The sequence below is a fragment of the Meleagris gallopavo genome, chromosome 3 (genome assembly GCF_000146605.3).
Source record: "Meleagris gallopavo isolate NT-WF06-2002-E0010 breed Aviagen turkey brand Nicholas breeding stock chromosome 3, Turkey_5.1, whole genome shotgun sequence".
Classification (NCBI taxonomy): domain Eukaryota; kingdom Metazoa; phylum Chordata; class Aves; order Galliformes; family Phasianidae; genus Meleagris; species Meleagris gallopavo.
Window position 1 is genome coordinate 21,157,484 of NC_015013.2, and position 72,089 is coordinate 21,229,572.

The window sequence follows — 72,089 nt, forward strand, 5'->3', positions numbered from 1 at the left end:
TACAAAAATCTTTTTAGTTCAAAACTCAAGTTTCCACTAAAAGTTGTGTTTGTTTGCTTTACTGTTTTATTCTTCATTACTTTTCATGTTATCATTTTCTTCTAAAACATATTCCTTCTTATTAAGTTCCAGTACTTGAGGACAGTGCACTGTCTTCATCTGCCTTTCCAATTCACGTGTAATTGTTTGCATGTGCTTTTTTTGCTGACTTTTTTCAATTTCCTCTTCAAAATTTTCTGTTTAAAGGGAAGAATATAGGAGAAAGGTGAATGGAGGGGAAGAAGTCTTAGAAAATCTTACTCCTTTTTTTTCCATATCAAATTAATTTGATATTGTCACCGTAATTATTTGAATATCTAGATTGGGTTTCTGATGATATAACATTGTTGTAATGTTGGCGGACAGTCAGACTTCTACAGAGGCTCTGAGAGACGTCTAGAAAATTGCTTTCATTAACCACAGACAGAATACATGTAACACTTCTTCCTTTCTCCGCTCTTCTACATAACAAGTAGCAATTAGTATATTCTTCTCAGTTTCCCCCAAGTGAACAAGAAACCTGCAGGATGCTTTCTGCAGTCTGCTTTCTTTCAAACATCATACATCAGTAAAATGTTCATAAATAACATGTCTTGCAAATTAATGAGACAGTGCTTCTTTCTCCATTTGCATCCCTGCAAGGAGACAGCTTGAGACCTATCCCACACTCATTGTTCCTTTCTTGCTCAAAAACGAACAAACAAACAAACAAATAACACAAATTACAGTTAATTTTTATCAGTAATGTGAATCAAAAATAACTGAGGTGATATCTTGGTGAACCTGAACATCATTTGGGTGTGTGTGTTATCGTGCATACAGAACATGCAGAGGACTGTAGTGTTAGTATTTTAATGTACTGTCATCAGTGTTGTGAAATACAGAGGTTATTTATCACAGATAATATAGTAAAAGCTGGTTTAATGACTTTTTTCATGTGTGTCTGTCTTTAAGGTCAAGCAAGAAAACTCTACTTTCAAAAGTTTATTAAAGAAAGAGCATTTGATAGCATTTCCATGGCAACAAAGAGAAACAGGGAAAGACATCATTTTAGCTGAGCATTGTCCTGAGGTGTTTTTATTTTGTTTACAGAACAAGGAAAAAAAATCAAAGCAGCACAAAAGCATTTTTTATTTTTTATTTTTTAATAAAGCCACTGCAATGAACCATCTATTTTTGATGTTAGATATTTAGTCTCAATCCTGTGGAATAATAAAGAGAAGAGCATGGAGATGTAGGTCACAAAAATTCCAGTCCATTTCCAATTTTCTTTTAAAACACATTTGTGGCATACTTCAATTTCAGTATCTGTTTTGACCTCTGTTTTTTGTTGTTGCTGATTTTTTTTCTATTTGAATCAGAAGATTTTACAGGAATGTATCATGATCAGCACAGAGACAGAGACCAGGATACACAAGATAACTGAAACAGAGAATTGCAGGGGTTGGAAGGGATCTCTAGAGATCATCAAGTCCAATTCCCCTGCTCAAAAATGTTCCCTACAGCAGGTCAGACAGGCATCTAGTTTGGTCTTTGAAATCTTCAGAGAATATTCCACAACATCTTTGATCCTGTTCCTGTGCTCTGTCACCCTCACAGTAAAGAAGTTCAGATGGAACTTCCTGTGTTCCAGGTTGTTTGTTTAAATAATATAGGAAATTCATCTTTTTTTGTTGTTGTTTTGTTTTGTTTTGTTTAAAAGAGTTGCACTTCATGCGTAGTTATTTTGCCTTATATATTCTGTTTTAGAAAATATTCTTTTTAACAAACTGTGTTGTCATATACCAAACAACAAGCACCTTATGTAAATCATTTTTTGCATTACTTTGATGAGTGTAATGGGATGATTTCAGAGGATTGGAGAGAAGATAAGAGTGTATTGACCAATTCACCCTGCTGCATAGCAATTACTGAATTTGCCCCGACTTTTTGAACTTAAAACAAGATTTCTCTGGTTCTTGAACCACAAACAGACATGTAGCAAAGCTCCTGATTATCAGGCCAGAATATTCACCAAGTGAATATTTATCTCATTAACTGTAGAAGGGCACACAGATACATAATGCGTTACTGCTCACAATGTGCATGTGCAGCTTATCTTTCAAGCATCCTAGATAAATGTTTTGAAATCAATCCAGCCATACTGTGAGGGTGACAGAGCTGTATTCAATAATACAGATGTTCTGCTGTCCCTGGTAATCCCTTGTTGCCTCCATGCAAAGTCCTGGGACTTACCCTTAGCTTCCCTAAGGGTAATCAAAAGACACACTGTTATATTCCTATTAGCTTGTATTTCAATCTTCTTGAAAATGGATCTACACACACAGTTTCTTTTTCACCAAATGGTGAAGATCTATCAGTCAGCATGATCATCAGACTTCTATGATCCTATATGTATGGAAGACAGAGTCAAATATCTTCTGTTTTAGAATGCAGTTGCCTAGCAAAGTATTGTTATGAATGCTGATGCTATAAAGAAGAGTTCTGCTTTTTGTGGGCACATAATCAATCAATCTAGAAGATAAAATGCAAATGCAAAATAATAAAACTTGACTAAAGCATTTTATTTGGAAGATATTCTACAGCAAACCCCTCTTTCATTTTATGAAATAAATAGGATTGTTAGCATACCTCTGAGTTTTACATTTGTACTAATTGTAAAAGTGTTTCTTATGATTCAAACAAAATCACAAGGAATGGTTGAGTATGGAAGGGAGATCTGGAGAACATTGAGTCCAATCTCCCTGCTCAAACAGGAACACCGAGAGCACTCTGCATAGAATTGTGTCCAGGTCAGTTTTGAATATCTCCAGAGAAGACTCTACAGCCTCTCTGAGCAGCCTGTTCCAGAGCTCTGTCACCTTCACAATAAACAAGTTCTTCATTTTCAGATGGAACTTCTTGTGCTCCAGCTTGTGCCATTGCCCTTTTTTCTGTCACTAGACACTGTTGAAAAGAGCCTGGTTCCATTACACTTGACTTTCACTCATACTGATAAGATCCCCTCTCAGTCTTCTCCAGGCTGAACAGTCCCAGCTCTCTCAGCTTTTCTTCATAAGGCCCCTCATCATCTTTGTCACCCTCCACCAGACCCTCTCTAGAAGTTCCCTGTCTTTCCTGAGCTAAGGAGCCCAGAATTGGACACAGTACTCAAGATGTGTCCTCACCAGTGCAAAATTAGGGGGGAGGATCACCTTGATCTGCTGGCCACGCTCTTTCTAATGCATCCTAGGATACCATTGGCCATCTTGGTCAAAAGGACACACTGATGGCCCATGGCTCATGTCCATCAGGACAGCCAGGTCCTTCTCTGCTGACCTTATATTTGTATTTCATATATATAATACATATTTAATTATATTTGTTTGTCAGTAGTTTCCACTTACCAACATAGGTAGAATCACAGAATCATTAAGGCTAGAAATGACCTCTAAGATGATCTAGTCCATCTAACTCTGTTTACTGATCTTTCTAGTTCTTCTTGATAAGAGATTATTTGAGATACCTACTTGTATGTTTAGTAGAAAAATATAATGAACTAAGTCAAGACCTTCTTCATATCTACTTTTATTTCACTTTCAGTCACCTACTTAATCAATACTTTTCTTCTTGCATTTGCCACATGAAAACTTTGTATTTCTTTATTCTTTGACCTACATCCAAATTAGATTATTCATGTTGGAAGTGAGTTCATATTTAAAACTAAAGGAAGATATTGTCATTTGAGAGTGATGATTAGAATAAACAAACAAAATAAATCCTTGTATCACTCATCCGGTTTCTTACTGCCCAGCTCTCCAAATGGATGTGTAGTTAATTTTTTTTAATTTTTTTTTTTATTTGAGGAGTGTGGTGTAAGCTGTTACGATTGCTTGGGAACTTCACCAGCAAAGCATACTGAATTCTTAAAGATTTTATGTACCATATAGGCTTATGTCTAATTTTCTAGCAGTTATTCCAGCAGACAAAATTAGCAAGCAAATAAATGCACAACGAGCCTGCCATTGAAGATAAATATTTATACTAATAGTGGAGATTACTTTTCACGCTGACATTTTTCATATTCCTTAAAGCGTGAAAACAACTATCTTCTATTTACATATCCGGTATGTTACACTATGTCTAAACAAGAAATTAATCCATCTTGTTTGTTTGTGGGTTGGGTTCTCTCTTTCTCTCTTTCTTTGTTTCTTTCTTTCTTTGTTTCTTTCTTTCTTTCTTTCTTTCTTTCTTTCTTTCTTTGTTTCTTTCTTTCTTTCTTTCTTTCTTTTAATTCAACTTACTGGTGAATTATTTTCCTATTTGTGTCAACATAAGTAATTGCTCTGGGCAAGGGGAAAAGAGTAACAGAATTACATGGCTTTATTAACATGACTAAAAACTGAATTATGAAAACAAACAGTAATATTTATAACACAAGCACCTTAAAATAATGATTTAAAAACACAGATATGAAACAATATTTGAATGGTAAATTAATTTTCCACATTTCTCTTCCTGGATATTTCCTGTTAAATTTTTTTCTGTGTTGTTGATGCCAAAAATGATGAAAATGTGAAAATGATTATTTTAATAACATGAAATCATTTTATTGGGCATCTTCTCTTCTGAAAGCTTTCTGTGTGTTATTTACTCACAGGAAGACAAAGTGTTGTGGTGTCTTCATCTCTATTAACTATATAGAATATGGCCAATCAGTCATTTGATTAGTAACTTTTAATAGAGGTTATGTGACTGAGGAAGGGAACTATTCTGAGAGTTTTCAGAGGGTGTTTATTATCAACCCATCTTCTAAAATGGATTGCAATCTTTCCCTTGTCCTAAGGGAGAACACTCTTAAACTAGTAGCTGCATATAGAAACTGCACTGTTTTCTGTCATGTAAACATCTTTTACACACTTGGTCAGTAACAAACAATAATACTTTGCTCTGCTGAAGGTAATACTTTTTCAATTTAAAAAAAATTTTAAGGATTTGCATTACTCATCTCTTACATTTTGTCCTCTGTAAAAACATTACACTATCATGACTCTATTGAAGATGAATATGGCACAAAGGCAGGCAGAGGCACCAGATATGCTTCAGAAGAGTGCCAGGAGGAATAGCATCTGGCCTTTTTCTTGCACTGGCTCTGTGTGAAGTGGCAAAAGTGTGCCTGTTAGACTACTGGAGCAATTCCCCTGCATAGAAATACACTGAGCACAGGATGCAGACTGTCTCAGCGTTCTTTGCCAGAGTTTGTCACCTGACTCCTTAGAGTGATACTTTTTGGTCTGCTCAATCGTACAAATATTTGAAAAGAGTGCACAAGTGATAACAAAAGATAAATCAGGGTGGTTGAGCAGATCATACCTTGAACAGTCCCCATACTAGTAACAGGAGGACAGTGCTAGAGGTCGGCAGAGGAAGGAAGGAAGGAAGGAAGGAAAGAAGGAAGGAAGGAAGGAAGGAAAAGGCACCATCTATCCTCACCCTGAAGCAATCTTGTTCAGTAGAACAACTGGCTAAGCTTTTACTGGAAACCTTTGCCAAGAAAATATATGCAAATAAGTCTTAATTATGGTATAAGGATCTAAAACTGGATATACACGTATGATTGCATTTAAAAGTGTTCAGTGAGTATTAAAATGACTCCAAATAATGTTGTGATGATTAAAAGAAATCACAAAAATGCTTTGAAAATGTAATTTAACAAAAAGTATGTCTTTACTGCATAGAGAAAGGAATGCAAAGATGTACTTTTGTGTGTTACTTTTAATTTTTTTCTAAAACAGGACATAATACTTTCTTGAATTACATTCACAATGTTTTTCATTAATTTCCTCAGTCCCTGAATTCCTACAGAGATAGATATTTAGTTATATAGATGTACATTAAATGTAGAACAAGCAACCTCTATTTAATCCCACGATATACTTACGAAGAAAGAATTATAAGGTGGTTGATTCTGATATCACTATTCACAATAATTGGTGTCTGAGACCAGAAATTTTCTTGCTTAACCTGATGGACTGCTTATAGATGAAACAAACAGGCAGGATTTTGGTAGTATCTGAAGACAGTTATTAATATAAGAATTCTTAAAGATTTGGCTATTTAGATATTGAGTCCACAGACATTGGTCTGAATATATTACATAGTCTTCTCTAATTTCAGTTTCTGTACATTGATGTTGTTCTATACTTCTGTTACTATGACCCAAAATATAGACCATCACTTTCGCATTGAATCACTTTCATACAGCACTGTGTTTCTGGCAGCGAGAGAGAGGCTGAGGGACAGAAATCCACAATATCCATCTTAGTTTTCCTGCTATGTATCTGCAGAGTCAAGGACACATTTGTTTAATCTCTTAACCCAAGGAAAATAAACTGCATCAGTTAAAGAAGAAGAGAAAGTGACTGCTGAAATGCTGAACAAATTACTTCCCTATTTGCATAATCACAAAAAGAAATGTGTCTTATGCCAGAGCATGTCTAGAGAAGCCACAACTGTTTCTTCTTGAAATATTTAATCATCCATTGCAATGTCATTTCTGGATTATAAATGTGCCTTGCTAACTAAGATGTTGCAAGAAATGTCCCTTCCATGAAAGAGAGAGGAGATAGTTACGAAGTGTAAACGTATGGACTGGTAATTAGTCAGTTGCAACAAAATGATTTTAAGAACAGGGAACAAAATAAATAATTTCAAATTTTTTTTCTTACCCCTCGTTGGAATATTTACGCGTAACAAATTAAGCTCTCTACTTTCAGTCGGGTGATTGAAAACTAATTTTCCAAGGAAGTTATAATAAATTGTCATATAAAATATAATGTATCTGCTACAAAATTTTGAAATTTTGAATTATAGCAGAACGAATAAATTTCAGGTAGGAAGATGTGTAATTGAAAGAAAGACTAGTAGGACTACTGGACAGAATTTTCTGATTAATTTGAATAATAACAAGAAGTGGTTATGTTTACTATGTTTTTTTTAGTGAAGTATTTGTGAACTTTAACAAGCACATCACTGAATATTAAGTATATAATGATGTTCCTATCTACAACATGTAACAATTTTTACTGTTAGTACCATATCAAGAATATACCAGCACATTTGAGAAATAATTCACATGCATATTTACTTATTTGACATTCACATAGTGCATTTGAACATCTTCTTTTCATAACAAAGATGCAAGCCTTAGCTTTTTGCATAATTTCATCTCAAATCACCACTCTTGAGCCTTACATTGTGACCATGAGCCAAGGGAGAGCAGGGAAAACAGCTGAGACACTGGATCGATATTCCTTAGCCTGTAGTGAGTGTACCTGTAGTAGCACTACAGTTAGGACTTGGAGAAGTAAATATCCCAGTTACCCCTAAGAATTATACTTTGTGTTAAATCATTTGAAGAACATGGCCTCCATTCTCTTAAGCTGAAAATGAAGAAGCAAGTGAGTTCCACGTATTTGCCTAATGCACTCTCATTGCTGTGGAGCATTTAGTCCACAAGTATAGACCGGTATGGAGTAGGTTTTCACCGTTTTAAGCATGCACAGCATCAGTGTCAAATCCTTAATGCCATTTGCTCAGGTCACAGAGATATGTTTATTTACTCCTTTACTGAGGGGGAAAAAAGCTGTCAGTTAAATGGTTATTATTTATTAGCAACAATGAATTCTTTTTTTACTCATATTTTGTTTAGATTAAGCAATGCCTGAAAATAATAGATCAGATTTTTCTCTTTTTTTTTTTTCTTTTTCCTTCGAAAAAAGCTCCTTCTAAAAACATTTCTCATTTCAGATGTAGTTCAAGTAATCTAATTTTTGCAGTAGCAGTGTATCTTATCCAAATTAGTCGGCTCTGCAATATAGAAGAAAACTGTCTTTGGTTAAAGCAAGTTATTTTCAACTTCAGATAATGGCCTGTGTTGCAGATGGTGCTTCATGATTAGGTAGTTAAAGTTCAGAATGTTTTTTTTTTAGGTTCAGCTGTCAGTCTAGGAAGAAAAATACTAAGTGATTTTTTGTTTGAGCTCCTTCTGACTTCCTGGTTCAACATAGGAGCTTTTCTGTCAAAAGCCCTGAAGACAAGAAAACAGTGGAGTGACTTTGGCTTATGAGAAGACAATGCTCTCCACAAATATATAACGAATAAAAAATGAACAACTCACTCTGCCAAATATTTTTAAATATTAGATCTTTCAGTTCAAGTAGAAGATGGCTTCAGCAGCTCTCACTACTCAGCCATTCAATCACTTCTAAAGAGCTGCTGCAGTGGATGAGGAAGGCTGTTGTCTTCGCATAATCCTGATGAGTCACACTGTGACACCCTCTGAACTTGATATGCAAAATTCTGTAGTCCTTTATCCTAAGAGTCCACGCAAATCCTTTGTCAATTTTGATATACATGAATTTGCAAACTGAGAGCCCTGCTCTGAATCTGGAATGCAATCATATGCTTACAGGCAAAACAAACCACTACACAGCAGCATTCCTTTTGTTTCGTGTGTAAGCCACGCAAAGCTCTGAATTGTGAATGTTTTTGATGTTAATGTATAAAGAGGATCACATTTGATTCTGGGTTATTTGAAAAGGTCAGTGAGTCATTAAAAATTATTCAATGAGCTGGAGTCATAATTGAGACTGTCAACACATTTGAGCCCTCATGAATGGGACTTAGGTTTTGTACTGAAGTTTTGTTAGAATGTGTTTGAGGATAAGAAAAAAGATCATTTTATTTTTATTGCTTTTAACAGAAATATTGAAAGTGGTGTTTCTTGAGTCAGAGAAAGAATTGTGAATCCCCTTAAGGCATCTTATGTGTCTCTGTTTCGAAATAAGATCCTGAACCAACAGATGGTACTGCTATCCTCAATAATGACACTAGGTTGGAAACTGTGATATGTTTAATGTATCACTGTAAAAGAGGAATAAACCTGGAAAAGAAGTCTCTTATGACTGGATGAGCTGCTTTTAATCCTTAGGAGTTAAAGTTTCTTATCTGTAAGTGTGTATAAAAGCAATATCATTAAATGACAGAAGACAAACCTGTTGGCTATCTTTATTTTGCGATACAGAGTTTCTCTGTAGTCTAATTGTACCATAAATCAACATTTAAATATCTGACATACAATTGTAATATGCATTACATTGTTGGTGTGCTTGTATTGAGAGACCAGCTCTTGTGTGAACCAGGATTTGAGGCCAGATTTGTAAAGTATATACAAATTAATATCTGCCTTCCGTTCTAGCACTGGCTATAGCACCTCAGGCTAAACCTCTTGTAGGATGAGATCTAAGACAACAGTCAGACTTGGAAGATGAAAGAGGTGCAGGCTGCTACTAGTTCTGAGTGGACTAGAATTGACCATATAAATACTTATGTTTCAGAGCTTAGTTGAACACACTAGCTTCAACAACTTGAGGACTCTTCACTAGGTCAACATGATGGATAAGAGCTCTTTCTGTTTTTGACTGAGAGGTGGCACCAAGAATCACTGTCTTACAGTTAAACCAAGTATACATCAATAGCAAGGAAAGAACATGCTTGACTTTGAACTTACTTTTGTAGATCTACAACAGCTCGCACGCTTATTAGCCAAGATAAAGTTTCAGGATAAGAACAGACGTTTAGTGAAATCGTACATACTTGGAAGCAGACATTTATGGAGCCATAAAAGGTCTTTTGGGAAAGATTACAAATGCCTGAAATAATTAGGCTTTAGATGGGAATACAGTTAAATCTAAAGGTATAACTGAAGTTCATATGGATATGTCTGATTTAACATTAACTGCATCAAGGAATTATAAAAGTAATTTATGTCACTGGGGGATCAATTTAAAATGTAAATTCTGTCCACTGTCCTGGATAAACCCTTAGAAAGCTACACTGTACTCTACTACTTGCTTGACTGAATTATTAACAGGACTCAAAAAACAAATTTTCATACCACATTTTCTTCAGTTTGGTCAAAGACTAACAGTAATGCACAATGTCATTACCTTGCCTACAGTGAAATATGCAATTATTCAGATCCTGGATAGAGTCTGAATAAATGAAAAATGAAAAAACAGGGAGCAGAATAATATAGATGACATGACATTACTGAAATGTCATTTTGAGTCAGAAGTCATGCTCAGAACAGAATTAGTTTTCGTTGTGATATTCAAAAAGAATATTTTTTCTTTATCATGAATTTTATGCTCTTAAATATATAGTGCTAATCAAATCAAATGTCATGCAAGGTCAAGAATTATTTAATCTGTGTAAATTATAAAGTGAATAATCAATATAGTCTGTATTTCTGAGTCCATATGCAGAGTAGAGACTAGAGCCTTATTTTTTTCCATGTAAAAGAGAGCATTTTAAAACCGGGATTATAAAAACAATTGACACCTTTTACTCATCTAGACTATGTAATACTCTATAGTATACATAGCCATCTTGTTGTTCCTGTGACCAGATGCAGTATTTCCTGGGAATACAACACTTTCAATCTGTATTAACTACCCTTGGTTTCCCTGTAACTGTGTCTTGTCCACTCTCCTTGAAAGTAAAGAAGTGGATATGCAAGGGAGGTAATATCACGAGTTGGATTTATGCTTCCTTACTCTTTCCTCTCACTTCTTTTTGCTATGAAACAAACAAACAAACAAGCAAAAAAAAAAAGGAGGGCCAATGGATAAAGGAGACAGTGATTACTTATCTGACATTCAGTTTCTCTGACGCAAGTTACTTTTTCAGTGTATCACATTCAGTCTACTAGAATGATTGTAATTAAAATGCTTCATGTTGCTTCAGTGGAAACTTGGCATCATGATGTCACTGGCATAGTACATGGCATATAGGAGATACATGATTCTCTGATTTAGAGGCAAACAGGCAGAATGATGATTTCTGCATGAATGCCTGGGAATACTTCCCTCCAGATTCGCAATAACTCAGAGCTGATAATTGTCAAGGTATGGAGCAGAGGACAGCTGTTGAACTACTGAAGACGTTGTAAAGGTTTGTTCTGAATTAGAAAACAGGTGAAGGAACTGTGAGAGCTGATGAAAATTTAGTTTCATTTATCTTGTGAAAGACAGCATGCAACTTTTCAAAATTTGTATATAAAATGCCAGAGAAAACATATTGCTGAAATGGGAAAGCTCTACCTTTTGTTATTAGTTTTTCAAATAAATCCCTGCATGAACATTTTATGGGACACCATTATAATGTTCAAGATTAGCGTTAACATTACTGATTACAATTTTCTGTATTTACAAATGCATCGAAAACATAAATATTTCTACCAATTAACTTTAGTTTCTGCAGACAAAAAAAACATAACACTTGATTTGCCAACTGGTGCATTGAGTTGGCTTTATTGTTGTATGGGAACTGCTGAATCACAGTCTGAATCTCTGATTGATCACCTGAGGCAAGCAATGAGTCAGCCACGGGATCACAGGAGAAGACAATTCACCTGTGCTGCTGGAAGGGGTGGAGCCTGGTTCCACCTCTCCTAGACTCATTTAAGAGCCAACAACCAGTAGGGAAGGACATTTTTCTGGAGATCCCTTCTTTGGAGTTTCACAGCAAGCTCAGAATGAGGGTAAGCACTCTATTTATTCTCTTAGTATAATAGCCTGCTTAGCAAGTTCTATTGTTTATTTCATAATTATAACATCTGTATATTCATTGATTATACAACTGTTCATTCAGTTTAGCAAGTTCAGTCTCTTATTGAAATGTTTTTTTTTAATTCGTTATCACTTAATCACTGCTATTAATTTAAGTATTAATTTTAATAACTGAGCAGACAAGTTGTAGTTTTTTATTACTTCTAATTTGTGACATCTTAGCAGACCAAGAACAGTGCTACTTCTTTATGAGGGTTCCCTATGACTGCAGAGAAGAAAAAAAATCCAGTGGAAAATTGCTTGCCTGTTTGCTGGAGAGTCTCATATGTTTTTTCATACTGACTAAAAACCCTAGCATCTCTTCCCATACCCTGGCCCCTTTCTTCCTCTCTTTCTCTCTTGTAGATACTAAGTTGCACAATTAAAAATCATGTGTATGAAGAATAAAATGCATGCTGCCTAGCATCATTATACTGGTCTACATTTATGTGCTGGTGTGGGCTGGGATAGAGTTTTTTTCTTCTATATTTAGATGTGCGAGAAAAACCGTGGTAATAACACATCAGTGCTTTAGCTGTTATTGAGCAGTGTCTACACAGAGTCAGTTCAGCTTCAACCTCAATGATTGTTTCTGTGAAAAGTTTGAAAAAACTAGATGCCTGAAATAACATTACAAGGAAATAAATAAGCAAGAAAAAAGAACATATTCAGTCCAGACCAGGCTCTGAGTAATCTAATCTAGCTGTAGATGTCTCTGTGCATTGCAAAGCAGCTGGACTAGATGTTCTTTAAGGATCTCTTCCAACTCAAACAATTTTCTGATTCTATGATATTAGAAACAGATAACCTAATGTTATGAAGAGATTATTCTTCCTATGAAAGGATAGTAACATTAAGACACATGGATTTCTGGATTTGGCAGTGTAACAGGTAGACACTGGCTGACACTGAATGCCCACTCTTACACATCCACTCTTCAACAGGACAGAGATAGAAAATAAGAGAGAAAAGATTGTGGATCCAGATAAAGACATTATTAACTTACCAGTTACCATCATTCCCTCTCAGACACTTCTTAGATTCTGAAAATGCCCTATTCCTGGACCCTACAAGACCTCATTATTTTATAAACTTAAGATTTTTTTTAAAACTGTCACCAAGGTGTCCACATCAGTCCTGCTTTGGGAAGTTTGTGAACACCCTTGCGCTGTTCTGTGTAACATTACTTACTGCAGAATCAATTATAATAACACTTAGGCCTATGGAAATACATGCACAGCATGTGCCAGTTAAATTAAAACATCAATAGGTGTTTTTGTGTTTTGCTTTTCTGATTACTCATTCCTTTCCTCTCCCGGTAGTAATGAGATTGTCCCCTCAAAGATAAATAATATTCTAAAAACTGTATTTTTGAGGTCCTGCTTCTCAGTTTTATGGATATGTAATGCTAGAGAAAAGATGTGTTAGAGCACTTGCTGGTTCACAGTAAAGAATTTGACTAAAATCCACCCCTTTTGAAGAGAAGCATAGCTTGTTATTGTATTTCTACCCTCTTTATGCTGTGAATAGCATTGTACCCTACTCAATAATAAGGCTATCAGCCCTCAGGATGACCATTTATAACTGTTTGTAGCTGAAGCTGTGTTTTCTGCACTGCTGGAATTATGTCTCTTTACCAACTTAAGTATGACTGAAAAGTGTGAAAAACTGTATAGTTGTCTAAGAGAACTTTAAGCCCTCAAAATTCTAAAATTGTCAGTTCTCAGCAGCTGGATTAAGACTTTTTATTTCCCTGAGGTAAAAGTGACAGTTTCTACATGGCATATGGCTTTTCTATTGTAAATGTACCTGGAATTATACAGTGAAAATAACATAAGGAAATTATTTTCACTCCCAGTAAAATAATGAAAATGCAAAAATCAATATTGACAAATTCAAAGGAAAAATGTATCCTAGCATCAATATTGAGTCTACTTTTACTAAAAATCTTATCACTTTTCCAGTATCAATTATAGACTTCTGAAATGCAACATTTCATAAGAATTCTCCAGAACTGTGCATTTTGTGAATGCTTTTATTGAATATAATTAGAAGTAGTTATAATAAAATCTATACCCAGGTCATCAGCTACTGAACTTTTCTGTAATACCAGTTAAAACAATGAAATTGTAAGAGATTAAATAAATTACAAGATGAGTGATGGTTCTTTTCCTGCTGAATTCTGACTTCAACAGAAGTAGGATTTGGTCTGAGATATTGATGTCACACTAAAAATGCCTTCGTAATTGGCAGTTCACATACATATATATCATATATCATTTTGGCGGTTCAGTATCTAAAACATAGAGATATATTAGGTCAGTTGAAACACTAAACTAATGTAACTTCCTGGTTTGTTTCTCAGAAATAGCCCCTGTTCTGTTGTTTTTTGCAAAAGATTATGAAAATATATTCAAGGGGAGCATTGTAGTTTTTGTACCAGAGTGATGAAAATGAGAATCAGAGACTGGAGCAAGTCTCCCAAGGAGTGAGAGATTACTTTTTCTACACATTCTTTTTTTTTTTTTTCCCTCTGGAAGTAAAATCAATGCTATTTTAAACAGAAACACAATATGAGCTGTTGCAATTAGACTGTGTTTTGGGAGGTTTGAAGAGACTGAACCATTTCTTGATTTCTGAGTCCTGGGTATTTGCCAATGTACTGACCATGTGTGTGACTGGCTGGAGCACTTCTCTGCTGAGTGTCCCTTTTAGGGCAGTATAGCACTTAGTTACTCTTAGATTTACATAATACTGAAACCCTTCTGTGTGACTAGGCTATCAGAACCCTAGACTAAAATTTCTCTGTAGCCCAACAAACTATTTTTAAATGTTCTCGTACTAATCATACTTGAATTACTAGGAATAGCTATGCAATCAGATGATGTTAAAACTGACAAAGGAATGCAGCATGACTGACACTGTGTAGCACAGCAGTTTTTTGCACTGCATGGCAGTACCACAGCCTTTATTCTTCCAGTTCTTACAGTACCCAGAAGGTACTGTAGAACATCTTTTTATGGGTAATTTGAATTATGTAGCATTAAGCAAGAATGACTGAAATATCATCATAGGTAGTGATTTTAGCTTTTTTTTCCCCACTGGAGGCTGGATTATGTTGAAGGGTGAGGGGAGGAAGAAAACATATTAATTGGACTAATTCCTAAATTCTAACATGTGTTATCCGAATCTCCTCCAGGAGTCTCTCTTTCCACTGACAACATTAAAAAAAAAAAGTCTGGTCATGACATTAATATTTCAGTTAAATTCTGTGGGTGACTGCATAGTCAATGCTTCCTTTCCAACCAAATAGATCACCTTAGCCTCTGTCTTCCCTCTAAAAACAAAGTGTTCATCATTTTCTTCCTCTCTTGTTCCTCTCTGTGATAAGTACATGAAAAAGAGCATTCCATTCAGAAAGCAAACTCTATCCATGAAAGTTTTAACCCACGATACTGGCTTTGCGTGGTGAAAATTAAGTGAAATTGATTGCATTTTTATACCACAAAAAATCACTATTGTATTTTAAAGATGATAGATTCCAAATTAATTAGCTGGTATATATTTGACTTGCAATAGCTCAGCAGTGAACAATTTGTTTTTTCTTTTCAAGGTTCAAAAACAGATGGATTTTCAGAGGTGCTGCATGCTTCTATCTCCTACAGAAACTGTAAGTCATTTTCATAACATCATGCTGGCATAGAAACATATGTTATAAAGATCACAGAGTGGATTTTCTGTTCAGAAATAATTTCTGTTGCCAAAGAACAAAGAGTTTGGAAGAGGGAACTGATGCTTTGTGGCTTGCTATATAGTATCTATTCCTAACACATTAACCATTCATAAAGAAAGAGGAGAATTTTAGAGGGATTCTTCTCCTGGCTTTCCTGGACATCATAATTTCTATACATGTATTTATATTTTCTAGGTTAAATCATAGAAATTGAGTGAAATATACACCTAATGTGAGGCATAACTAATAGAAAATGTTCAGCTTAACTATACGCCTTGTTGCCAGCATCTCTCTTCAAGGTCAGGTTCCTGCTGTTTCATCTCTCAACACATCCTCTCCACTCTATGTAGAAGGTACTTGGGCAAATGACTGGGAGGTCTCTTGAGATTAGTGATGAGGGCAGCCACTCTCAAAGGCACAGTTTCTCCAATATTTTGATGCTATGATCTGTATCTTTGTTGCACTTTCTTACCTGTAAGACAGTGAGATAGCCTTGTGTAGATGAATACATATGAAGCTGTAAACCATGCAGTTATTATAGAAACAGAATGTTGTCCAAGTGGCGTTGAAGAAAACAATACCAACCAGGGGAGGTTTTAGAGTAACACAAAGAGCAAAGATTACAATAGAGAGATGCTACTTCTTTGTCTCCCCAGAAGTTTTCCAGCTTCCACTCTTCCTAGAACAAATTACAAGATCCAAGTAGATTTGTTTCATAAAGGAGAATACCATAATGATACCTAAATATTGACTATTTCAGTCTTTTGCCCATTCTTTTTCTCTCCTTGCGTGGATTCCAGGCTTTTCAAATATGTTCTGTTTGATATTCTTGTTTCACTTCCTTTCTTTTATTATCCCAGCTTTTATTTTGGCATCAATTCTGTTTTAACTTCACTGGAAATAAGCACAGTGGGAAGCAAATTCTCTGAGACAATCACTGTCTGTTCCACTTGCGTAAAAAAGCCTAGCAGTTATTATTTTTTATGTAACTTAGTAAGTTTGATACACTGGAAGTAAAAGTGAAAGATTGTGTGAACTTTATTAAGGTTGCTGTGGTAGTCTTCTTTTCCCCACTGTTATTGCACAGGATGGCAAAAGTGAAACGTTACACTTACACAGCTCCTCCATCCCCCCTCCCCTTTTGGCACCCACCAAAAATGGAGCTGGATTTCAAAAAATGTTATTAATTTCTATTAGCCTCACCTCTGTGCTTGGGAAAATTGTGGAGCAGATCCTCCTAGAAGCTATGTTAAGGTACATACAAGACAAAGATGGTTTGAGACAGCCTGCATGGCTTCACCAAGGGCAGATCTTGCCTGACCAATCTGGTGGCCATACCAGCCTCGGTCGGCGGGTGAGGGGTGATGGATGTCATCTACCTGGACTTCTGCAAAGTCTTTGACTTGGTCCCTCATCACATCCTTCTCTCTAAATTGGGGAGGATTTGAAGGCTGGACTGTTCGATGGACTAGAAATTTGTTGACTGGACACAGCCAAAAGGTTGTGATTAAAGGTACTGTGTCAGAGTAGAGGCTGGTCACAAGCAGTGTCCCTCAGGGGTCACTTGGAGAAGAGAAGGGTCTGGGGACACCTCACTGTGGCCTTCCAATACTTGGAGGGAGCATATAAACAGAAAAGGGAATGGCTGTTTATGAAGGTGGATAGTGATAGGACAAGGGGGATTGGTTTTAAACTGAGACGGGAGGTTTAGGTTAGATGTTAGGAGGAAGTTTTTCACTCAGAGGGTGGTGAAGCACTGGAACAGGTTGCCCAAGGAGGTTGTGGATGCCCCATCCCTGTAGATATTCAAGGCCAGGCTGGATGTGGCTCTGGACAGCCTGGTGTGGTGGTTGGCGACCCTGCACATGGCAGGGGGTTTGAAACTAGATGATCATTGTGGTCCCTTTCAACCCAGGCCATTCTATGACTCTAATTTTTTTTTTTTTTTGTGCCACTAGGACTACACTGAAATATGAAATATCACATCCCACATCTTTTTAAAAATGCAATAGACTCGCATTCATGGAGTCATCAATGGTTTTTGTAAATAAGACTCCTTTCTCTGCTCCAGATACTTTCATGGAAGAGTAAAAACACAACATGTTTAGGAAATGATGCTTAGCTGAGGAAATGTAGATGAGCAGTATAAAAAGCTGCTTAAGCTACGCACTATCAATCATCAAGCTTATATCAAAATAGTAAAATAGAATCTGAATATTGGAAATATTAATTTGAAGTGTAATTAACAACACTGATGTATGCTTTGCTGTGAGATCAAAAAACATGCTGTTCTTCAAAGCTTATTCAATATTCTTTTCATCCGAGATGCACCAAGATTAGTGTTAATAAATGTAATTGAAAAGAGTTAAACACCTGGAATGCCAATTTTTGAAGCCCTCATGCAAATCCTTTCCAAGGATTGGAAGATGTATAACACATGGCCTGATTCTCTGCTCCTCAGGTGCTAGAAAAAGTGTGAGAATGTCATGGGCTTATAAGTGATGTAATACACTAAACAGTTGCTTTAGTACACTACATTTGTCATTATCTTAATCTGTTTTGTTTTCTTAATATTGAACATAATGTACATCCCCATTTAAATGTACTAAATAGCATCATATATTGTTAAGAATAAAATGGAAGTGTGTATTATTGCTGGAAGTAAACCAATTCAGTAATAACCCCCTGTTGCTTTAACACTCCACATGATCACACATTGTTTCTATTTCCAACTTATTTTTCATGGTCCTCCTACGAAATACTTTATAAAGACACACACATGATGTTTTTGAGGGGGTTGCTGTCACAATAAAAGATATGTTAGAATGAAAGTTCCTGTATTTTAATTAAGGAAGATTAAGGAAACTTATTCCAGTATAAGAATTCGGCTATAAGAGTTCACAATGTATTATATGGCCAATAATTTTAATAAACAGAAAATTGTAGCCCCTTTTGATACCAGCTGTCATCTTCCAGTCAATATAATTTTAGCAGTAAGTAGTAAGCCTCAGGATCAAGAACTGATGTGTATTTTGTACCCTTAATTTTGAAAGAGTAAATAATTAAAAAAATGTTTTAGTGTAACTTTTAGACTCTTCCAGAACATGAGACTTGGTAGAACCATGTACAGTGATGAACAGTGCTTAAACACCTTGATCTCCAAGAAGACTGGAAAGCAGATCCACCAAGATTAATAAACACTTCTTTTTAGTGCTGTTCTATAATGTTTGCTCAGACTTGAGGGACATTGCAGATGCAACAAATGTCTCTCCTCCTACTTTATGTATATTGCTCATGAGAAAAGGAGGTTATGCTTCTGTTTCTAGAAATTGTTGTTTCTAGAAATTGTATGTGAAATATTTCCTTTATTTAGATAGAACACTGTTAAGGATCTGAGCAGATAAAATATCACGATTTTGCTATCTGTCTGTATCATGATTGAGGATGATGGAGTAGAGGTGGTAATCATTAAATTTTCGTAAAAAATCTCAATGATGTATATGGTTCTACCAAGTCTCATGTTCTGGAAGAGTCTAAAAGTTACCCTAAGACATTTTTTTTTAAGTATTGTGTAATTTAGGTGGTCAACTTCAAAATTTTGGCTTCATTTTTCAGAAAACTGTTTTTTCATTGTTCTAATTTCAAATACATTTGTTTGCACTTCAGTACTGAGCAACCTTATGAAACGGTCTTTGAGTATTACATATGGGATACCTTTTTCCTATTTTAAAAGTTAGTCACAATGTTTCAATCATCTAGTCTGCTCATCTTTCTAACAGCTTATTTTGACCTAGATAATACTAAATTATCTGGTGTCATCTTCATATCCTGACAACTACTAAATATTCTGACATGAGGAAACTTCTACTAAATCCCATTTTTCTGGAATTCACACTACGAGTTGATTTGGAATAGAAACATTCCTTAGTTTTCTTAATTTCTTGTGGCTCTATCAGTATTTTACATAGGTTTCTAATTCTTACTAATAGTTTATGCTAAGACTATGATTTCTAAAATTTCTTTTGGCACTGACTTCTGTGGAATTATGCATTAAATTAGAAGGTAATTCCTCTTTCAAGACTAGATCTAGAATTAATTTCAGCAGCACTTTAAGGTCAGTGTTACATGTACACGTGCTTATTTCTTAATTTATAAAATTAAGAATATATATATTTGAGATATATTCCGAGGTAAAACAGGACTGTAATGCATTAATATATTTACTTTCAAGGTCCATTGATGTTTCTACAATCTGCATAATTAGAGGGAATACTGTCTGACTTAGACATCCCCACAATTATTTTGGAAACATCTAGCATACATGCTTTAACTAACAATCCAATATCTACATTAGAGCAGTCTCAAAGTTGCTTGTTTTGTTTTTGCAAAATCATTCACATTGCAAATTTTTTCATCAGTACATAATCTTTAGTTTTCGTGTGGGGCAATTACTACAATATTAATTCACGTTATATTTCATGTCTGAATCCTTGCGAACACCACAATCATCAAGAGTTATTGTGTGAATTTGTCAGCTTTTATGTTGAGATCTTTTCACTCTTGCTCCAGAATGTGTGCAAATCCCTATGTATTTTGTTCACCTAAGACAATATATTTTTTGCAAAGTTTTTGACATTCTATAAATCAAATTTCAATGATGATAGTTGTTTTGTCTTTTGGTAGTGTAGCTATTTCCAAAATCTTTATATTTACCTTATTGATTCCCTGAAGTATACACTGAATTTCATTTTAGTTGACTCAAATAACAGCGAACAAAAAATAACTTGGGATATGGATTAAGGCTTTTGTTTAATCTTCATGGAACAGCACTGCTAAATTAATTTTATTGATGCACAGGATACACTTTACAAATTTAGATCATGCTTATAGATGGCTTTCCTTTCTTGGTCTGGCATGGCTGCTGTCAGGAGGGTGTTCAGAGAATGCTGAGATTTCAAGAGAAAATTCTAATTGTCATAAAACCCTCTGCCAGTATGAAAAAAACTCCATACACTGTGTAGTTACCCTAAGAGTCTGGTGTGAATGGAATTTCTTGTTTGGATAACTAGGGATGTCTCTTTGTCAATGTGTGCTAGTATTAGTTGGGATAGTGCAGGGACTACTTGTGGGTGGGATTTTTGAAAGGACTCCACCTTATCATAATTTTCCCTGTACTATGACAGTTCTGCTGATATCACTGGCAGCACTGGGTTACAAATAAATCAGGGAGCATATTTTCCATTCCTTCTTTCTTTCCCACTTCCCTCCCTCCCTTCTTCTCTTCTTTTATTTCATTTTATTATATCAATGTATTTTTTTTTCCACTTTTGTAGTGAAACATTGTTCCTCAGCATCTGCCATCTAGCAACATCAGAGCAGTTAAACAAAATGAAACAAAACAAACAAACAAAAAAAACCAGAAGATCCTGTTACAGTTACAAAATAGCTAATATCAAAGGGTAATACAGGTTTAGATTTATGATATGCTTGAGCGAGGTTTTCAGCCTACAACCAGAAATTACTGTTCTTGTCAGTATACACGGCAAAGATAAGCTTGTGCTCCTTTAATTTAGAACAGCCAACTACTCTCAAACAGCAGTGCAGAATTTGAGTGCACAGATAAAACTGAAGATAAATACAAGCAGAGGATCCCAAATTGAGCAATGCTTTCATAAGTTATAAAAACAATTTTAAAATCAATTTGTCATTTGATCAAATTGCACTTCAGGCTTTGGAAGATAGAATTGAAATGCTGAGTCCACTCGAGTTAAAATCCTGCTAACAACAATTCTGCAGCTTGAATCCTATAGTATTTCTATTGAACGTTCAGGATGGTTCTGAAATACAAGCTCTGCACCACAGTACTTTGTAAATTATTTGTGATGATTGCCTTTCTGAACTTCTCTGAAGGGATTTTTTGGATACTTTTATGAGATGATTGATCATGGTTTCAGTTGTTAAGATGTGGGTGTGCAACTTGTCATGAAAATGGACAAGTACATATATTGCCATAGCAGCTCCCCTAGGGAAAAAAAAAAAAAAAACAAAACAGTATGACTTTAAACATAGTTGTGAGTGGTGTTTGGGTTTTTGATGGTTTCAGATTTCCACATCCTATCCTTGCTTCAGGGGTGTATCTGAGTTATATCAAAACTCCTTCCCTGAATTCCTTGCAAGTTCTATAAGAGTAGTTGCTGCCATTTGTTTCTAATTGCTACCCACGTTAAACTGCATCATGGGTGTATGTCATTTTGGCTTTCCTAATCTTCACTGAGTGAGGAGGAATTGTTTTGGGCTGCACGATTACTCCAAAAGTCATGCTTCCTATTTATTTCCATGGAAACTACCACAGATACAAAGAGCACTCTTAGCTACAAAACATTATTTTCAGCACTCCCACTACTATTAGTTATGCATTTTTTCCAGCAATTAAAAAGAGCCACTGTTGAAACTCATCACCCACCATTTCGCTGTGTTCATATACACTTTTGGTCTCTATAAATGTTCAACAGGTGTTGATGAATGTCAGTGGATGTCACTTCTTCTATGTGGAGGTATTCACTTCCATACCTATGCACCTCCACATTAGGCATCATTCTGTCAGACTGCCTCTCTGCTGCCATCTGTCACGAGTCAACAACATGCAAGGGAATATTGGTGGGAAAGTTCATCCTCTGCAGCCACACCACCACCATCTATCTCTGACACTGTGGGCCAATATAATGAAAGAGGAGATATTACTTTCAGAGCAGCCCTTGTAAAATATGCAGTGTTGTTAACATATAAGTAACAAAACATTTTATTTTTTAACATTTTTCTTAAAACAAACAAACATAAAACTAGTGGAATATTTGACCCTGTTTTTATGAAACAAATTCCTCAAGCTGGTCTGATATCAGTGGTTGCAATTCTCAGGAAAGTCTCAAAGCGCTCTTCTATTTTTTGATGAAATTTTATTCTTTGCTTTATCCTTGAAACAGTTGTTCAGATATGTGCGTACTGCCAAAAAGTAATGACAGGAATAAGGTGAGATTGTGAAGGGAAAGATACTTTTCTCTGCTAAGATAGGAATTGTAAAAGTTTGAAGAGACATGAGCAGTATTATTAGTTGAATATTTGGTTGCAAGTCTATACGTTTCATTTGAAAATTTGAAGGTAATGTATTTCTATCAGCTGAAAGTTATGTCACAAGCATAAGTTGATGATTTTTTCAGTAATCTTGAAACCTATTCTCAAATTCCTTCATCAAACCAAAAAGCATAGCCATGTATTCTTTGTTCAGAGCTGTGTTCAGCCAGTGTATCAAAATGCATATAGTTATTTGCTGTCACTTGAGTCAGTGCTGTATAGCACTGCTCTCCCCATGCCCTGATTTTAGTTGACACAGTGTTAATAGCACACTGATGGTTTAGTTGTTGCTGAGTGATGGGTGTGTGCCAGGAGCCCCTCTGGGGGGGAACAGGTGCTGGCTTTATAGAGTGAGGAGTGGGGCAGGCTGCACTGTGAGCTGTGCTGGGCAACATGTGGCCCACGGGTCCTGAGTTGGCCATTCCTGAACTGTATGTTTCCTTTTGCAGTTTCCCTATACACAGGGTAAAGGGCACCTTGGACCCAGCTGCACTTCTAGCAATCTGCACAACTGTCAGGCAGGGCTGAGGCTCTCTTCAGAAGGAAAGACACAGTAAGAACTATGACAGAAATACAGAATCAGAAGAGTGCAGGACAGTACTTCTTTCCATCTGGAGGCAGGACTCTTAAGAGTCACCTCCCAGCAGTTTAGTGTCCCTGTTTTGTGGAGTTCAGAGGCCAGAGCCCTTCCAAAATCTTATATTTGAATCTAGGATACCAGTTCAGATCTAGCTGTAACATCCCACACGTGAAAGGAGGGAAGTGTGACCAGAATCACACATCCTCCCCCACCTCGTTAGATTGAAGTGAAAGTAACATTCTAAGTTCAAACATAACCAACAGTTTTAATGAACATTTCCATACTAGAATTAACTAATCAAGTATTGGCAGTCTCACAATTATAACTGTCTAAGCTGGGTGGCTAAACTATGTGACTTTATAAGGAATTGAAACAAGACATACTTTACCTAACAACTCTGTGAAAGAGAAAGAAGAGGGACATGGAGCTGTGGAGGAGAAAGAAATCACCAATCTGGGTTCCAGCACTGAACCAGCTAGTGTGACTGAGTGAGGTTCTCAGTCTGTGAGAGTTCTCATCCAGAAGTTCCAAAGTCTCTGTCTCAAAGCCTCAAAGTGCTTCTCTTGGGTATCCTTTTATGCCGCCTAGACTTATGAGGTTAATCATAACCAAGTTGGCCATAAAAAAAAGTTTGCATTCAAAACTTTGCAGTAAACAAGAGATTTTAGGATAGAGCAAGGCCATGCTGCTGTCCTGTCTACACAGTGCTTCCTCCTCTGACCAGGCCTTCAGTCTTTAACCTGTTGTCATGGCAATGATCTCATCTTTCAAGTGTGAGAAAATTTGAGACATAATACAGATGAAATTTTTTTTTTTGCTACACCAGCCTCTTACTTAGAAGCTTTTATTCCATATTTTTCGTCCTATAGAGCTATACCTTAAATGGGAACCATAGGAGAATTTCAGTGAATCGTTGTATAATCCCTAGAGAAATATTCTCCTCTGCTTCTGTTTCCATATGGAAGGGTAGTTTTGTGTGCAGTGTAGAATGGGGGCTTTTCAGTGCAACTTGAATACTTGTGCAGGTGCGTGATTTTTCTTAACCTCAGAGATAATACATATTTATTTTCAATAAAACTACATTGAATTGCATCTTTGATTATATGGTCCCTACTGCATGTATGTATAAATATTTCAAAACTACGAAGCAGGAAGCTGGTGAGCAAAGATTTTGCTGAAAGTTATTGCAAAGTAGTATTTATCATTCTATTCAATTAATAACGTGTTTCCCTAACACTGTTGGGGAAAAAAAAAAAGAATATTTTTTTGCATCTATATGCTCTCTACTAACAAAATTCTCTTCTGGAATTATATTTTATTTTTTATGTATTTAGCATGGTGGAAAATGAGATTATTTGTATACACATTAAATGAATACATTATCAATTATAATACAATTACATTGTTTACAGCAAGTATCATTGCTAGAATCACGATAATATAGTAATCCTGCTTTTAAATCAAGGTATTCTAGAGCTAAAGTAATCTAAATACTTAAGTCTGCTATTTTTCATGTTTACTTTATGGTATGAGATTAACTTCTTATGCCATGCAAAATAACACGAGATTTTTCAGTATAAGATATTAAGTTGGAAGATAATAATTCATTACATTATTGTCCAATGGTTGTGTCATTTCTATTGTATAAGAATATATTAAATCAATAGGCATATTTCCTGCTAGTAAGCATATACAGTATCCCTACTCATCTGCCTTGTTCATTGCATACAGAAACTGAGGAATGCTTTTCTTTAAAAAAAAAAAAAATGTCTCAATGTACTTTCAATTATACATTAATCTTCTAGCAAATATCTTCAACTTCATAAGGCTATTTCTTAGATTATAAAGATAAGATGACAAGGAGTGTTCTACAATGAATGTTCTTTTTTTTACAGAGGGTACTTGCAGTTAAAATTTTCCTTTGGGAACATGCTGCTCACACATATGATGTCTGATTACATCTATTTTTTATTTACTATGTAGATGTGATCTGAGATATAATAAAGATGTAAAATATTAAATCTTCACTCCATAGAATTTCACTAACATATGATATAGGGAAAAAAACACTTTCCTGAATTCTAAATGGCAAAAAAGTTTTTGATTAGCCTGATGACCTAGAACTGAACTTGGAATAAAACTGAAAATGCTGGAGGAAGGATATGTTCAAACTAAGTGCATATGGTTTTCCATCAAAAATATATTGCTATTGTCCTGATGAACCCATTCTCATTCCAGCTAATGGACCCATGGAAGATGAAGGTGGGGTATGGACATCATTACGGAATGTGTGAATTGCATTCATTGTTCTCACTAGCAGAAGAGGAAAATGATTCTGCAGCTCTACTCAGTGACTAACGTTTGTATTTTCAGAATTCTATTTGTATTTTGAATTTCTTCTGTTGCCAAATTTACTTGAATCTGGCCTCTAAATTAAACAAAGAGTAGGAAGCAGGGAGGGGGCTGACAGATAAGATGAATGGTTAAAACATGCAAATGCATAAGCTTCATTTCCTCAGAAAAATAGAGTAAAAGAATGTCTGCATATACTTGTTTAAGGGCATACTTAGCAGTAGTTTCAGAACCAGCACTAGTTCCCATTAAGAGAGCAGATGCAGAACAAATCACATGATAAAGGCCATTAAATTTCTTTTCATGAGATGTTATTTTGAACTATTGCCACCCAGGGGACACAAGAAAGAAACAGGTAGGGAAAAATGAGAAAGTCCAGTTCTGGAATAAAAGACATGAGAAGAGCTCAAAGCTTGTGCAATAGGGCTCGTGTCAGAACTTTCACTGAATGTACTAATGCCAGGGGGTTTACTAATAACAAGGGACTCAAAGGACTAAAGCTTGAAGTTTCAAAGGGAGAAAACACTGGCAGCTCCTGCTAACTTCAGATGAAACTGCATCTGAGAGAAATTAGAATCCATGTAAATGTATGTTTTGTTCTCTTTATCGGTTAGAACAACAAGTTCTCATTGGCAAAAGAAACTCCATGCAAATGGATCCCAAGATCTTTTCCAGGTTTTCCAAACATGTTGCATATCTAACATAAGTACCTGATACTTTCCAAGTTGTGTGCAAATATTAAATAACAGCTTTCATCTGAAAACAATGTCATGTCTTGTTTTGTCATACTATTAATAGGATGAAATTCTTTAGACAGGTAGACTTAATTTCAGCATGGCCATTTATTTCTGAGTACTTAAATTTAACTTAATGAACATATGAGTAGCAAAAGAAGAGAGAGCTACCCTTCTGTTCAGAAAGATTGGACAGTTAAGACAATGAGGGATATGGATTAGTGACATGGTGATGACTGGACTAGATGATCTTGGTGGTCTCTTCCAACATTAATGATTGTATGATTCTCAGACAAAGAACCTTGTTTAAAAGTGTAGCTTCAACTAGGCCAAAAGCCATACATGATGCATCTTGCCCAGGGACACAGAAAAACTCTGAGTAGTAGAGCTGTGATTAGTAATCTCCCAATGCAGATTCACCAAATGATGGTGAAGACTGCTGAATGCCTTTCTCCCAGTGACACAAAATTACTGTTGATAAACTGGGATACTTTTGGAGAAAGCAGTTGAGATTTTCATACCAAATGATGTGGAAGGAAGACAGAAAGAAACTATGTAAATTAGCCTTCATCCAAGACATTAACTTTCACCTCTATACTGTCAGAGTAACAATGCCACTCTTTAGATAAGACAATAATACTGTCTCATCCTCAATAGACTTAAACACCTGGCATGGATATCACTTCATTAGCAGCTCAGCAGGAAGGCTGCTATCTGCTGAATTTCTACTTGAGTATTCTCTAGAGGGATTTCATCTGAGCACCGAGTCAGCCTGATGCTAAGTATCTTTTGAGATCTGAACTCGCAGCTTGAGGTGACACAGGTACAACTAAACAGTAGTCATGGTTAGGATGTTATTTCTATTTTAAGGGCTTCATTTCTGATGCTTATAACTTTCCAAACCAAACTTTTTCATACTTTTCATATTGAGCTGAAATACTTAAAAATTTTGATTAAATAACTATTTGGTTGCTACTAAGGTATCTGAACATAAGGTTAAAGGGGAATGAGGAAGAATTTTATATTACACAGGTTATGCATTACAAATAACTTTTGTTTCTAGAAATTATCAGTTTAATTAATATTAATGCTGACACAATTCAAGCTATCACAAAGCTTCTATCTCTATCAGATAATAATTACCCCAAATACACTTTGGCTTATCAGAAGAGGCACATTTTTTTTTGTTATCTTTTATTCTTTTTGCGTTAAAAGAACTCAGTGGAAAAAAAAAAAACAGAGAATATCTATTTTTGCTAGTGAAGGTGAAAATTGCTTTGCAAACAAACAAAAAATACCCTGGGAAGAGATTTTAGTCCTTCATTAAGATAAATAGTAAAACTGTTTCTATATTATTTTTTACATTTTCTTGTATTCTGCCAGCAGGAGAGCCTGAACACAAAACATTCTATAGTCTCAAACAATCCAAAAATTCCAAGAGTTTCTCTAAATTCTTTTGAAATCAAAGCAAATGTGTAAAAATCTTGTTTTTGTTTCAGGATTACTGAAGCTCAAGGTATTCACCCAAAAATGAGCAGAGAAGACCAAACAGAGGTCTAGAAAAAAAAAAAAAGAAAAATTTATTTTTTAGGCTGCTTGAAGAGAAGATAACTCTTATATGCTACCTCTCCATCTGAACCACCAGATATATAATTCATTACATACTCCACAGTCCTTCCTGCCTGTTTTCCTGCATCTCCTCAGTCTGCCATACGGCTCTTATGCTCCTTTCAGAGGTTATTTTCTATCCATCTCCCTGCACTGCAAATTGACAATTGTTTTGCCTGGAGGCATGGTGATGGTCTCATTAAAACACCCAGGAAGTCGTGGCTCCTTTGTTAATAGCAGCTGCACTTCCACAAGATATTTGAAAAGGCAGTTATCCAGTTAGCAATGATTCTATCAATATTAATAGAGTATGAAAATCATATTGAAAAAGGAAAAATTCATAGACTTAGCCTTTAATCATGTTTCCATGTAGCAGGCAACTAAAACTCGTTAGGCATGTAATATAAAATCATTATAATTGACAGCACTGCAGCTGCATTCCTGGATCTTAATATACAAAGCTATTTAAAAACTACTGCAGCTTAGACCCTTGTTCACTGCAAAACAAATGCACTCTTATCAGGTTTCTATCTATTTCTTACACTGACATCACAAGGCTACAGACTGTAAAATGTGATCGCTTATAAGATACAAATTAAGACGACCTCTTGAAAGACAATAGTTATATACAGAAAAATATATAGAGAGGAATCACAGCACCTTCCTTCTTTGATAGGTACTTTGAAAGGAATGGATGGCATTCAAAAAGTGCTCTGGGAGGGAGACGCTGACAATTTTGTTGTGGATAGATAGGACAGAGAAGCTCTTTGATTAACATGCTCCAGAGTAGCAGGCAGGAGGGAAGATGAGAAATATGAGGACAGTCAAAGATATAACTTCTACTTTTAGGTTGGACTTCTGTGAGGGAGAAGAGTACGCAAGCAAAGTGGAGATGCATAATAATATGAGTTCATTTCTTGAGTCATGTGTACATTCCATTTCTCTATGACTCCTTGATGACCAGTGGAAGGAAAAAACAAGTTCCAGAAAGTACTAAAGAATTGTTACAGATTCCAGCTTCTGGGAGAAAACAGTGTGGGAGGCATTAACCAAGGAAACAAATGGCTGCTAAAACTCCTGGGCATAGGGATAATCATCATGGGAGAAACACTTCTTAACTGTGCTCCCCATAAAGTACAATTGAAATATGGGATACCCTCACTTCATGCATGTAGGAAAATTGTCATCCAAAACACGTTAGGGTTTATGTATGACAGCTTTCTCCAATAATTAAAAACCAGAAAAAAATTCCATGTAACCACTAGTTGCAAAATCAGAAAATGTTTTCTTAGCCTAATCATTTATGATTTTTATAGGATTACTATGATTTAACTTCTTATACTGTTGGAGAGGGAAAAGGAGAAATATAGAGATTAAGATGAAGATAATGAAAATTTTAACAATTTTAATTAATTATAATAATTAATTAAATATCATATATAATTAATTAAAATAATTAATTTAATTTTTTCTGGACTATGCAACTTGTTAGCCCTTCTGATGTTAGAAACAGTCTTGAGATGCTCTCTCAACCACTGTCAATGTATAGGCTGAGAAATAATTTCTACAAATTTCTACACTTGTCTTTTTATCCAGTTGCAGTTTTGTGCAATATCAGGTGGTCAGATAAAGTGAAACAGATGCTACCTCCCCATATTCACTTGTAACTTAGCATGGGAATCATAATCCCTTCTTGGCTTTTGATTTTCTTTCTGTATAAAACTTTGTTGGAATATAAGTTAGTCCTGGACTGAAAACTATTAAATAATTCAAAACCAAACTCCACATATTGTGCACAATTGTCCCTGTAGATACTGTATATACAGGAATACATTTGCAGACCCTAATAAGCAACAAATTCCATATTTTGTTACTGAGACTGAGTGCTTAGTCAGCCTTGAGCAATCAAAATCCAAATAGATTTATTCTTCTGCTATTATGGTTTGATTTTCTTTTTCTTTTGTTGCTGACTGCTTCACTGACAAGTCAACATAAAAATCAGGTATTTTCACTCTCCTCACACTTTACAGTAAGTTATTTTGCCAGTGAACACATAGCCTGGTAGATTATGATAAAACAAGGGAAAATGGTTTCAAATTGAAGGAGGATAGATTTAGATTAGATGTCCAGATGAAGTTTTTCACTGAGGGAGTGATGACAGGCAGGCACAGGCTGCTTAGAAAAACTGTGGATGCCCCATACCTGGAGGTGCTCAAGGCCAGGTTGGAAGGGGCCCTGGGCAACTTGATCTAATCTTGATTCAGTGGTTGGCAACTGCCCACTGCATGAGGGTTGGAACTAGTTGACCTTTCCAACTCAAGCCATTATATAATTCTATAATATGTTATTTTAAGAACATGATTATAAGCTCCACAGTGATTTGAATGGGTCACTGTAGTTAAAACTTTCCTTTTAAACATGCATTCTTTTTTTATTTATATATATACATTATGTATAATTTTATATGATAGGACACCCTACTTGTGGCCTGAAGACAGGACACTTTATTGTAGAAGAATTTGACTAAGTGGTTATCACTGTTGTGATCACTGATGTTTCTTGTTTCACGATCCTCCAGATGAGACTGCAAGATGGACAGACTATTCTGGTAGACCACAATCCTTTCTTCTTGAAATTTTGTGATTTCCACCCAGCATGTAAAAGGAAATATTCCTATCATGTGAGTGAATTCTGCTGCCTACTACTGAATGGTGGGACTATGTATTTCATTGGAGATCCTTGCTTTGGCTTTTTCTTGGAGTAAGTAGTGGTTATGGTAGCACAAGAATTAAGTAGAAAATGAAGCTTACTTATAATTCCATTTTCTTACATGTAGATAATGCTGTTCTGGGGGGAAAGAATTGAAGAAATAAGCCCAGGATGGACATATTAGAAACTGGAAGATATTTGTATTGAATGATTACACAGAGTAAGCTTCTGTGGACTGAAATATGATTTTGAAATATTGTCATCTTCTAGATGCCTTGTTTCTGAAATATTGGGAAAAGAACTGAGATTTATATGGCTTAAAGCAACATTTAGGAAACAGTTAAGTTTCCCTCTCAATATTCTAGTGTTTGGGAATGGAATTATTCTATTCTGGAACTATATATATAATGGAACTATACTATTCTGATGAAAATATTTTTAGCTTTGAATCGTGATACACAACATATGATAGATTTACTGAGCTCTTTGAAGGTGACAGAACACAGTTGCACTTCAGAAAGGTGTTAAAATATAATGGTATTGAAAGGAGGGGAAAGGACAGAAAGCGTGGAAGACTTTTTTGAATATTGTCAAACTTCTTTAGAAACAATTTGTGCTTCATCATAATGTCTGTTTCTTCCTTGACACTTTCTGATGTATCATTTCTTGCTGTTAATTGCCAGTGAAAAGCATAGAGAAAGTGTGAAGCTTTGGAAAATGTGGAGCAACACTCTTTGCGTATTAATTGCTGTTTACAGATACTGTCATATATAATGCACATAGGCTTTTTTTGTGAGTGTTCACTAAAGGAATATCTCAATAAGGTATTAACAATTAGTTTTTCTGCTTGTATATTTGATAAAAATTAAAATGGTCTTTCTCAATTTTCTTACAGCGATATTTAGAATGAGTGTTAGACCAAAACTCTTACAAAACCAGAACTCTTGGATGTCTGTAGCTAACAATAGTCATGGAGGTGAAGTTTATACTTGCATCTAAAAGGTATTTACATATGCAGTTGAAATAGATGATGAAATCTCTGCATAATTTTCCTTGCTTTGTATAAAAGTAGTTTGAAAATACAGCTACCCCAAAGTTTTCAATGTTACTGAGAAATGACAGATAAACAGGATAATTTCATTTTCTCCCTTACTCTTCCAATGTTATTAATGAATGGTGACATAAAATGGAATTAAACTCTAAAGGAGAGTTTAAGGAATAAGTGTAAAAATAACTGGCTTATGTTAATTAAAAGTGAAATAATCCTCATATTATATTATATATTATATTATATAAAATTAAATAAATAATAAATATTAAATATAATAAATAAATAATAAATATTATTTTCTTTTTAAGGTCAGAAATTTCGATGTTAAGCTACCATTCTGGCTTCTCTTTTAAAATTATATGTATATTTTTGTTTATTTATTTATTTTCATGTTCTGTAGGATTCCTGAACCACTGGTGTGCGTGCTAGTATTTCTTGATTTTGCTGGTGGCAATTTTGTATTATTACGAGACTGATTATAGCCCTAGTGATCCAAAATTCCTTGCAATGTTGTGGCTGCTTACGTTGTGGGTTGTACATAACAGTTTGCTTCCCAGTAGTTTTAAAGAAATCTATTTACTAATCTTCCATATTCTTTTGTAAACTCTGTGATAGCCTGTGTTTTACAGAACAGATGGCATTTCTGCTGTCAAATTCTGGAAATTAATTTTCTAGAAATGCTGAACAACACTTTCTTTTACTATGTAGAATTATGATTATTTTGACCACTGAAAAACTGCCAAACTGGTTTGTAGCTATATTTTTTATCTTTTCAGTGGGGAAAAGGTCTTCTTCTCGGAAAATGTTATAGTGCCAATTCTTGGCAATGAAATGTAAGACCCATTGGATTTCATCTGGTTCAAATTAATTTTTCAGGAGGATAGCTGGAACAAGAGTAAGTTCTAACTGAGTTTCTTCTAAGATCAGACTGCTCATGAAACAAATTGTCTAGAAATTAACTGCATTAATTGAGAGCTGAATTCCTAGAAGTGGCAAAATACTGACAACATTCACCTGACATTCACCTGGAAAAAACATCTTTTCTATAGAAACCTCTTAAGCCTTTATTGGCTAGTAAACTGCAATGATGCCACTTAGGAGGGCATTGTAAAAATAGTTACTTTTTGGTGGGGAAAAAAAAAAAAAAGCAGGAGTCAAATTGTAGCAGATTCTTTCTGGCACTGGAATACAAGATCAGGAAAGAAGACAGAAAATTATTTTCCTGTTGTAGCACATTGTTGTTCCCAGTCACCTGATGTATTGTAAATGGATTTAAGACAAACTGTATTATTTTTTCCCTTCCCTTCCTTTTTTTTCTCTTGCTTGCTACTCAACACTAGCCTTGAAGTGTAAAACTAAGCTGACTCTTATTGCCCTAGTTAAGAAACTTCACAATGCACAAGATGTATCCTCAGCAGTAAGATGGGTTTTCAAATTGAATATAAGGCTCCTGAATGCCACACTAATAGATGTACACTAATAGATGCCTTTATCATTAAAGTCATTAAAATAGCAAATACAAATAAGTGGCATGCATCAATATTTAATACACATAAAATAATGTTTCATTTCAACTAAAAGTTAAAGAAATGCCTTACAGTCAGTGTTGTGAGGATGACATAATTCTGGAGGAAAAATTAGATTAATCATTCTGTATTTACTTCTGTTGTACACTGATTCATTTTCCATCTTGGTATGTTTGCTAAAAGCATCTATAAACTACAATCATTAAAAAATTTCAGAGTTTCTATTTAAGCTCTCTCTCTACCAAAAAAAAAAAAAAAAATAAAAAAAAGATTTTTTACATTGTACAATCATCAGCTCCCTCAAAATGAAAGATTAATTGAAAGATTAATCAAAATCTTGTGATACCACCTCTAAACTAAGTCTATGCAACATTATTTAGCCAATTTAAGCCATCTGTAACTACTTTTTTATATGCAGCTGGAGCACAATGAATCTGTTTCCAGAATTTCAATTTAGTTTAAGGATTAAATTTAATTTTAAGATTTCAATTTAATTTTAGGATTTCAGTAAGTGAAGAATCTAGGCAGGATCATGAGATATAATGCTGAGCCAGTAGTTCAATGGGAAATCTCTCATTGACTTTAATAGTATATATTTATGCTCATCATTATTTTGTATTTATATAACTAATCATAACAGTAATAGTATATAACATCAACAGATATATTGGGCTCTGATCCTGAAAAGACTTACATGGCACAGATTCCTGTCACTTAGAGAGAATCCTCTGATCAAGTGAGAGCTAAAACTAATCATTACTAACTTTTTTTTTTCCCTAGAGACAGATGTTGTTTATAAAAAGACCACATAGAGAGTCTTCAGCAAGAGGATTAAGAACATGTGGAAGCGTCTGGCTAACACAATCAAAATCATTTGGTTAAAATTTCACATTCAAATGTTGTGATACAGACAGAAGTATTTAAGAAGCAAGTTAGAATCTTATATGGCATGGATGTGTTATATTTAAAATAAAAATTTATGCAGATGACTCAAGATGGAAGGTAATGTTGATCTGTCTGAGGGTAGAGAGGCCCTTCAGAGGAAACTAGAAAAAGCTGGATTGTTGGGCTGAGGTGAATGGGATGAGGTTCAACAAGGCCAAGTGCCAGATCCTGCACTTTGGCCAGAATAACCCCATGCAATGCTACAGGCAAGAGGATGAGTGGGTGGATGACTGTGAAGAGGAAAGGAACCTGCGGGTGTTGGTTGATGCTTGGCTGAACATGAGCCAAGTGTGCCCAGGTGGCCAAGAGGTCCCATGCCTTCCTGGCCTGCATTGGAAATAGTGTGGCCAGCAGGAGCAGGAAGGTAATCATCTCCCTCTACTCAGCTCTGGTGAGGCTGCAGCTTGAGTATTCACCATTTGAGTGAATATATTGAGTATGGAGTTCAGTTTTGGGCCCCTCACTACAAGAAAGACATTGAGACCCTGGAGCATGCCCAGAGAAGGGCAACTGTGGGAGGTCTGGAGCACAAGTCTTATGAGGAGCAGCTGAGGGAGCTGGGATTGTTTAGTCTGGAAAAGAGGAGGCTCAGGGAAGACCTCATTGCACTCTACAACTTCTTGAAGGGAGGTTGTGATGAGGAGGGGTTTGACCTCTTCTCCCGGGCAACAAACAAGACCTGAGGAAATGGCCATAAGCTGTGCCAGAGGAGATTTAGATTAGATAAGGAAAAACTTTTTCTCTTAGGTAGTAGTCAGGCACTGGAATGGCCTTCCCAAGGAGGTGGTGGAGTCACTGTCTGGTATTTGGATGAGGTGCTACAAGATATGGTTTAGTAACTTGTGGTAGCAACAGTAGTGGGAGGATGGTTGGACTGGATGATCTTCTAGGTCCTTTCCAACCTTGTGATTCTATGACTCTATGATTTGCACTACAAGACAAGCAAGCATCAGTCCTTGGCATCCAGTGCCTAGCCTAGCAAATATGTTCTGGTTGCCTAGGTACTTCTATTTTGCTACATCACAACACTAACTAAGCTGAAAACTCAAACTTCTAGATTCACATCAGAGAAGACAACAACCTTTCTCTTTATACAAATAGCACCAGGATGCATATCAGTTTGAAGACTGCAAGGCACATTGTCAGACTTGGCTGGAATGTCTTACCATATCCCCTATACCGTCTGGATTTGGTACCTTGTAACTTCCATCTGTTCAGGCTGATGAAAGATGGACTGCATGTGCAACATTCTCCTAGCAATTATGCCATCATTGCAGATGTGAAACAGTGTGTCATCTGGTGCAGATTTTTGCAAGCACAGCATGCAAGCTCTTTTTCATCACTGTTGAAAATGCATAACTAACAGTGGCGACTATGTTGGAAAAGAAGTGCTTTGTAGTTGAGAATTTGCTCTGTCAAATAGTGTTTTTTGCTCTTTGCATCTGTTGTACTTTCCATGGAAATAAATCGGAGGTATGACATTCGGAGCAACCTACATAGCATATACCAAGGTCCAATCATTTCTAGACTGCATCAAACAATTGTACATAACTACAAAAAAGAATGGATGTCACACTACGTCCTCTACTGTGACTCATGCAGCTGTTTGACTTCATAATTTTTTATCTGAAGACAGCTGTAGCTAGCTAGATTTTTTGCAGCATTCCAGTCACAGTCGCACACTAGCGTCTGGCAGCTTTGACTGGGTTAGATGAAACAGACCTTTGGAGCTAATTCCCTGTTATACAACAGTTCACATCTCATTCTTCCCTTTCTCGTGGTCCCAATCTAGCTGTAGTAATACTGCTATTCTTATTATTATTTTTAGCAAAAAACCTCACTATGAAGCTGGAAGTTTCCTCTATTCCTTTAAGAATCTGCATGGAGTATACCAGTTAACAGGTTTGTTTGTTTGTTTGTTTGTTTTTGTTTTTTTTTGTTTTTATTTTTCCAGTTTTGAATCTAGTACAAAATAAGCAGTGAATACTGAATACTACATCTTGTGAATAAGAAATGCATTAAAATATATTTGGCATCCCACTTGTAAACATGTTTACTAGTACTTCTGATCCTTTGAACAGTTGCAAGTTACAAGGAATCCTTACTGAACACAGCACACCAAGTAAAATCTCTACTGTTGGAACAAACAAACCATAGGGATATTCCCCACAGGGGAAAAACCCAGATGAATTAGTCAGTCTGTCAGCTTGAGTGTTTCAGGTCTATATCAGTTTACAACAAAACACACTTTTTCACAGAGGAATATTATTTCTAAATTACTATATTGCTTTACTAATTTCTTGTCTCTGAGACCCAAGCATGGCATACAGTACTGCCACTTCTGGTACAGAACTTCAGAGTTTAACTTTGTGATCTCTCATTCTTCAGTTATTCCCTAATGTTAGAACTCTTTTGAGCTTTCTCATTTCTCCATAACTCTTGTAAATGCCTCAATATTTTTTTTCATGTGAGATGACTTTTCCCTAAAGGGAGAAACATTAAAGCACACAGTATAAATGAGCCAAGCTAGAAAAGCAAGAAAAGCTTTTTCAAAAAACATAAAGAAAATATTTTGATCCTTTTATTCCTTCATGGAGAGTTTTAATGCCATCAGAAAGAAGGGGCCAAGACACACATCTTAACTATGGATGTGAGCTCATTTGCTGTCTGAATCCTTCTTTGTTTTTGGTTCAAAGCTTGCTTTCTGAGGCATTTCTTGCGATAAGATTCTGACTTATCTGGGAGATGAGAGGTGGGTGTTGTCATGTGGCAGTAGACATCACTGCGTGGACAATTTTACATTTGGAAGCATTTTTCTGGAGCTGTCTGCCTTCAGAAGAGAGTGCTCAGGACTGTTTATTGGTGGAAGATCTGGCCTGTGACAAATAACTCCAGCTTGTTACGGGAGATTGTGGGGTGATACCATGGTATCCTTTGAAGGCAACATAGACGTAGGCACCTCCCCTCCCTCTTATCTGCCAGCAAGGCCCAGAAGATGGAAACAAAAGGAGTTCCTGATGAGGAAGCCGGAAGCTGTCACTCCAAAAAGAGCTGACTCTTTTATTTAATAAATAAATAAGTTTGTACTTCCACTGGAAAGCATTACCATTGTCACCATTGTAACCATTATCTCCACTATCACAGTCATCCATCATCAACCAAACAACAATGCCCAACAACCCACCACTACTGAAGATCAATGAACCACACTGGATCCATGGTGGTGACTATCTCTCTCTTGCTCTCTATAAAGACTCCTTGCTTTTATTTCCTCTCTTTTCTAACACTTGTCTCCCCTTCCCCGTCTCCCTAAATGACTAGGATTTCTAATAAACTGGTTGGAGCAACATTTAAACCATTGTTTCTTAATCTCACATTGGGTGAGAATTAATATCAAAGAACCTTCTCTCCCTCCTATAAATTGGGTGACATAAGTCCCCATGGATTTAAACATTTTAAACATCATTTTTGCTCTCATTCACGATTTTCAGTAAGATTTTTACTTGACAAGAACATGACGGGGTTTGTAGCAAATAATTTTAAGCTACCTCTGATAAATAGTTGTTTTAATGAAGAATTTTTGTCCCACTTTCTTGAAGAAATGAGGTGCATGCCATTATAATATTTTTCATCTTTATATTTGTTCTTCCTAACTACTTTGAACATGTTGGTCATTTCTTTTGAATCAGTCAGAGACATTATTCTACAATTCAGCTAATTAAAATTGGCAATTGAATAAAGAAACATTATTGAGAAAAAGCAGTGATAATTTCTCAGGCACAGGAACTATGTTAGGAGAGGGTCAGATTGGGTAGTCTATGTGGTGCCAGGATTTGGACTTCACAATCCTTGTGGATCCCTTCCTACTCAGGATATTCTATGATTCTATGGTACTGATTCTATATCTTCCGGAAGAAATTTAACAGTTAGCTAATCAGTACACTTGTTACAGCTGTTTATTAAACCCTAGATTTTGTTTGTTTGTTTGTTTGATTGTTTGTTTTCTATTGATCATAATGAGAAATGAGAAGGAACCTTGTGCAAGAGAGAGTTTTAAGGACATCAGCAAGGACCAAAGACACTCATGAGATGAATGATTAAGGAAAGTGTAACACTTCATTAAAAAATCAATTTCATGATCTCTGCTTTTTGGGTAATGACTTTTCTTGGAAGGAATTGTCTAGAAGGTTGCAGCCAGAGGATTGTAGTCAATAGCTCTATGTTGAGCTGGAGGCTGGCAATGTGCAGTGTTCCCCAGGGGTTCATCTTGGGTCCAATGCTCTTTAACATCTTCACCAATTACATAGATAATGGGATCGAGTGCACTGTCTGCAAGATTGTTGATGACAGTAAGGTGAAAAGTGAGGCGATAGGGCAGAAGGGATGCCATCCAGAGGGACCCTGATTAGCTCGAAAGGTGGGCCCTTGTGAACATGATGAGGTTCAATAAAGCAAAATGAACTTGGGTCGAGGTAATCCCAGTTATGTATACGAACTGAGAGAAGAACTCCATAAGAGTAGCCCTGCAGAGAAGCACTTTGTGGTTCTGGCTAATAAAAAACTGAAGATGAGCCAGCAGTGTGTGCTACCAGCCCAGAAGGGCAATGGCATCCTGGGTTCCATCAGAGGAGGGGTGACCAACAGGACCAACAGGGGGTGATTGTCACCCTCTATTCTGCCCTCATAAGGCCCCAGAGGGAGTACTGCGTTCAAATCTGAGGCCCCCAGTATGGGAAAGATATGGAGTTTTTGGAGAGGAGGGCCCTGAAGACGATCTAAGGGCTGGAGCACCTCACCTATGAAGATAGGTTGAAGGAACTGGGCTTGTTCGTTAAGGCTGGAAAATAGAAGTCTGTGAGGAGACCTGTGGGTGGCTTTCCAATCTTTAAAGGAAGTTTATAAACACGGTTAGATAGTGATAGGACAATGGGAGATGGTTTTAAAATAATGGAAGGGAGATTTACATTAGATGTTAGGGGAAGTTTTTTACTGAGTGATAAAGTGCTGAAACAGGTCACCCAGATAGGTTATAGATGCCCCACCTCTGGAGATGTTTAAGGCCAGGTTAGAAAGGGCCCATGGGCAATCTGATTTAGTACTTGATCTAGCGGCTGGCAACTCTGCCAGTGGAAGGAGGTTAGAACTTGATGATTCCTGAGGTCCCTTACAACCCAAGTCATTCTATGATTCTATGATCCTGCGATTCTATGATTCTATGATTACCTTCAGTAGCCATATTGTAAAAATACCATCAACAAATGAGAAGGTAACAAAGATCAGAGAGCTAAGCTATTACAATTTTCATAGTTTAAGTGCCTTTAAATGTAAGGATGTAAGAAATTGATATATCAGATGTTCCTGGCAGGTAGTGTGGATGTCAAAGACATCATGGGGGGATTTCACTGAGTCAGGTTATTAAATGACAAATGGCAGCAGATTTACCAGTGAAGCATAGTATCTTGAGAGAGGCATCATTTCCTGGTATCCACTGATCAAAAAAAGGGATGCTAACTCACTCAGGGTCAAAGTGCAGAAATTAAGATATTTGGACTCCTTTTGTTCTGAGAGGCTTCATTTTCAAGATTGCTGTTGCATTTTATCTTCAATCTGAGAATGAAAAAACACCACCTGACAAAGAAATTGTGAAAGGTTTCTGATCTTGTGTTGTGACATTTACTTTGGGTGAAATCCAAATTAAAACTTTTTTTTTAATTGGTTCTAATCTTTAATGAAGAACTATTCCTTTCTTAATTTGCTGCAAGAGAACAAAAAGTCTGGAGGTAAAAAATAAGCATATGAAATGTGCATTTTCTTCCAGACCCCTGTTTTAGTGACAGCTGTTGAAATTGAATCCAAACCAAAATTAGAACTCGATTCACCTCAAAGCCAAAACCTAATCTCCTATTTGGTGCCATTCATTTTGCATAGCTGTACTCAAAGAACTTAAATGACTCACTAGCACATTTGCTTCAAATCTTTCTGGAAAGGAAGTAAATAGCAATTTTGAATATGCTTCCACTGCATATATGAGAGCTAGCATGAACAGACAGATGGATAATTGGACAGACAGGTAGAATTAACTATGATCAAAATAAAAGGTGAACAGAGAAAACTGTCAAAGATTATGTCTGCCCTCAAAATACTGGCTTTGTGGAGAGACGCTTGTTTCTGTTCCCCTTCCCTTAATGTCCAAGAGTAGAAATTATTAGAAGAGATTTTATATTGGCTTGCATATGTAAAATCTATAACCATTTTTATTTATTTTATAAGCGTATATAAAATAAAATATATTATATTTATATGGTAGAAACTCCCTGTGCAAATAGTCATGTAAGTAATATATAAATATGAATCAGCATATATGCAATAAATAGAGACAGAATTTCCCTCTTCTGATCCGCATTGCAGATATCCTCTCTATATTGGAGAAATGTGTTAGATATTCTGTAGTCATTTTGAGTGCCACATAGTCTAACAAAATTTGCATTAGATTTCTACAATTTATATGATGGATATAGTGGCAGTCGTTTGCTTTGTAGGCATCTTGCTCTTGGTATTTATTTATTCATTCCTTAATTATAACACTTACAATGTAGAGTTTTGTAAATTGAATGTTTCAGAATATGAACATTAAAATATACGTTGTTGAAGAATTTCTGTTCCGTTTAAAATTAAAAAAAAAAAACAAAAAAAAAACAAACAAAAAAAAAACAAAAAACAAAGTTCTGCCATGTACTCATGTACTCCAATTACGACTCACCTTATTTCTGAAAGAGTTTGCAGGATCATGATTTGATCCTGCAGGATCTAAGGCATCTTTTTCCCCAGTTAACACTTTTCAGATCTAAATGAATTATGTGGGTTTTTTTGTGCGTGTGTGTGTCAATGAAAGGGCATTACATTTTCAAACAGAACTTAGTTATATTCTTGGGGATTAGTAATTTTAATCTTCAAAACAGTATTTCAAGTATATAATGGAATATGTACATATTAATATGTTCATGAGCAAACAAAGATATCTTAATGTCAATTGATTTCAGACAAAGTTAATAGATTAGTTAAATGGAAAGCATTTCACAGGAATATTGGTGGTACCCTTGTGTATAGCTGGAGTTAACGATGCCTCAGACTTTGTTATCAATAATAATACATCTTACTGAAGACAGAGGATTTGACACTTAATATTTTGACTTCTTCATGAATCTGCAAGCAAATAATACTTTTTCCTTCAAGGCAATACTGCAATAAAATCTGGTGCAATGAAAAATGAAGGTCTCAATTTTCAGAGAGCTTCAGGATATTGGTCTGAATCCTTATTGTTTTAAAGTAACTTCAGAGTTTCTACAAAGTTACAGCTTTTAGTACAGAATGAAAGCAGGAGTCATTCTTCATCTCACATGAACTTTCAATTGTTTCGCTGTTTTTAAGTCTTGAAAAGAAAATATAGTCTGAGAATTTATGATGGGAATTACTCTTTTGGCATGGAACTCAGTTTAATTGTTTGCATGTGCATCAACAAGTGTATTGCAATTACTTCAACCTTTGGCTGCCTGAAAATTCAATACAGATATTTTGCTCTACTGAAATGTTATGCAGTAAGTCTTTTCTTCAAATGTAAATCTATACAGAGACTGTATACTCTTCCTTTTCCTTGCATTATGATTAAATGTTGTGACATGAATCTGTCATTTTCCGTTGGCCATACTTTATAGGTTATTTGCTACAAGAAGTTTCCCAGCATATATTTATTTGTGTGGAAACCAGCATTTAAGACTGACACTGCTCTTCTTCACAAAATGTAGTAAAAACCTACTTAATATACAACATCATAAGCACTTTATGAGAAAGAAAATAAATAAATTATAATTGTGCTTTGGGATGTAGTGAAGAAAAAAAATTGTATCTCCATGACAAGGGAAGATCCTTCCAAATAAAAGAACTACAGGAAGGTTTAAATACTGTAAACAACAACCAAGTAAGTCCTTCATATCATATTTTCAAACAAAAAAAAAAATTCTTACCTGTCTAACAAAGCAGCACAGGACAAAATTACAAAGAGGTAACCTGCTCTTAATAGAGAACATAAATAATAAATAGTTATATTTCATACATTTTTAGCTTGGAAGGATTTGCATTAAAATCAATTCTTCTCTCAATTGAATACAGTCTAAAGGAGAACATACTAAAAACAAATTCTTGCTCCCTTGAATTAGACAAAAGTATGTAAAAACCTTGTGAGAAAGGAAGAGGTTGAGACCAACTTTTCAAAATTTCAACTTATTTTACTTTAGCAAAAAGTATAAACATATTACTTACAGTCTCCATTTCTTCCCCAAATCTGCCTCTGTCATCACTCATTTTTTTTTTTCAAGTAATAGAGCACGAATATGTGAGAGATGTATATATACATTATAAAGAACTAATGTATATAAAGGAAATTAAAAATCTGTACTCCTTCTCCTGATTTATGCTAATAATTGGAGATTTCCTAATGGACTTAACCAAAGTAACTCAGATCTTCAATAAATTTTCATTTTTCAGATATGAAACACTGATATAAAATTAGAATTATAGAAACATAAGGAGTAATAATTAGTAGTGACAATTATTATTTATAGGACACCATGAAAAAACATGAGAAGTTTAGATTCTTAATTAGATAAAGTCTTGGTGATTTGGTGAGGATAACAAAATTTTATGGGTTTTTAAGAATATCACTAATTCCATCTTATTCTTCAGTGGAAACAATGACCATGATGGCTTAACAAGGGCAGACCATTCTAATCTATGACAAAATTTATCTATTAAAAATACAACTAGCTAATATCTATTCAGGGTGTATTTTCTACTTCTTCATCATTCACTTTCATTCATTCATTCATTCGGCCTATAAATCAAAAAGAATTCTTCCTTCTACATCTTTCATTTTACAATTCTCTTCAAGGTAGTTTCATAGTGCTGCTTCTTCCAAATATAAAATTATTGTCCTTTGCTAGTTGTGAGTGTTCCCAGAAGACTATGTGTAGTACCTTAGGCAGCAAGACAGAATTCATCTGACAAGGGAAATATCATTCAGCAGATGATGTACGTTATGATGTTCTCAACATTTAGGAGGGACAGCAACAATAAAAGGCAGCAGTTTCCATTCCTCTGCATCTGTACAAGTCAGCTGTCATTACATTCAGCTATAGTAACAACAGCCTCCTGCTCCTGAGCTGCAGGTGAGGTATATTTTTCTCTATCAACTTGTGTTTGTACTCTGCTTTTTATTTAAGGTAGTGTCTCACTCCAATTTATTGGAGAGAGAGGAGGTTCTTTACTCGACATGAGATTAAGAAACAACAGTTCAAATGTTAGTCCGACCAGTTTATTACACATCCTAATCAGGGAGATGGGGAAGGGGAGGCCAGAGACTATTATGAATTAGAGTGATGGGGTAGGGAAAGCAGGCAATAGAAAAGATAGGAAAGGAGTAAGAATTGCGTAAAGTGGGGTCAGTCACTACCAGGATCCAGCAGCATCCTGCTGCATGCCGTTCCGATGGTCCAAGGCAAAAGCGCAGGGGGAGAACAGAGTGACCAGCCTTGGGCAGCAAGCAGGTCCAGGAGGAAGCAGCAGGTCTCAGGTATCAGGCTCAGGAGAGTCCATCAACATCCAAGCATCAGCTCGTGAGGCTTCTGATGTCAGAGACCTCTTCTTCTTCAGCACACAGGCATCACATGAGGAATCTATTGTCAGAAACCTATCCTCATGTTTGTTAGTCTCTTTTTTTATCCTTCTGCCAATGTGGCATTCCTGGGCGCCTGGGTAAGAGCCATGTGCTGTACCCCCTGAGATGGCCATCTTCTTCTAGATAAGCCCACACAGAAGACTGCTTCATGACCATTAAGTTGCGGCTTCTCTCTCTCTAGGTGCCCCTGGCCTGCAAATCTTCAGACAAAAGATTTTCTTCGACCAGGACTTGCCTGGACTTGTCCATCTGTGTCCTCAACAAGCTTTGAGACAATGGTGCAAAAGAATGATCTCATCAGTGATATCTCTTTATCTTCTCCTTCAAATTCTAACTCAGTGGCAGCACAAAAAACACAGCATGAGAATTCGGGAGAATAAAAATCAGCTTTGTTTTCTCTTCAACAAAAGGAAACAGCAAGAAAACAACACCAAAGTTAAAGCAAATAAATGAAATGAAATACAAAGCTGGCTGAGTAGGGCACAGTGCTAGATAAAATATACAAGAAAACAAAAAGAAATCAAAAGCTTTTAAGAGACTCAGTTAAAATGTCAGCATTTTCTACAGTATAGCATAATAGAAAAAAAGTTACAGGCATACCTCTGCAATCAGTTGATGAACAAGGCCTTTTTTTAAGGAACCACAGATAGACAAGTCTTGTATAGATCTTCTATTTATTTTCTTTCAGTGTTTACATGTATTCTCTACCACAATAAAAGCTGATCATGAATATTTGACTCAGATGAGAACTACAGAGCAAGAACAAAAGAAGCTCACACAAGAACTGCCAATAGATTCAGCTAAAGCTAATCGAGTGATTGAGGAATGTAATGTGAAATGAGAGCAGCCAAAGCAGGCTCTTGGAGATGGATTCTGACTCAAAGATAATAATTTCTTCCTTAGTGTTCTCCTCTCACAAACGTAACTCCATATCTTCTCTGGATAAACTGTAAAGCAGAAGAGAATACTGTACACATCTACACATACGTACATACATATGTAGTAGTAGATCTTGCAACGTATTAGTACATTTTATCAAACTGAGACTGCTGTTTCTATAAGTGATTGATCTAGTTGTGATTTCTAAATGTAGACAATGATGTGGAACTTTTCTCCATCAGTGTCTCAGCTGTTGTTCTAGAGCCAAATACTGGTATCTGTGATTCAAAGTCAATTTACTGAAGCTATCTTGAGTTGCTACCATTCTTCTGGAGAGAGATCATATTCTCTAGACTCTAAATTTCTTGTAGCATTGAATTTCTAGAGAAATTTTAAAGCACTCCTAAAATTTTGGGGTTTTTATTTGTTTGCTTTAGTTTTGTTTGGTTGGTTGTTTTGTTGTTGTTGTTGTTTGTTGTGCTGTTTTGTTTTGTTTTTCTGTCATTATAAAATAAGATTTCAAATATTTGAAAAATAAGACATCCTTTTGAAGTGTCCTTTCCAGCATAGCCAAAGGTTTAAATGCTTCTTTCAGATGAGGAATTTCCTTCTCTGTATACAGCAACTTTTTCTCTGAAGGACGTAGAAAAGAGACAATACACTGATGAAGACTGAACTGTATTCCAAGATTTCATTACAGATGTACATAGGTCACTCCAAAAGAAATGCTTCCTATTTCTATGGAAACTATGACAGATGCAAAGAGCACAATAACATTATTTGATAGAATTCTCAGCTACAAAACCCTAATTTTCAATGTAGTCATTACCATTAGCTATGTATTTTCACCAGTGTTAAAAAAGAGCCTGCATGGTTCCCTCATAAAAATCTACACTAGTGGAGCAGACCCTCCATCACTGTCTCCGCTTCAGAAATGCACCACCCACCACCTCACTGTGCTCACATCCACTGTTTCATGTCTGTAAATGTTGCGTAAACATCTCCTTTCTTTGATTGTGACAGTTTTCTTAAATGATTTGAAATTGGCCTTGCTTGTCATTTTCCACTGGCAACAGGCAATCAATCCTGTTCGGCAACTTGAGCTTCCATAAAAGTGTTAAGGACTGTGATGATCATATAACCTTTTTTAATAAGCTCAACATTACAATGGCACTTAGGCTTCATTTATTCAGGAACTGAAATAACTTAAGCCTTGTTGATTAAAGAGTGACGTGATAGACTTTAGACAACTACATAAGGACTGCAGTGTATCATATATCACATATACTCAATTTCATACCCGTACATACGATCATTGTCTGCCTGGTTCAAGTACCATTTGTTTAGAGCTTATAAATATTCTGAAAATAAATATCATGAATTGCAATTTGCAGATACAGTAAAATTCATTTGAATTACATGCATCTTGTTCATTATGCAGTCTTAATGACATATTAACTCTGTTTAACATTTAGCTCAAATGCTTGTTTGCATTTTATGAGCTTACAATCAAATAGATCTAAACTGTTACATCTCAGGTTATCTTCTCTCATTTTCTTTAGTTTTTTGGGTTTGTTTTTTTTGTGCACATGGAAGAATCCTTACAGAAATAGTATATAAGGCTTTGTTTTTCTACATTTCTTCCTTGTGAACTCTGAAAAGCATTCTATGGAGACTACATTGCTGGCAAAATCTAAAAGCTACTTGTTAACAAGGCATCTGTAAAAGTGACGATAAGGGGATGATACATATTTTTGCTTGACAACACTTCTTTTCAATTTAATAAAAGCAAGAAAGTGCATCTTTAATTGCCTTAGGTGCTGTGAATAACCACACAAAATAAGAAATATCACCTCTATTTGAAGGTTCCTTTTTAAAAAAATAATAGTTTTATTTTATTATAAATAAGAGCAACTACAGATACACAATGCAGTATGTCAAAGCCCATTGTTACATAAATCCTTCTGTGCTGTGCAAAGCTTTCTGCACTGTAGGACCATTGGTGAGCACAATAAAATGTTCTCTATCAATCTGTGTCACAGCACATTGTTTGTTGCCTTCAGTATAGTGTATAAGCCAGCCAGAAGGCAATCTTTTTTCCTGTAGAAACATAACAGCTGTGATCCAGACTCTGTATTGCAACTGTCAGAAGTTCAAATAAAACATGGATACTGGATGACACCTACAATGGTTTGGGAGGAGACAGCAAAGCCTTTTAACCAACTCTGCTTTCCATGCCAATTTGCAAGATTTTAGAACTATCCAGAAACATATATATGTGAAAATATTTCATTCTCTCTACAGTATATGGATATTTCTGTTATCATGTACATAATCCACACGCACTCTTTTACTTGGGATAATGTATTCACACCTGCAATCATTGTAGTTATGTTTGTAGTTTAGATACATTTAAACACTTTTTTTTTTTTTTTCAATCCTACAATGCCTCCAGAATTGCACATCAGTATTACTAGTTGTTTAAATAGATGTAGAAGATAGCAAGCTCGCTAATAAGACTTCTTAAACTAACATTATTTTTCACTTAGGTTTCACTGCATTCACTGCACCAGGATGGGAAGAATGAGGAAAGTTAACTGTACGGTAGGCACTTAAAATTTCATGTGATAAATAAATACTTCTGTTGATGAAAATAAAGGAAAAATAAAAACAATATTCATATATGCCTCACAAATCAAAATAAAACAAAATGTAAAACAGTAGCTACATTGTTTGTTGTCACATAGACTGTTCAGGTTGCCTTTTTATGGATTTGATTTAGTGAGCTATAATCACACAGCTGGAGCATTACTGAGCTCTGTGTACCCATAAAAAGCTCAAGGAAGTTTAAAAAAGACAAATTTATATTTATAGAAGAATCACACATGAATTAAATATACCTATACAAATAAAAATTGTTTTGATCACAGTTGAGAAAATTATGATTTAGTAAAGCTAATTTTTGCACATATTACTGAGTTTGGAGAATAGAAAGGGTAGCCCTAAAATTTGAATATGTATTTTTTTTTAAATATATATTTTTAAATACAATATCCTATATCATGCTCACATTTCATAAGTAAAGTAAGAGAGAAAAAAAGAATATACACCTCCAGAAAGTGATTAAGAGTTCTCACAGGTCTCACATTCTAGGTCAATTTTACAAAAGCACTTTTCACCTAACTGTAATATCTAATCCTATAAGGGACAAAAAAGTATATTTTCTCATAGACAACTTTAGACATAGGTACGCTGTGCATCCACAGTTCACAGATTAGGTGATTTGCTCATTGTCATTCATCACACATAAAAAATAGGTCTCAGAAATCATATGGCATCAGACCCTATGCTCCCTAGAAAGCTAAAGAATAGATGACGTTTTCAGATTGATGAAGATCAATGAAGTTTTTGAACCTCACGAGTAACTTCACTAGCAACCTAAGGACATGCCCGGAGAAAATAATGTCATCAAGGTCATTTGACTACTTGTCAATTTGCTGAACTGAAACCCCAAAAGGCATTACTCCAGAGATGCACTGCCAAAGTGTGGCAGGTAATGCTTCTTGTAACAGCTGCAGTGCTTCCAAGGAATTCCTTTGATTTATCTGTCCAATTACTTTTCATCTGGTGTCTGAGATGGCACTTAGAACACACCATGCATAAGCACTACAAAGTCTTTGTTAAAGACAGTACTTCCCTTCACTCTGAGTGATCAAAATCCCAAATATTTTGACAATACTTTTCAATTAACTTGAAAACCTTTCTGTGAGTAGGAGTCCGGGAGGCCTCTGTGCTCCTCAAGCAAAAAAAGTATAATCAAAACATAACATTTTTCCCAGCAGCTGCTGATAAACTGCATGTCTTAGATCCAACAAACTCAGAAAAACCTTTTGCAAAGGCCAAAGCTTATTCTTCACTTAGAGGCTACGCTGACATAGTTTGGAATGAGAAATTAAACTAAGAATGCCATAACATTAAATCTGTACTTACAGTCTGCCAAGAGGCCAACTATCTTTTCTATATAAACATCTCTCAGTATTTATGTATGCATGCTTTATGAAACTGCATCCAGTGGGAATATTAATTTACATGAATGTTTACTTTAAAAAAATACACATTTAAATGCACTGTTTTTAGTTGTCAATCTATAACTAACTCAACAGAATCAAATCATGAGATGCATGAATTCATCTTAGTAAACATGTTATCAGAAGTGCAGGATCTGTTGAATGGGACTCTGAGCAGCCCAATCTAGGGGAAATGTCCCTGTCCACAGCAGGGATTTGGAACTGGATGGTCTTTATGGTCTCTTCCAACCCAAATCATTCTATTATTCTGTGATTTAGCATGTTTATCGAGCAAGGTTGGATTATTGTGTGTGGCTCACTTTTTAATTGGTTAATAATTGTGCTAATTAATTTTCAAGGCTGAATACTTTTTTTGCAGGAGAATATGAGCATATTTAAAATGTAAATTTAAAACCAAATTTTAGGTCAATGTGTTTTACTAGGAAATCTCCAAGAAACCTAATTTTAACTGTCATACACTACAGACATTATGGACATCTTCAGTGTTAGATGCTATCAGACTGTAAGCATTTTTCCCATTAAACTCTTTAAAATGTCAGATTGGAATTGAAAAATAGAAAAAAAAAAAAGCACACATTAAAATGGAAACTTTTTCCTAAGTTAAAGAATACATTTTAAATCACTAGTGGAAAGTTAAGTAGGCTTTTTTGTTTTTTATTTTTTATTTTTTTATTACACCATACGAGCTATGCAAAAAGAGGAACAAGAAAGAAAGTGGTGCTCATCTACATACTATCTTTAATTCTTGACACTTATCTTGCTCTAAATGTAGTTAGTAATTCCAATATATTTAAATATTTGTTGATCACTTCTATTTCAGTTCAGTGGGATTACACTACATTTTATGCATCATTAAACATGAGAACACACTGTTGTCTTCAAAATGAAGACTGATCTACATACAGAGAAAACTTGCTGCTTGCTCAGCAAAGGCACCAACACCATTCTTGACCATTTCCTTGGCTGTTTTCCACTCTAAATGAGTAGGTTGGTTGTTAGGACAATAAAGTTTTCTTACATGTCCTAATGATGTGATAATGCAAATGACAACAGTCCTGCACTAAGGGCTTTCAGTACCAAGCTCAGGCAATCCTTTTGAGTGTTCTCTAAGCAAAATTTCTCCACCTGCCCACCCTCTGCAGTGCACTGCTATCCATGTTAGAGGAAGAGGCAAAACATCCACATTGAGAAGCTGCAAATTGCCTCCTAGAATGTTAGATGGAACTCAATTTTTAATGCTATGTTAATATGCTGAACTACCAACCATGGCAGGTGAAAGATAGCCATTCCACCCATTCTGCAGCCTATAATGCAACCATGTAGTTGAGAGCTGAAATTTGCTGTCTTTTAGCTAGTAAATAATGCAGGACTATAAACTAGAATACTTACATTCATGATACTTTGGTTTGGTTCAGCTAAATTAATTGTGGCTTCTTCATATCAGTTCACATTTTTTGAAACAGCTCATTGAGCTCATTTTTTATTTCAACCTCTGTCCTAAAATTACAGGCTTGGATCAATAAAGAAGCTCAACAGGCTCTCCAAATAATTGAAAAAAATAAATTCCCTTTTTGAAAGTACAAATTAGCATTCTGCAGTAGCAACAACAGCAGGAACAAAATAGTCAAGAAAATGTCTTTTTGAATTCTGACCTCCACAACTGCTTCCTACTTTTTTCTCTTTGCCTTTTTTTAAGTAGTTAGAATTTTGCTAAAATAGCTTGCACAGCTGTGACATTTTTTTTCACAAGAGAATACATTCAGAGCACTGGAAGGTTTCCTTGCTTACATCATCCTCCATGAATGAAGAACCTTACCTTATTAAAGGTTTGTAATGCAAAATTAAAGAAAAGCAAAAATCATTTAACTCTTCCATAGAACTTTTCACTCTGTCCACTTGAAAGTTACGTTTCTTCTCAAGGATACCAACTAAATTAAGATTCATCAGGTATAACAGACCAATATCTCTTAGTTTAAAAGGTTAAAACCATTTACCAATACAAGACATGGTGCAGACTACATAAATAACTTATTGCTGCTGGTTTACCGATTGAGGAGATAAATATTTGATATTCAAATATATAACTGTGAAAGCTGTAGAAAAAGCAGGAGTTATTGCTATTGTTTGTTTTCACAAACATGCAGAAGTTCTTTTCACCTATGAATGCATACAGAAGGAAAAAGTATTACATTCCTGTAAGTATCACACAAACAGAAGTCCTTGTGTACTTGTGTATGAAGAAAATTTTACTAAAATTCACAGGTGATGAAATAATGCTGAAGGAAATGTTCTTGTACCATCTTGAAATGAGATCATAAATTCTGAAATAAATTAGTTTGGAAGATACAAGAACAGTTTAACAATTACAGTTGAACAGTGGGGCGCGATATGATTATGGTGGAAATGTTTGTAAGCAGTTAATTGCCAACGCTTGACTGCCTTGGTTGGATTGCTCTCTTTGCAAGATGAATTGATAAAGAAAATACCAAAGTTGTGTACATATGAATTTGTTCAACAATGCTTTGTAAACAGCAAGATATTGAATATAAAATTTATTGTGTAGTTCACCAACATTACCCATTTCACCTGGGAGGTGCTGAATGCTTTTTTTGTTTGTTTGTTTTTCGTTTTGTTTGTTTGTTTGTTTGAAGAACCAAGACAGAGGAACTGTGAAAAGGAATTGAGATTTTCCAGTGTCATTTTCTTACTCAGTATTTTTATCACAAAGATCACTGGTTCTGTTAAGAGAAATTGTATCCGAACACAAGGAAGGATTCTAGTTGGGTTAAGGTCCCAGCATCTGATATTGACTTTATCTCAATACAAAGAGGACACAGTGGTGGCCTTAGATTTAGATAAGCAGCTATCAACAGTGGGTTGTATCAACCAGTGGTAATCATGTTTCTTGAAGAGCTCATTAAAAGATTGTTAATGTCTCTCTGTGTTAGTCAAAAGAGCAGGAAGAGCAGTGAATATGTAGCTCAGCCCAAAATGGGAAATAAATCCTAAACAATAGATAAAGATAGCAACAGGCCTGAGTTCATTTCAACCTACATATTCTTTCCTACTCAGCTTTTTGATGGTAAATTTATAGAAAATGATACTGGGAATTGTATTTGTACTGTGTTCTAACCACACCCTGTGATTGCTACATTCTGCTTGTACAGTACTTGCAGTACACTGCTGTATACATTGTAAATATTGATTTTCTAAATTAATATATTGTGTAATATTAATCATTTTCTAATAATTAACTACAATATTAAATATTACATCGTCCATATTTGGAATGTCTAAAAGTACCTGGTCAGAAAGTATTGGACTCTGATGTTTTTCTTTCACTCACAAATTCTATTTAAAATATAAGAGTTAATCTGAGAAATGATTTCAGCTATCTGTACATCCAGTACAAAATCCAGTAAAATGCTACATAGAAACAACCAAACCTCATAAACATCAGACAGAAATGCATGTCAATTGTTAAGCATTGCTGGTGTATAATTATGGGCAAAGATTACAGCTGAATAATGAAGATGTTATAAAATCTGCTAGCTAGCCAGAAGAAGGTAATACTTCTGGGAAACTTCTTTTTAGTGACCAAGCATGCAGTGCTGGATAAATGGTGAAATGATACATTCTGCAATGTCTCAGTTGGTTAAAAGTCATGCTTATTGCTTTGTCTTTTTAAATTAAATTTGTTTTACAGTAGTGCATATGAATAATAAAACAAGTACTAAAAAAAAAAGGCCATAAAAGACCTAATGTTTGGAACTTTACTGTTCTTCTCAGATGGCTTACAATTTGCATCAATTTACAGTGTTGTTGGTGATGCACGGATATTTCAAGCTTAAGCTTAATGTCATGCATAGCGTTTTGCAGGAAACCACATAAAATATCCTTAAACTCTTCACATTGGTATCCTTCCCCACAGGTCCTATTCCAGGATTTTTTAACTTTTTATTTGGAATGATAAGCCAAATAGTATTTTCAGCATTTCAACATGAATACCACCTGTCATTTGGAAAGGAACACCACGTGCCTATGAAGAATAGCCATTTTGGAAATTTCTAAAAATGGACAAATAGAAGTTCAGTCCACAAAAATACTGCATGGACTGTAATTTTGAGGCAACGTACACGTGAACTCTAAGAACTTTTCTCAGTACTGATGTCAGATTGCCAGAATGTGACCTTATCTTACACCTAATAGAAAATCTGCTATAGTTGCTGAGGTATGTCTTTCTATTTTTACTATAAATAAAGTCTCTCACACTGAAATCATGGCAAATAATGGAGAAAAAATCTTTTGTTATTAATTATGAAGGTGAGCAGAATCTCTCAAATTCAGGATAAATTTGTATACTGCTTTACAGTCATGCATGTTTCATTACACTAAATTCAGAAAATGATATCTGACACGTGATGAACTCCATGGGTAGTCCAGTTAAACAAATATGATCTCTTGTGAAGTCCCATCTGGATTACTGCATCCAGACCTGGGTTCCCCGGTACAAGAAAGACACAGAGCTCTTGGAGTGGATCCAAAGGAGGGCCACTAAGATGATCAGAGGGCTGGAGCACCTCTCCTACGAGGAAAGGTTGAGGGAACTGGACTTGTTTAGCTTGGAGAAGAGAAGGGTCTGGAGGCACCTTACTGTGGCCTTCCAGTACTTAAAGGAAGCATATAAACAGGAGAGGGAATGGTTGTTTATGAGGGTGGATAGTGATAGAACAAGGGGGAATGGTTTTAAACTGAGACGGGGAGATTTAGGTTAGATATTAGGATGAGGTTTTTCACACAGAGGGTGGTGATGCACTGGAACAGGTTGCCCAAGGAGGCTGTGGATGCCCCATCCCTGGAGGCATAAAAGGCCAGGCTGAACGTGGCTTTGGACAGCCTGGTGTGGTGGTTGACAACCTTGCACATAGCAGGGGAGTTGAAAGTAGGTGATCATTGTTGTCCTTTTCAAAACAGGCCATTCTATGATTCTATGATCACTGTCATATATAATCCTAACAATAGTCAGGAGTATTTTCAAGATCTGACATATGAGTATAAGCATATTAACATTTTTAATCTATTACAGAAATCTAAGCATATAAAAATAAACTGAAAGTATCATTTTGCACAATATTTTTCATAAATGATATTGGATGAATATCACAGCATAACTTGTGAAATTTCATTATTAACTGAGGAGCATAATTAAACTCAAGATTGAAAAACTATACAAGGATTTATTGTGACAGCCAATTTTTGAATAATAATATACTGTATTTTCAGAACAATAGTGAAAAGAGCTCTGTTTCCCCTGAAAGAAATTTAATTAAGAGTGCCCTATATTGAATCAATTTCCAAGACTTTCAGTTATTCGTAAATATATTTTTGCAGCATTTCATATTTTATTGTACAAGTTGTTGATGTCCAGTCCTTTAAAGTGTTGATTTTTCTCCAAAATCTAAAACTCAAGAATAAAAATATACCTCAGGTTTTACATTTAATCAGTGCCAGCTGTTCAGTTCCTTATTGTTCTGAGAAAACTGCACTATCTTCGCATCTGAAAGAAAGTTGAAGTTACTTAATTTGGAAATACTAATCCACACCTCTTCAAGAAATTGCCTCTTTTTAGATCAACATGGAACAGAAAGCTAGAAATACTACACTGAACACAAAATAGAGGTTTAAATGTTCATAAGGGACATTTCATGGAGTGATCATTGAAGGTTATCAAGCATTATTAAGTCTTTTACTACCTAAAGAACCAATTCCAAATCTTGCAAAGAAAAACCTTTTGCAACTCATAAGCCTTAAATTAATTTCTGAAAGTCATCTCTACATTTTTCACAAGTCTGTGAAATATAGTTCTTTTTCATCTAAATATCTGAATACTAATGACAGTTACTTATGTTATTTGTTTTTTTATTACTTTCATAAATTTGTAATTTTTAAAAATAACTTATCTTGGAAATTCTACAAGGTTTAGTTTTTTTGTTTGGTTTTGATTTTTTTGATTTTTTTTTCTTTCTTATGGCTAAGCACAAAATGAACTAGAGAGTGATTAAAAAGAGACAGCTCAGTGATCCTGAAATCAAACATAATAATGACTAAAACAAATACGGTGAATAATTCACATGTAGATTCACTGTGTTACAATTGACAAAAGTTCTTTGGAAAAAAAAGTCTTTCACAGTTCTTTGTGCAATTAGATTATCTTTAGAAAGACAGGAATGAATAGCTTCTCAAATGCTTCCTTGAGCGCTGACAGCTTTCAGTCCTGACATCTTTTCTCCTGTTTCTTTAAATGACATGTCAATTTCCCAACTCTTGGCAGGTATACGCTCATACAGTCATCAGTGAGTCTTTGGCATCCCATTTTTCCCTGCCCCTGTCAATAATCACTCCCAAAGTTGGCAGATGCTGATGATTTCTCCTTTGCTTGCTTTAAAATAGCTTATCTCATTTCTATGACTGGATCATGTTGCATTTTCTCTGGCACTCTTTGTAGCATGGGAATCCTCTCACGTCATTCTTTACTAATGTCACTCTACTGCACAGCTCTAATGAGCTATTTAATTTCCTGATTTATGATGACTGTCACTACCAATGTTTTCAATACTTACCAGTAAGCTGATTCCCATAGACACAGATACTCATTACTCAAGTTTTATTATGAGTGGCTGACTGTTTGCAGATGCAGATACCTGTTTTTCATATCTTCAATTGTTCTGTGAGTCTACAAGTACCTGAACAATCATTTGCCTTAAAAATTTAGTGGTAGACAGAATATTCTACAAGCTAATAATTACAATGGTCTTTGAAACACAGACTGGGAGCCTATATATTTTACCAAATTTCAAAAATGTTGACACAGGCCAAGGCATGTAACTAACATAGTTTTTGTTGTGAACACTATAGCTTTATAACTCTTTAATTCTTTTAAGCAGGTTGTTCTAAACTTAAAATTACATGATATTAAATTTTACATTTATTAATTGACCTATGGACTGATGCAATGTATGCAAAAGAATAGGCTGAGGATTCACAAAACACAGTAAAAAATGGGGTTGCTTTTTACTTTGAGAAATATATTATATATCATTCTTCTGGGCAGACTGACTGTTCTTGGCCTTCCACTAAGGTTTTCTTTAGCACCTGATTTAGAAACATACACATTTTCCATAAGATAGAATTAAGAGCTAAAAGCAGTATTTCCTTGATGTCAAATATTTTACTCAAAGAATCAGAAGAGGAACATTGAGAAGATATTAAATAGGAGGAATTTAATTCTGGTGGAAACAGATCCCTGAGCTCATAAATTAACGAGATCAATTTTAGGATAGAAAATTCTTAGTTTTTTTTTGTTGTTTGTTTTTGTTTTGTTTTTGTTTTTGTTTTCTTTTCCATCTGAAATATGTGTTTACGAAAAAAACAGTAGTTTTGGTATGCTTCTCAGCATTGCTACAATCTTGTTTCTGTTTCATGGTTTCCATACTTGCGTCAGAAGTAGTGGAAGTAGATGTGACTCCACTGTGACAACACCCATCAAGCCTGCAGGCAGGACTTCTTTGAAAAGGATGCCTTGCATAAAGCTTACATAAAGAGAAATACTGACTCTGCTATACAGACTGATAAAGGGTTGGTATGAGCCTTCTCTTTTTGGAAAGTGACTTAATTGCAACCACGAAGTCATTTAATTTGTTTGGTATTTTGTTTAAACTACCAGATCCATTTTCTCAAAAAAAAACCATAAACAGAATATGCAATCAAAAGTTGGCTCCAACTTTAATTATACATACTCATTCAGAAAAAGAAATGAAATATAAAAGTTCCTACTGTGATTGTTTCAATGAGAAATGCTATTTTGACTCATTCATAGTTGATATATTTTAAAATATTACTTTAATCAACCTATGTAAGTCCACACAAAACAGTTCCATCTATCTCGGTGTTCTTTCATTAGAAGCTAACAAAATGGATGATGCTCAAAGGAATCATTCCTTAAAATGCATTGTTTTATCTATATTCTTTCCACAGTTAAAAATTGTTATTATGTTTTGAATAACTACTGGCATAAAGCAAATATCTTGAAAGAAGTCATCCTAATTACAATCCTTAAATTGAATACAGTGAATGTTATAGTTACTATACTATGAAGGACAAACATATGAATAATATCTAGACTTTCAAAAAATGCATTGACAGTTTGATTGATGAGATTTGGCCACATTGCTCTGGAGAACTGCAGAGAATACTGTGTAATTACCTGATAATAAATCGACTGGAAATACCAAAGGAACTGCAAGCGAAGTCTGCGGTATTAGTCTAGTCAATGCCCACATTTCTACTTCTATTGATTTTTAGAAATGATCATCTGTTTCATCTTGGGCATGACAGTCAGCATGGGACTGAACCTGTTAACTCAGATAATTTCTTGCTAAGGAAACAATGAAGTGAAAAATCTCTGTCACCTTTAATCAGCATTTACTCTTCAGTTTCTACACAGGAAGGTGTTAAGCCAAAACAAGAGTGTATGGGAACTGCTGCATCACGGCCTGAACCTCTGATTGACCACCTGAGGCGAGCAATGAGTCAGCCACGGGAGCACAGGTGAAGAAAATTCACCTGTGCTGCCGAAAGGGGTGGAGCCTGGCTCCATCTCTCCTAGGCCCATTTAAGAGCTGGTTACCAGCGGGGAAGGATCTCTTCCGGAGATTCACTCTGCTGGAGTTTTATAAGTGAGCCTAGGATATGGATAAGTGTCCTATCTTTTCTGTTTTGGTGTAGTAACTATCAAGCCAAGCTCTCTGATATATCTCATAACTATAGCATCTTAATATTCATTGATTGTACACAAGAGATAGCTCAAGAGCCTTTTCGTTTAAGAAAAATACCCTGGTTTGACAGGTGAATTCCATTCTACTTCTCAGACCTTTATGAGGTACCATGTATTTTTTTTTTTCTATATAATTTAGATAATATATATCATAGTAGCACATCAATATAATAGAAAAAAGTGTTCTTATTTTGATTTGAGCAGTGCAACTAGCTATTTAGCTGAATATGTGTAATATGGGTGTTGAAATGTTTTAAGTACCACAGACATCACCAAATTTCATGCAAGATGTGATTTTGTAATGCTGTATTAACATGGTAGGGATTTAAAAGCTATTTGCTGTTGTCTTGGTTGTTGTTATTATTATTATTATTATATTTGTTAATCATATTGATTCCAAAATAGAATGATATATTTCACCTTCACCAGCCCTAATTTTTGCCAAGGCTCAGGAAGCACAATATCAATTCTGATAACTGGGCAACTGTATCCTGTCCCTTGATAACAGTCCTCCTACACTGTGCTGTTTTATCAGAAATTCAGTGGAGTCTGAATTGGTATCTATAAAGACAAGACTGCTTTTAGATTGGGTTAAAGTCAAGCAGCACTCTTTTTTTTCTGTGTGTAGATTTATTTATTTATTTTACTTTGTTCCAAATCTCACATGGGAGATTTGCCTTCCTATAATGTCCATTCTTTGTCTTTATTCATTCTTGATTCTAACAGCCTTCAGATCATATAGTAAGACATTACTCAGCCATTTGCTACAAGCGAAACAGAACAACTGTTTGAAGAAGAACATAATCTATATACTGGAGAAAAACCCAGGGAAATAAAACTCTAGGAGGAGTTTACAGGCAAGGGAAAGATACCCAAAGGCAACAGTACTTAATGCAGTAGCCTGATTTCAAGAATTCCTTTTAACTTTTTTTCCTTTCTGAAGACTTGAAAAACAAAATATTCTCAACACAGTACAGCCTAGGATTGCTGCATATGCTATAACTTTGGTAAAGTAACCATTCAAATCTCAAGAAATTCAAGTAGACCAAAAGCCAGAAGCTTATTCTCTCAGTCTCTCTTCTTCATCAGCCTTGGAAGAATACTGCTCTTTAAATGAAGAAGCATGGATTGAAGTTTTGTCACATATACAAGTAGGATATCTTTTTCATTTAGTTTTCAAGGTAATTATAGCATGAAACATTGATCATGTGAATGCAGCACTGAGTAGAGTTGTCTGGTACCACTGTAATAAATCCTTGCTTTAAGATTTTCTATCTCAGGTGTTGAAATGCAATTTGGTTGCTACCTGACACATGCGAATTCAATGTTTGGAAGAATGGTTTATACTGGCTGTGAGGCTGTGACTAAGATGTTATTCGTTTCTTTCTAATTATTTATAGGCTCATAAAATGCATTTTCTCCAGAGGATTTCTTGTTTGCAACTACAAACACACACAAAAACCAGCTATATTCTATTTCATAAGAAATACAACTCTTTGTGTACAGAATTCTGCCTGCTGTTTTTCATAGACGGTAGAAAAACATCTAATTAAATATGCACAATGATTACTTTTCCTTATGATAATCATTATTTTACTGAAGATCTTCAGATACAGTTCCATATTGTTAAATAATTAAAAAAAAAAATCAAAAATCCTGAGAGATTTAAAAAGTTTTATTGACTAAGATCTTAGCTTCTCAACATTTTGAATTGTATGACTAGATACCTATGGTTTCAATTTTTAACTGGCATATTTGTTTTACTACTTAAAGTAATATATTTCTGTGAGTTTTTCATTTATTTTTTGACAAATAGTTAGCCTGTTGTTTTTTTTCCAAGGGAAACATTGTCAAGATGCTTTTTTCCATGCAGTGAAGTTTGTTTCACTATGGGTAGAAGATACTATTTACAATGACATGGAGTTTATGTGAATAATAAACTGTATATTACAACTAATGAATATTACCATAGACTCTTATAAGGATTGTCATTAAATTCCCAACAGGTCAAATTAACCCAACTTCATTTCTGCTACAATTATTTTTGACTGTTACTACAAAGGGAAATGGTTACCAAAGTAAGAGAGAGATACTAAAAAAAATTAAGAGGAATTTTTTTCTGACTAATGAAAGCGCTTCACTGAAACTGCTTTTGCAAAATTAGATCTGGAAGACATAAATGACGCATGCATATTGCTGCTTTTATTCCTTTAGCTTCCATTTATTTTTTTCCCATCTAAAGACATGGAATGTACATTTTCTCGGTGTTTTTTTAAATGCCAAAGTATTTTTTATTTTAATCAATGTGGTTTCTGTTTGGTTAGCATTTTTGTAATAGTACTTGCATTTTTCACTGATGAAAAGGGATTTTTACGTATGTACATAAAACTTTATGTGAAGTGTGCGATTTTTCAGTGTAAAGTAAGATATGCTGCCAAAATCAGAGCCTTTGAAGTTAGTTAGGCACCTAAAACTGCTGAAGTTAAGTTTTGGAATTTGTCAAATGCCAAACTATATCTGCCAAGTTAAACTTGTTGAAGCTCTGCATTTTATATTACAACCAAAAAGGCTTTTACATACATGAAAATAGCTCATTCCAGTGAAAATTTTGTAGAAAACTTATGGGTTTCTTATAGCTCTAAAAGCATTTCTCAACAAACTGTTTACATGCCAAATAAATCATCAAAAAGATATAAATAACTATTTGTAAGCAATTTAAAAGTGATTTAAAAAAAAGAAATGAGTAAGTAAGCATATTTTCAGGTAAATTTCAGTGAGAATATGCTTTTCTAATTAGTGAAGGAGTTGACAGAATACCTTTTTGTACTTGCTCAGGTAAATTAGACATGTTACATTTAAAATTGACTACTTATATGGAACTTTATTTACTGAAATATGGATATATGTAGTTTATTTAGAAATTCACCTTTTAAAATTTATCTCCTGCAGAATAGTTCTGAGCAGAAACATCTAGAAGGCACACAATTGCAGACAAGATGGATACAGGAAAAAAAAAAAAACATAAGCAAACAAGCAAATCTTCCTTTCTTTTTTTCTCATTTAATTTATTTTGACATTTATTGATAATCTGGGATGGGCTGGTAATAAATGTTCTGTTAACAGATATATTCAGGTTACTGCAAAGTAAAATTGCAAATGCTTAAATGTTCTGGAACACAGATAAGGATAGGATAGAATACATTTGACTGTAGCCTGTGTGTTAAAAGCTCTTAATACAGCAATAAAATTTAATTTTTAAATCATACTTAGACTCTGAACAATAGTTAGTAAACTATAGTAAAAAATAGTTAGACTGACAGATAAAAATTGACTGATATTGGTCTTGCTTTATGCTTTACCTTTCTTTGAGAATTCCCTCTTTCTAGTAGGCAGGATATAAATCAAGTTAATTCTTAGGAATACACAGAACTCATCAAAGTACTAAAACAAGTATACAGCTGAAAATGTAAAGAAACATCTTGGAACAGAAGCAGGGTTCAAAAACATCTGGTTCTTGTGTACCAGCTTGTGCTTTGCAAGTACTTTGCAATTTTTGTCATGAATTTTCTTGAAAAATGACAGAGCATCAAGAGAACTTACATTTGCAATTTTTGTCATGAATTTTCTTGAAAAATGACAGAGCATCAAGAGAACTTACAGTTACAAAGAAAGCACTTGAAAAAAGTATAAAAGTTGCAGCAATCAGCTGTGTACCTGAACAGCAGTAAAATCAGTTTGCTTTAAGAGACCTATTCAATGAGGGCAGTATAAAGAAATACCCAACCAATCTACTATTGCTGCATATTAAATGGGAGAAACAACAAATATATGCAAGGAGTTTCTTTCAGTGTTGTAAATTGCCCAGGAAGAGTACTCCTTGTGCCTCTTCCAAGGACAGAAGTGAAGGCCAATGATCTCACTCAAGCCCCACAGTCATCTATGAGAAGGAAGCCCAGGAGAATGATGTGTGGCTGCAACATAAATGCTAGGGCTTTACAGTCTACATCAAAGAGCTTCTGATTCTCACTATCCTATGGCTGATCACCTGCATTTTGGGCAGCAGTGAATGAACTTCTTACCTTCCTGTCTTAACCTTCAGGATAGAAGGAGAGGTTTTAAATGCTTGCCTAGTTATTTTTTTTGTTATTTACCCCTTCCTTCCCCAGGCTCTTCCAGAGGTGCCCATCTGTGATGGGGTCACTGGAGCTGACTGGAACTGTGTGTCTGGCATGGAGCAGCCCTGCAGTACCCACCACTACCAGCATCTGGGCACCTACTGCCCCTCAATCTTGCAATCCCACATTCCAAAATTTGTTATTTGGTGGTATTTTGATATTAGAAATCACGTATTACAAGATCTTCTGCAACAGATTTTTTTCACTGCAAGTATGTGTGTATACACATGTACAACTCAACCCAGGAACTCAGTTGGTACTTGTTCTATTACCCTAAACCTTCTTTTATGGCTATGACCATGAGTAGAATGACTAAAATAAGAAAAAACCTGAGAAAACAAACCTCAGCTGTCACACCAATCATAGAATTGTTTCAGTTGGAAGGGATATTTAAGATCATCTACAGGATATTTAAAATCACCTCCCTCTAGACCACATTCTCAAAGCCCCACCCAGCCTGGCCTTGAATGCTTCCAGGGAGGTGGCATCCACAACTTCTCTGGGGTTTCAGTGTCCCACCACTCTTAGAGTAAAGAATTTCTTCCTGATATCTTCCAATTTAAAACCATTTTGCCTTATTCTGTCCCTGCCTGCCCTTATAAGAAAGCCTTCTCCAACTTTTCTGTAGATACCCTTCAGGTACTGGAGGACTGCTATAAGATCCCCCTGAGCCTTTTCTTCTCCAGGCTGAAGAGCCTAAACTCTCAGCCTGTCCCTGTAGCAGAGGTGCTCCAGCCCTGTTCATCTCTGTGACCCTCCTCTGAACCTGCTCCAACATCTCAATGTCCGTCTTGTGTTGAGGGCTCCAAAATTCGGTGCAGTACTCCAGGTATGGTCTCACAAGAGTAGAGGGGCAGAATTACCTCCCTCAACCTCTCTTGATGTAATGCTGGATACTATGGAAACTTCCAGGAAGATGGAGTTGATGCCAGCTACTACAGTCAGACTAGGGCTGCTGCTGAGAGTGGGACCAGTGTGAGTGAAGTAAGTGAGGGGCACTAAACTGAAAGCTTGAGCTAGAGTGAGTGAGCATCTGTGTCTTGATCAAACCATTTGTGAGGGGTCTGTGCATGCAAATTTCAAGTTGTACAGAAAAAAAATAGTTGCACTGAAATTTCTTGAGTAAGTTTACAATCTTGTGATGATTTTTAAGCTTCAACACTAAAAAACAACACACAGAAAGTTCTCCTTCTTCTTCATACATAGGTTCCCAAATTCAAACATAAAAATCATATACAAATAAATTTTTGATGATTTTTGATGAGTCCAATTGGCAATTGATAATCTTTACTGATCTGTGTAGTAGAAAATCTTCCTCCCCCCCCCAAGTGTCATGTGGTTCATTGGATTTTATATAGACTGAAAAGAAAAAAAAAAAAACAACAAAAAACAATAGGCAATACTGTTTAATCAAGTCTAGCATGAACTACTCCATGAATGAAAAACATGTTAAATTACAGTGCCAACACTTACATCTGTTACTCAGTAGATTTCCAGAACAAACTGATGCAAGATGATGATAAAAATGTGATACGATAACTTGAAATGTGATGGTCTGTACTTATCACATGAGATCAGGCAAGAAAAACAGGCTAATTTTCTTTTCTCTTTTTGGCAGTTACTTGATTAAAAAGACTGGCATTTTCTTATCACTTTCAAGATGAACAGCCTCTGCAAATTGAAATAATCAACAAGCATAAATCACATAAGAGGAAATTACTGTGAACTTCTCAGTTTAAACTGTTCTATCTATGTAACTACTGAGTCTATAACCAATGCTAATAATGGCTTTACTGCAAAAAGCAAAAGCATCATGGATGATAAGCAGTAAATGCTTTAACCAGACTCCCTTAGAAGTCCTAAATTTTTAGAGGAAGATTGGACTACATGTGTAGCTGCTGGCATATTTTAATGGAAAGTTTGGAGTAATGAGCTAACCAGAAAGGGGAATTGAACTCTTCCTTCACTTAATAAGACCTCTAAGCTTGAATAGTTTCTGGACTCCCAAGAACAGACTACATGTTTGTGCTAATTTATATGGGCAGTTGCAGATTGAGTGGCTGATTTTTCCAACCTGTGTTGCAGAAGTAGGCAGATACAGAGCTGCACAGCTCTCTGAACTTCTTATATATACACTCATGGTATAGCATAAATCTCCAGTCCTCTGTTATGTTGATTAATTAATGTCAGAGACATTGACTTTGTGAGGATTGGAAACAGGCAGATATTAAACACCAGGCACCTCACTTATATCACGTCAGTGCTAGAATAAAATTAAAACTGGGGGGAAACATTACACATACTTAGTAAAAGGTGAAATGTTTTGTAATTACTTGTGATGCTTTTCTTAAAGTGGAATAGAATCTGATAAATGCGTCTCCACTCATTTTTTTTACTCCAGCTTCTAGACTTGGAAAACTGTAATTGCCACTAGACATTCAAAGAGCTGGCTTCTGTCTGCTAGCAAGAATTTGCTTAGTATTAAGAAGGGATGTTGGCTTTGGAAAATACTTCAGTTGCAAAGTAGCAATCTTGCCAGAGGACCTCTTCAACTCAATTTTTCTCAAGTCTGAACAACAAAACCAACCCAGGTCCCAGTTTTGACTTTCAAAGATCCATCCTTTGAGGATCTCTTACAAGCTAGCTCTGGTCGCAGACTGCCAATAATACCATGGCTTTCTTTGTGGAAAGTCTTGGTCCACATCTATAATTTTTAAAAATATTTGATGAGCAGCCCCAGACATTTTGTAGCTCAACTGTTCACATGAAGCAATGGTTTGCCATAATTCCATCAAATCCAACAGCAGTGAGTCACCAAACAACCACAAACAAACATCTCATACCCTGACCTGATTCTGTACCACTAGGGCAACACCTATTTATTTTTGAAAAGTTTCCTAGGCCATGGAGATTGTTATGAAATGGGTGAAAGAAAATAAATCAAGGAAAATGCAGTTGTCATTGGTGCTAAAGAGGGGTCTCTCACATACCCCTTTTTTGTCTGCCACAGATAGAGGAAATTAATCCTTTAAGTGGATTGGGCCCTCTGGTGTGAGACTGAAATTCAAAAAGTAGAATACCAGAGGCTGAACACCAAAGTGAATGTGAGCATTCCCATACCCATTGGGCAGCCAAAACAAGAATCTTTATTTCATCTCTCAAATTCACTGTTTACAACAACAAAAACCATAGGGGAGATTTTAAAATATGTTTTACCTACAAACTACGTTGCTTATATATTGTATTTCCTGTCCTGATTATGCTCTGTTATGATTATGAGGCTGTAGAACCAAATGAACAAGAAAAATAAACTTTTTATACACATATACTTTGCAATGAACAGGAAAAATGAAACATACAGAAAACATCATATTGAATGAACAGCTGTTCCCAAATATGATGGTCTTTAAAAGAAAAATTTAATGAAGTACCAGCAGTTCTTTATAGAGGCAAATATCCATTCTTGATGCCATTAGCCTTCCCTTGCTATAAAAAGCTTAATGGTGCATAGAAATTTACACAAACCTTTTTCAATAGACTCTATTGGATCAATAACATAAATGGGGACATGCAGAAGCAAATATACAGGTGTGGAAAGAAATCACTTTAGGTTAGATCTGCTATAACAGAAACCTAAAAATTCACCAGATCCTTAACAAATGCAGTTGAACATATTTGATTTCTTTCTTAGTACTTTATGGTGTATATATATATTTTTTTTCTTTCTGTTAAAACGCTTGCTTCTTAGTGCTGTCCTGGTAGCTCCACGGGAAGTGTGGTAGAACTATATGGAGAAGGAAGAACTTGCTTCTGAAAAAACTCTCAAATATTTGTATAGATAAGCTTTCAGAGCATAAAGGAAAGACAGCCATGAGAAGAGGAGATCAAGTGTATGAGAAATGCAGGCAGCACTTAACAGCACAGTAGAGAACAGAAAAATGTTCCAAAGCAGAAGGCATTGGAACAAGGTGTCAGTGTTAACACAATGAAAAAGACTCAGGAAACCCAGAAGTACCTGTGCAATGTCCACTGTAAATCAGAAAGTCTCCAAAAGGCTGCTGGCCTCCATATACCAGGAATAAAGTCAGATTTTTGATAGAAATACTGAAGGAGAGTAAACCTCCTTTACTGTGTCACTTCTGTTCAGATGTCCTTATAGTATGAAAGAGGTTCAGTCAGCACTATGTACAACAATTTAAAGCATAGAGTTATTACTTATTCACTAGTATACACAGTATGTGTGTAGGAGGACCATGTTACTATGGCTAGGTATTACTATATTGCTGTGAAAATCTTTCAACTATGTCTTACACTCAGCTCTTCTGACAGAATTCTCTTAAGTTATTCCACTTGCTCCCAAAACTGCTAGCACACTGTAGTTCTGTAGATCCCGCTCCTTTTTTCCCTTATTTGTCTCAGATTTTCCCTTAATCTTTCCTTTATACCTTAGCTCTTCTAATTCCATTAAGTCTGTCCTTTCCAGGTACCTTCTGTCATTTTGCCTGCTCAGATACTTGCTGCTTTCCCTCCCACTACTAGTTCTTACTCCAACTCATTAAATTCCCCCGAATCAGCTGACTTCTGTGAGGGCAGGAAGGAGGGACAGGGACAGAAAAGGATCAGCCACCTGGTAGTGCTCATTTCTTCTGCAGCTGGGGCTGTAGAGCTTCCCAAGGAGACCTTTGTCAGGCTTTGGAAAATAGCCACTGGATTGAAGCATGCGAAGTTTCTGAGCATGTATAGCACATTTAAGGCAGATGTGATGAGGGCTTTATTTGCTGTAAACACAGCTGCCATGTACATTGCTGCTCCTGAAGAATGAAAACCTGGCCAATGTGATTAAACGCTATAATCTGCTGGAAAAGCACATCTGTGATATAATTTATGAAAACAAGAGGAGCAATACTCTTGCCCAAACACTGACATCTAGCGCCATTTTTTGGTGCTCTGGGTTATGTGAGATATCTCCATGGGGCCAGATAGAGCAGAGAGGAAACCATGTTTTGTAGATCACAAGGTATTGGAGGCCAGACAATAGACATTACTATCTTCAGTGGCATTATGTTTAGGTACTGGGCTACTGAAATTGATTCCTTGACTATTGTTTGCACAGTTGTGAAGAGTATGCTGTAAACACCGAGAATAAATTGCAATTATTTTTTTCTTCTATTGCAATTTTCATCCATCTAGTGCTTTGCTTATTATAATAAATTTTATTCCAAATATGTGTGTTGCTCTGTTTTGAATCTGTGCAGTTTTGATTTCAAAGGGATTTTTCTGCTATATTCATAAATTCCTTATAAATACACGTATATCTATTCCTTTCTTTGTAAAACTGTGATAGAAATACATATATTTTATTGTACATTATTCTCAATAATAAAAAACCATAAAAGTTACAACAAAAATTGAATTTCTTAAACCGTAGTGCAACCAAGTGTGACAGGAGTAAGCATATGAGAAATAAAATATGATGTAAAAAAGAAAAATAACCCAACAAGACTTAACAGAAGCAGGCAGCTTTACTGTAAGTTGTATGTGGTGACTCTATTACTGACTGCACAGGAGTTAAAAGCATAAAATCACACACTAGAGCTATAAACATGAAGGAAATTGTCATTCCAGGCACACTTCTATACTGCTAGTGTAACTCCTTCCTTGTGTCAGCATAACTGTGAATACGATGAAACATTACAGGGAATTCATAGAGTTAAAAGATTTTAGTGCAAACAGAAGAAAATATTTCTCAACTATTCTAGTTACTGTTTCTCCAGTATCACTCTTTGTATAATTGCACAAAAAATGTTCCTACAAAAGACATTTTAGAGAAATGGAATGCAAAGGATGATAAATAAACAGAGATGGGTAGGGGTTCCTCACTAGTCTGGGCAGCTTTACCATCAAGTGTTAAACTATAACCAGAAAGACAGAACAAAAAGAGTAGAGATTGTTCTCTTGTTCTGTATTTTTTTCTTTTATTAATGGAGGAATAAGTAAAATTAATGTGAAGGAGTTTGCAATGAGCCTGATTTGCTAAAAACCTATGAAGTTTCAGACCAATTATTTGGTTATCTGAAAGGTACCTTTTGTAGATATTGATTTTTATGGAAAGGGAAAACTACCTTACATAGTTTTATGACTGGCCAATGAAATAAGCCACCCCCAAATTTATTGTTAAGTCTATGTAAGTAAGTAGGCACATTGCTGAAGTCTTCATTACAAAAAGTAACATTTAAAGAGAGATTCCTCTCAAGCCTATTTTTCATTTTTTCCCATTAGATAAAAAATATATTTTTTTACTTCGGAGTATCACATTCTTGCAAGATCTTTTCATAGTATTCTTTTTTTCATTGTATCCCTGTGTATAATCAATGAATGTTACAGTAACAAAATAAACAAGAGAGTTAGGCAAAGCATGTTTTAATAACAGAAAGAGAATAGAGAGAAAGCTTACCTGTAGCCTAGGCTCACTTACCAAACTCCAGTAGAGTGGATCTCCAGAAGAGATCCTTCCCCACTGGCAATCAGCTCTTAAATGGGTCTAGGAGAGGTGGAGCCATACTCCACCCCTTCCTGCAGCACAGATGAATTGCCTTCACCTGTGCTCCTGTGGCTGACTCATTGCTCACCTCAGGTGATCAATCAGAGGTTCAGGCCATGACTCAGCAGTTTCCATACATCCTGCAATTCAGTCTCTTGCATCTTCCCTTCATTTCTCTAGCAGCTAACTTTCCACACACTAACCCTTCTATGCTGGAACTAGCCTTTCTGGTCTAAAAAATGCTGCAAGATTATGAAAGAGGCAAGTCTGTTTATGAGGAAAAACTGGAAAAAAAACAACTGCATCAGTTTATGACAGAGTTTTCCTTTTGTATTATTTTTATGTGACTTTATCATCTGAAAAATGTGATAAACAGAAGGCAGAGAGAGGTGCAAAAGTAGGCAGAAGAAAGATACTCACTATCTGGTAAACATGCTCAACTCTCCTTTTGAAAATACAACCTTTTTAAAACAGTTCTTTTCTATATATACATCCTTCCTAAACTGGAATGTTCTGGCCCTACAAGGTGCTGCAGTAAGTTTCTGAGATAGAGGGTGAATTAAGGGCTCATTGTTGGATTTTTGCCCCATACTCAAGAATGAGATTGTTAAGAGAATTGGATCTGCCTTTCTCATTTCAAACCTTTTGGATGAATGTTCAACTAGCTTCACAGCTTTGAAGATTTTCAAAGCTGTTGTAATAACATACTCTTGAAATTGTTCTTAAGATCATCTCCATGCAACAGCTATGTGCACAATTAGCAGTTGCATCAAATATCTAGGACTGTCTGCATTGCAAATTCCCCGTATTGTCCTGTGACTGGGGAAACTTGTGATTGCTACAGCACTGTGTGAATGGAATATGCAGAGGGCAACTTGAATGGGAAAATCACATCTGATAGGAATAACATCAGCTTTATTCTCGGGAGCATTACTGCGGGGATAATAGTTAAGGTTTTCTGAAGTGCTAAATCTACATTTTCTTTGTGTAGTAAATTTCTGCAGTTAGAAAAAGAGTATTTCAAAGAGAAAAATGTGTCTAAACTACTAAGCAATGTCTTTGAGTGCATGTAAAACTATCTGGGGAAAATACTATGCACTGGGAGGTCTCTACATATCTTATGGTATTATATTTAAGGAAAACAGAAACTTTACAGATATCAGAGGCATAAATGTTGGGAAACTCAAGTTCTGAAAATGAAATAAAGTTATGAAACATGATGGCTTCTCTTTAAAAATCATCTGATAGTGCCAAATATAGTTGCCAACAAAATGCAGCTGTTTTAATCTTCCTGTAATATGGAATGCAAGATACCTTAAAGCAATGTACAACAGACACTTCCTTTCTCTTCTTTGAAGAGGTAAGCCAAGAAGAAAAAAAAATAAGGGGTGGGGGGGAAATCTATAGTATGGATTGTGGCTTCAAAGCTAAATGGCAGCACTTACACCAAAGCTACTCCTGGAAATCAGGAATGAACATGAGTTAGACAAGGCTGAGACCTGCAGTAGATCAGAGAGAAGTATGACTCCACATTCCTAATTCCATTCATGAACTCATTCCTGACTTTATCCGTCAAACAATATTATATCTGCTATCTAGAGTGCCATTTGTGACATATACCTATATTTCCTTAATTATCTATCTATTTAATTAGTTGGAGAAGTCCATCTTCTCCTTAATTATCTATTTAATTAGTTGGAGAAGTCCATCTTTCCTACTTTGTTCATGACACTTTTCAAAAATAATGAGAAGAGGAACGGGGCAAACATCCAATCATATTTCCTTAGTGTGCTTTGTTGGTCTGCAGTGGTTTGTGACTGAGAATGTCTGGATCCTATACGATATCTTGGTTCTTTCTCATTTTTTGTTTGTTTGTCTTAGTTGAGTTCGATTTGGTTTTGGATTCAGTACAAGCACTTCGATTTCATAGCGTGATTCTGTGCAGCACCTATCTAGGACACAGCAGATCATCTGCAACCTGGCATGCACAAAGATTTTCAACCTGTAGTGAAGTATTGTACTTCCTCTGGGAACTACTACAACACAGCAAGAATAAGATCAATCTATAGTCAAAATATAGAGCTGCTTTATTTTTTATTAGCATTCTTGATTCCAGTTCCCTTAAGCTAGAAATACTTTTTCACTAAGAATGAGCTTACCTTTTCCATTCCCCATTTTCTTTCCAGTAATACAAAATGAAATGCATGGATTTCATGTAACACTATTTTGAAAGTATCAAATATTATTTTTATTAGAATGTATGCAATCACATTTTCACATGTATGTGACTGTTTTCTGGGTTGTCTTTAATGTTCTATTTTTAAACAATTATATTGGCTTGGGAATTCAGAGAAATCTAACTCAAACTACAGTTATCTCTAAATCCTCTAAATACAAGTTGAATGTACATTCAAGTCCTTTAGGATTTTGTGAAGAAACAAAGAAAAATAATCATTTATCAAATGCACCCAAAGACATTATGTGTAATTGCAGAATACTGGACAGAGCAACTCAAAATCTAGAAGCTGCAAAAGAAGGTAAATGGGGTAGAAGGAAATTTTTGAGGATGAATTCAAAGCTTGCTATTTATATAACATCTAGCTCCACTATCAACTAAAGTGGGAACTCTGGAGACAGATGTGTTCACAATGTCATGAAGAACAATTATTTTAAGTATAGAACTTCTAGGGAATGAATGCTAAGAGTATTTGAGGACAGAAATAGGTTGCTTCAGCTAAGAAAAGCATGGATGGATTGTTACCATCAAGCTAAAACTAATCATATCTTGTATGTACTGCAAATATATATACCAAGGAAAAATATAATAAAATAATTTGAAAATTCAGACTTGTAACCTCAGTATTACTTTAACTTTCTCTACTCGCTATATTTGGATGGTACTACTGTTAATGCACTTATAAAAAAGAAAAAAATACACTTTTTTGAAGCGTTGATACATTTACTGCAAACAGGAAAAAAGCTGCATTTATTAGTAGGATTTTACTTGCGTCTGTCAAAGATACATCAGCAAAATGCTTGATGTGTCCGCTGGAATGTCAGTGACTCAAATGAATGCACAGGCATCTGCAACCAATCTGTATGAGCACAAAATCTCCTGAGTAATTTCAGAATGCAAGCTCTGTTCCAGATAGAGCCAGGAACAAAATCAGGTTAAAGAATTACAGAGAAAGAACAAGAAAAGGACCCCTTGAAATACTTCCAGGAATACTAAGCCTGCAAAAATGCAACTAATATAGAAAGAATAAATTTTAATTAAGGAACTCAATCTGCACTTATGCTGTTAAAGGGTGCATGTGAATTCTGATTACATCAGTATATGATGACTGTGTCTTCAAACGCCTAATAGATGGTAAGCAATGAGTAGAAAGACTCATGTATTGGATCAGTTAACACTTTTGACTACTTACTATTGTGTAAATAAAAAGAGCTGCTTGTGCCAGTATATAAGAGACATCGTAACTGTTTTCTGCTTTATATGTGTATGTCACCTTCCCAGAGAGAATGCATCCAAAAAATTTGCAAACGCAAAACAGGAGAAGATTAGGCTTGGGATAACTCAAATGGGGAAATGAAAGTAGTATCAGATCAGTTCATTGTAGTCGTGCAGGATGTGAAAGTGAGGATGTACTTTTTTTTTTTACCAGCTGAAGTAGAATGAAACCATGTTTGATGGAATTTAGGGTAAAGTATGTCAGAAGGGTTTCAAAATACTCAGAAATGCATTTAAGGAGCAGATGTCATGTTTGTACTCGGACATTTTTCTCAT

At 35.5% G+C, this 72,089-nt stretch overlaps 1 long non-coding RNA gene across 1 annotated transcript; it reads left to right on the forward strand.

Moving 5' to 3' along the window:
• The first annotated feature begins 11,489 nt into the window (after nucleotides 1–11,489).
• On the forward strand, nucleotides 11,490–31,793 carry LOC116216438. Its single transcript, XR_004159173.1, has 4 exons — nucleotides 11,490–11,623; nucleotides 15,304–15,360; nucleotides 25,370–25,490; nucleotides 30,404–31,793. It is a non-coding gene; the product is annotated as an uncharacterized LOC116216438 (long non-coding RNA).
• Nucleotides 31,794–72,089: the final 40,296 nt, after the last annotated feature.